The sequence below is a fragment of the Pseudorca crassidens genome, chromosome 18 (assembly GCF_039906515.1).
Source record: "Pseudorca crassidens isolate mPseCra1 chromosome 18, mPseCra1.hap1, whole genome shotgun sequence".
NCBI lineage: Eukaryota > Metazoa > Chordata > Mammalia > Artiodactyla > Delphinidae > Pseudorca > Pseudorca crassidens.
In genome coordinates, this window is record NC_090313.1 from 39,363,629 (window position 1) to 39,435,717 (window position 72,089).

Genomic DNA, 72,089 nt, shown 5'->3' on the forward strand with positions numbered 1-72,089 from the left:
TGTAGCTCTTTCTAGAGGTAATTTAAACTGCACTTAGGTTTATGTTCCAAATGTGAATAGTAGTGAGAATATTTCAAACTCTCTAGTTAAGCTTGTTTCCCATAGTGGAAATATATGTATTTTTCACAAGCTAGTTGAAAGAAATTTTATGCAGTGTTCTCTCAGTACATATAACTTGTACCCAAAAGCATAAGCACGTACTGAAAGACTTGAGAGACCTGAATAGCTATACTTCCTAAGTTTTACTTTAAAGTTGCTCTAAGTTCTGCACTCTCAAGATGTATATCAGTGAAAACAGTTCAGAAGTCATGGAAGGACTTGCTTCCCAAATATTTTTTTTTACAAGCTAAATGAAAGAAATTATGTATTGTTTTCTTCAGCATAGGAAACTTACCCAAACTGGCTGAAGCAGGTCCTGACTATTTAACAGACAAATAAAAGTCTAAGCTCTTTGAGTTTTTCCTCAACACAGTTACTTGGTAATAGAATCCAGTGCCTTTTCTACCCACATAGAACAAAGAAGCTCCCACAGTATTCAGAGGACATTTTTACAAAGCTACCTCCAAGTTGTTTTCTTGGCAATGTTCTTTCAGTAATACGAATTATAGTTAGTTTTGATATATTTAATATTTCTTTTTGATACTTGTAAGCCTAGCTTATCTATATTCCTGAGTGATGAAGTTAACTAAGTGTGCTTATGGAAGAAAAGCCTTTCAGAAGGCATAGTTAAACAGTATTATCAAATAAGGAACATAGAGGAACATGCTTCTGGCAAAGTGAACTAAGCATTCTATTCTTGCAATGAGTGGAAGAGATATTAAGAGTGTGATGTATGTAGTGTACAGTTTAAGAGAAAGTTAATAGTGCTCTTTGTAGAGGTAGTTTAAGGTACGCTTAGGTCTATGTTCCAAAGGCAAATAGAATTGAGAGTCTTTCAGACTGGAAAGACTTATTTCCCAGAGTTTAAATATGTGTGTGTTTCACTATCCAAATGAAAGAAAACTTATGCAGTGTTCTTTCAGTATATGGAAATTGCACTCAAAAGTTTGCGCATGAACTGAAATACTTGAGACCTGCACACCTACACTTTCTAAGGTTTACTTTAAAGCTGTACTAAGGTCTGTGTTCTCAAAGCAAACATCACTGAAAATTGTTCAGAAGGCATGGAAGCACATCTTTCCATATACTAGATATATGTGTTTTTTACAATCTAGATGAAATAAATTTGATGCACAGTCCTCTTTCAGTATAAGGAACTTATGCCAAATGACTGAAGTTGATAGAGTATTATTTAAAAAACATGTAACGCTAGTGTTTCTATAGGCTTATTTGAGCATTTTCTCCATTCAGGCTTCTAACTGAAAATAGAAATAAAGACATTTTCAACCTGCATAAAATGGAGAATTTCACATAGTAACCAGAAAACCTTTTCATACAGCCATCCACAAGAATTTTTCTTGGCAGTCTTCTTTCAGTGAAAGGAAATCATACCCAAGTTTGATACACTTAGTGATTTATTTTTCTACATATTGTTGAGACTAAGTGTATTTTAGGTGATCTGGAGTGGAAGCTTTTCAGAAGTTAAGGTTAAACAGATTTCTCCTATAATGAATATAGAGGATTTCTTCTTGTTATAAACAGGTTTGATAAAAATCAAATTTGTCAGTCTTACAGTACTTGATTCCAGTACTTAATATAAAGCTACAATAATTGAGGTAGTGTGGTATTGATGTCATAACTCACAAATAATTTAAATTGACATATGATCTAAAAACAGATCCATGCATATATGACCAATTAATTTTTCAACAACAGTGTCAGGGTTATTCATGAAAAAGCATAATTTTTGTAACACAATGCTGGTTGTGAATATCTATATAGAAATAAATGAACATAGATCCTTATTTCACTCATATAAAAATATAACTCAAAATAGATCTGAGACATAAATTAAAGCTATGTCTATAAAATTTCCAGAAGAAACAAAGTAGAATCTCTTTGCAACTTTAGGTTGTACAAAGATTAGATACAACAACAAAAGCATGACCCATAAAAGGATAAAAAGTGATTAATTGGACTTCCTCAAAATTTAATAGAAAAGTTTGCTTTTCAAAATACATTGTTAAGAAAATTAATAGATATATCTCAGACTGGTAAATTATTGGCAACAATATATATGATGAAAGAGTTGTATCCAAGAATATGTATAAAACAACTCTAACACTTAATAAGACAAACAATCCAGTTTAAAGCTGCACAAACTCAGCAATAAAAAATAATGAAATTTTGTCTTTTGTGACAACATGGATGACCTGGAAGTTATTATGCTTACTGAAATAACTCAGACAGAAAATGACAAATATGTCTACTTATATGTGGAATCTAAAAATTAAAACAAATAAATATAACAAAACAGAGGGCTGAAGGTTGGGAGGACAAAATAAGTGTTGGGCTTAGGTAGTACAAACTACTAGATATGAAATAAATGTTACAAGAATGTAATATACAGCACAGGGAATATAGCTAATATTTTATAATAAATTAATATGGAGTATAACCTATAAACTATTAAAGCACTATGTTATATACCTGAAACTAACATTATATTGTAAGACAACTATACTTGAATTATAACAATGCACAAAAGTTTGGACAATTCACCAAAAATATATGAAATGACAAATAAACATATAAAAAGATGCTTAGCATAAATATTAATTTTAAAATGTAATGAGATACAATTATACATGTATTAGATGGATTCACATTTAAAAACAATGACCATACAATGTGTTGGCAGGGAGAGGAATAAACTAGAACTCTGATAGACTTTGATGGGAATGTAAAATATTGCAGTCACTTTAAGAAACAGTTTAGCAGATTTTTAAATGTTAACATATAACTTCTATATAACCTAGCATTTCCACTCCTAGGTATATACCATGATAATGTGATTATCATATCTTCAAGTACAGGGAATTTATTTTATTGAGCACACCAGCTAATTAACTCTGAAACTGATCACTGTTTTCACACAAGGTCTGGCTTTCCATGAGTTACTTCCAGCCAATAGTTGATCATTAAAATGTTTCTGACACAAGCCCATTCCTAAGGGGTACAGAAATACTTTAAGAGTAGAGTTTGGCTTGAGGGCCTCTGTCTTGCCAAATTTTCCTTGGATATATGGGGCAGCCTAACACTTTCACCTAATCTTCCTTTCTTCTCTCCTTCACTTGAGGTTACACTTGCATTGAAATCTAACAATCTCTCCCAGGCTCTTCAACACCCTTGTTATTTTCCCTAATAGTTCTAATGAATAACGCATACTAAATCCTGTCTTGGTTTTGGTTTCTCAGAGGACCTAACCAAATATGAGATTATTGTATTCTCTTACACAGTCAATGCACATGAAAGTTTACCATAACTTTATACTTTCTCTTGCTCTTCTTTCCTAAACTTCTGAGCTTCCATCTTGTATCACTTAATTTCCTCCTATAAAATACCTATTAATATTACACTTTGTCTACTAGAGACAAATTATATCAGTTTATGTTTGTCTGAAAATATATTTATGTACCTCAATTTTTTGCTCTAATAAATATAAGTCATTGTTAGGGCTTATGATTCAGTATTTTCTTGTCTTAGGGATTGTACAACTACTAGATTCTATCTGATGGCATGTTGTGATATTCCTTTCTCAGAAGCATAGACACCTTTTTAAATGATATTCTAGTTTATAACTGTCATGGATGGATGAATCAAAATAGTTGAATTTGGTACAAGTTCAGTGCTATTTTCCTTAAGAATTAATTCATCTTTCTTCACTTAAGGTATTAAAATAGTAACACCTGGCCTAAAGCAAAACCTACAGAAATTTTTTTTCATCCACATAGCTTCAGATTTTAACAAATGGATCTTTTTTCAAAATATCAATATTTATGGAGAAGGGAGTACACACAGATCCCGTCTTGTAATAGAAGCCAAATGGCACACCTTTGATCGTGTTTGGCAAGTGACTACAGACCTAGAAAACCCTAACCAAATTTTCTATTTACAAAACATTAGTGAACATGAAGCTTTATTTATTTTTTTAAAGTCAGAGTTCAGCATGAATGTGGTACAGTTCTTCCACATTAATTTTTTTTAAACATAAACCACCTCTCTCTTCAGAGTAATCTTGACTTTTAATATTGAAAATTTTGTTTCTGAGAATGGTCATCATTCTAAAACTGCATGTTGTTCAACTTCATATTTTCTTCCAGGACTTGAAAGAGCTTATCTTCTTGAAATCTAGTTTTCAGTGTTTCTATTGAGGAATCACTGTTATTTTTCTCAATGCTCCTTTGAAGGATATGTGTTTTTTCTTCAGTTCTTTAAAATTTTTTTCTTCTTGTGTTTAGTTTTCAAAATACATGAGATCCTGTGTGTCTTAGGATGTATTCTCTTGAAAAAAAACTTGAGGGAGTGATTCTTGTGGAGCTTACTGTGGAAGTGTTCTCAAGAAAAGTATAGTGAGCAAAGCAAGGTGGGGGATATGATAAAAAGCTAATTAAAAATGTGATATCAGCTGAAATTTAGCTTTGACCTGATGTTCCAGGAAGCTCTGCAGTATGAATTGCCTTATTGAATTAGACCTACCTAAGGAAAGAATTTGAAGTCCAGCCTTTCCTATCCCTTTTACCTTTGTTAGTAATTGCATGAGAGTCTGTACTTGGGGACAGGTTAATCTCCTGAGTGAGGTGGCTCTCTTTTGTCTAAGAGCAATTATCTGAAATGGGTAGTTTTCAGCAAATGGCAAATACTACTCACAGTAGTGTGTAAATCTTTGTATTGTCCTGTTTACTGGGATCTAGTTGTGACATATAACAGAAACTGCAATGTGCTTAGTTGTGGTATTTTCTGTTTTGGTGCAGATTGGAGTTCTTAGTGTTTTTGTGTTTGTATCTTAAAGTCTATCATGAGTTTCGGATGTTCTTAGCCATTTATTTACTTTCTTCATTGGTTCAGATTTATTTTCTCTATTGTAATTCTGGGACTTCAATTACATGCTTATTATAATTTTCACTATGTCTGTAATATCCCTTACATCATTTTCTCTAATTAAAATTATTTTACCATTAGTATAAATATTTAACTCTGACCTAGTTTTATATTTAATTATTCTGTTTGCATGTATTTCTAATTTGCTATTGTACTCAGGCATTTAGTACTTAAATTTATGTTTTTGTATTTTAGGCACTAGAATTTCCTTTTGCATAAGTTCCATTTATAAGTTCCATTTCTGCTGAAATTTTCTACCTTGTTTTTAATTCCTTGAATTTATTAATGAAAAAATATTACAAAGTTCACATAGGATAATTCCATTATTTGGAAGTGTTGTGTATGTATCTATAGTTTTTGTTTTCTTTTTGTTTTTCCTTTTTCTCTCTGTTTTCACTCATCTAGTTTTCTTATAATTGCTTGTTTTTTTTTTGATTGAGTACAAGTCATTACATTTGGGGAAAATTAGAGATAATTTGAGACTGAACAATTTTATCTTACTCCAGAAGACATTTAGTTTTGCTTCTAGTGATCAATCTAGTGGCATGAGCAATTCTAGATAAAATTTAGTCAGTAGTAATTTGATAAGATTTGAAGATGAGTTTCAGTCTCTGTGAGACATGGTTTATTTCCCATTCATCATTACATCTAAGGTGTAGAATTTTTGAAGTATAGACTAGAAGTCTATAAAGACTCTAAAGTTCAATTTTTGTTTTACCACCTCTGTGAGTCTGCATAAATCTATTCTCATGTCACTTCATCTTAGGTATTACTTGTGTTTCAAGAGAAACACATTCCAAATGTTGACTCACCTCTCTGAACATAGTTTCTCTACCAGATAAGAGCTTAGCCCCACAAATCTTCCTTATCTTCCTTGGTAGTTTTCAAAGGCACTTAAAGAGATGAGTGAATATTTTATCTAGGTTTTCTGGTTGTTCTAAGTGGATAATGTTAGTCTGAAAGTAGTACTTGCTGAAGAGCAGTACTCTATAGAATCATTCTAATATAGGAAGTGGCCCTTGCTGTATGTGGTTCATCTTCATATTTGGCAACCATGCACAATGTGGTATCCTCTTTGAGAAATAAACATAGCAATAGAAATGATTTTGACTCCTAGCAGGAAATTATGGATACTCAAATGCTACTACATGGCGGTCTGATGGTAATTTCCATTACCCAGTGGCAGTGTATTGGAAGTGGTCCTGTCTTAGACTCTTGGTAACAATAAAGAGGTCAGAATCAAAAATCTGTATTCCTATACTAATATACTTCATTTACAATTATGACTGACAAACTTAAGGCAATTTTTTACTATTCAAGGAGCTTGTTTTTATAAAGAAAAGTTACATTCTTAGGAATCATTGATAAGTATTATCTATGTAATTTTAAACTACAGTGAGTTTTCTTTTTACAAAGTATAAGAAGCAAAAGTAATTATCATACTTCAACTTATACCTTGTAGGATTTTTTAGTTCCTTGTCTAGTTAAATGGGTCTGAGGTATATCTGCTGAGGATTATACAAGAAAATAAAGAATGAATTCTATAGAACTACATAGATTGTTGGAAAGACAATACCTGTGTATTTCCTGTGTGACAAAAATTATCTTAAGGAAGAAACATTGGCACATGAGGTCCTAAAATCAAAGTAAAATGTCTTGAAATTTTCTTTATGAAGCAGATTTTTCTAGATTTTTAGTTTCACTGAAAGTAATTTATTGAAAAAAATAGTTTTTCAATTTTCTCATAAAGCAAAACCATTAATTTGCTTACCTAACATCATGGGCAGAGATAAAAATATGTTAGTGCTTTCTTGCTCATATCCATAAATGTTAAAGTTTACTTGAGTAACTGTACTCTGGATTCTTTATAAAGACATTTGAAGTTAGATCTCTGCAGCTTGTTTATTATTATTATAATTTGATGATTGACCTATCCTGATTTCAGGCAAATGTTAATTTTGAGAGATGTTGATAATCTGAAAAATAGGTCATGGTTGGTTTATTTGACATTAAAACATAATATTAAGGCACAAGACATCGGAATATATTTAATATAATTTAACCACATCATGCAATTTAAGAGAACAGTCATTATAAGCTAAATTAGAGAGTGATCATTGTAAGATAATTAAAAAAATAATTGATATTATTTTTATATTACTACATATGGGAATAAAAATTAACACAAATACAACAATTCAGCTTGGATTTGGCTACATTCTGCTATCTCCTTTATTTCTCCATTGCTGAAAATGGCTAGAATTTAATCAGTTTTCAAAAATTTACCAACTATACTTTTTAATCTCTGTTTTTATTTATGTTTTCTGTACTCTTAAAACTGCTTAAAATGTATTCAACTGAAAAATGCTTTGCTTTTAAGCATTTGCTTATTATGTGCAAATGTATGAAAATGCTTATAGATATTTGTTACCTTTCAGAAAGTAGTATGGTAGTTTTGATAAATGCTGAATTGAAGGAAACAGAAGAAAATATAAAGCTAATATTATTGCTTGAAACATCACTCTGAGGTAGTTAATTGTACTAACTCATAGATAAAATTAACTAAGTTGTTGATTGGATATATAACATGCCCTATGTTACATAGATATTAATTAAGAGAAATTTAATGAAATCAGGGTCTGTATGATTTAAATTTCAAGGCATGAAAGAGGAACATAAGGAAAAGTTAAGCTTGGAAGAAATGAATGAATGCCAGAATTGAGATAATATTTTGAATATTTATTTTCATAGAAAAAAGTGAATCTACATCTATATGGCAAAATACCAGAGAAATGTATAACCCTTAAAACAGACTTTAGATTATAATCACCAAAGGAAAAATAAAAAGTAAAAATAAAAATAGCTGTGAAAACATCCAAACAATTCATGCACTATAGTCAAATATCTGGATATTTCAAAATAGTTAGAAAATTGATTGGATTTCTTAGTTATCAACCAACACAAAGACAGCAGTTAATGTTGATTCATTTGAGCCTTGTATTATTGAAATTGAAGTTTACTTAATATCATTTTGTGCTATCAACAAAAACTAACACGTTAAAGCTAAGTCAGCTAATTTGTGTATTCAGCCTATTCTCAACTTGTCCTTGACCCACTCAAAATGTGTTCACAGACACACACACACACACACACACACACACACACACATGAATACAAATTCTCACAGGTATACTTTTAAAATTTCATCCTGACACTTGAATTTGCAGAAACAGCCACTGAATATTTCACCCACTACACATAGGGAGCTTCTTGAAATTAGAAGTAGTATTGTACTTATCACATTCAAAAATATATGTGTGCATATATAATAAATAATACATAAAATTACATATACAAATATATAATTTTTCATAGTACAGTAAGAGGGATGTTTTAAAACACATATATGACTGTATTAGTTCTATATATAAACACTTTGACTTGTGTATTTAAGAGTAACAATAATGTGTAGTCTTAGTATAGTCCAAAAGGCTGCCTCCTGTGTTTCATCTTGAATCAGTCCCTACCTCATTCATTCTGTAGCTATTCATTCCTAGCATTGCATCGACAGTGGCCCTCTTTCTTATCTTCAAACATATTACACTAAAAGTTTTTAGAAATGCTTTACCCTCAGTTTTGAATGCATCTTTTACTCCCTAAATTTGACCTTAATTTTCTTTGGACTAAGAAAATAATTCCTGATCAGACTCCTCCCTCTCCTAGATCCAGTTTCTCTCCTACTGCATCCTTGTACTTCACTTTTGTACTAAGTATTATGATTACTATCAATAAAAATCATCAGTTATTTGTTTAGCATGTATCCCAGTCATCAACAGTATTAGATCTGAGACCATGACTGTATTGTTCATTACCATATTCCCAGGACCAAAAACATTGATAGGTTTATTCATATTAGAAATGCAGTACATATTTAATAATGTAATGTGTTCCTTAGCACTTATTAAGCATCATATTTATTGAATAAATGAGAAACCTGAAAACAATGGCTCAGACTAAAAAATGTAAGTCAATCATTAATTGATTAATTAATTAATTATTATGACAAGTGCAAAAATGATTTAAAAATATTTAAAAAACAGTCTCATTCTCATGGGAAAAAAATGTGTGAAATCCTCCTTTGTGATCCAGAAAACTCAAGCTAATAAACTATAGATAAGGAAAAGAGCCCTAAGGATTTCCACTTGAGAAGTTAAGCCAAATATAAATCAACAATAATAAAAAATAAATACATAGGTAAAGAATAGACACAACATGAGTTAAATCAGAAAAAAACAAAAACAGCAATAATAGAAGCCTGAAGATTTTACATACTATAATTTTCTGTCTCAAAACCAGCAAATAAAATAAAAATAAAAATGAAAAAAAAGAAACCTACAAAATATTATAAATAAATATAAGAAATTATCAAAAACCAAGAATATTTGAAGGGGAAAACATAATTTTTAGACATGAAAATTGAATTATTGAAACAAAACTGACTGGATAAATAAAATAGATAGAAGAAGAAACAATCAGTCAACTACATGATAATCTGAAGAAGTTTCTCAGAAGTAAGTTAGAGAGACAATTAAATAATTATGAGAAAACTTAACAGACATGTAGAGCAGAATGAGAAGACATAATGTATGTAATGGGAATAGAAATCCTAAGATGAGAAAATATAAACAATAGAAGAAAGGCAATATTTGAAAATATAATGGCTTAGATTTTTCAGGATTGTCAATAGATTTCAATGTGCATATTTGGAAACCACTATAAATGAACAGAAAGCTATATAAAAAGATGTCAACTACATATACTCTAATAAAACTTCAGAGCATCAAATACACACAAAAAAACTTTAAAAAGTCAGAATTTAAAGATACATTATTTTCATAAGAAAAAAAAATTTTATCTCAGTAGACTGTTTATTTAAAAATATAGAAGACAGAGGATAGTGGAAAATTCTGTGGGAGAAAATAATCCTCAAACCAATATTTTGCTTTCAGCTAAATTATAATTCAAGAAAATTTTAAAAGGTAGTTTTAGGCTAATCACAAGAGACCTTTAGTAAAATATATATATATATATAAATGCCACCCAAAAAAAGAGAATACACATGCTTTAAAAATAAATATGGAGCATGAAAAGTAACAGTGGGGGAAAAGCTCTAGAAAAAGTTTAGAAAGTTAACAACATAATCTCATAACACATATTTAATAAATTTGGTGTCAATAATATAAAGCTAATATTCAAGATTATCCAAACATTCAGAAAGCCACAAACTTTTAAAATCATATGTTTAAGAAATTAAATTAAATTTACATAATATTTAGAAACAACTGTTCATCTAAGAAGAATAAAAAATTTACTAACCATTTAGAATACAAAATTTTGAAAGAGTAGACAAAATCCCTCTCACCAAAAGACAACAGAATGAGTGAGTTTACAATACAAATTCTACCAAGGCTTCAAAGAAGTGATGATTTGTAATTTTACTCAATATATTCTGGTGACAAAAAAAAATGATTGAAAGATGTATTATATATATGTATTAGGTGTCTAGTGTAAATTTAGTTACCAAAGTACTAGAACAGGCACATAAAAATATTAACTATAAGCAAGCCAAATATAGTAATTTATAAAAATAGAGGGCTTTTTAGCAAAATAATCATCATTATTTTTTCACTATATTATGAATAATACAGTGAATAAATTAAATTAAACAAAATTAATATAATTTCAATAGTGAGTAAAAAACTTTGCTATAATTTAACCAATATTTATCACTTACAACAAACAAAATGAACAACTCTAACCTGAAACAGATGTGAACATCTCTTACTGAGAAGGACATGGAACATTTCTGTACAATTATTTCTTTAAAATTGTATATATGAGATTAATCCTTTGTCTGCTGCTTTGTTTGCAAATATTTTCTCCTAGTCATGGGGCTGACTTTTTGTCTTCTTTATGGTTTCCTTTACTGTGCAAAAGCTTTTAAGTTTCATTAGGTCCCATTTGTTTATTTTTGTTTTTATTTTCATTACTCTAGGAGGTGGGTCAAAAAAGATCTTGCTGTAATTTATGTCAAAGAATATTCTTCCTATGTTTTCCTCTAAGAGTTTTATAGTGTTCAGTCTTACATTTATGTCTTTAATCCATTTTGAGTTTCTTTTTGTGCATGATGTTAGGAAGTGTTCTAATTTAATTCTTTTACATGTAGTTGTCCAATTTTCCCAGCACCACTTATTGAAGAGGCTATCTTTTCACCATTGTATATTCTTGTCTGCTTTATCATAGATTGGGTGACCACAAAGGCAAGGATTTATCTCTGGGCTTTCTATACTGTTCCATTGATCTATATTTTTCTTTTTGTGTCATTACCATACTGAATTGATTATTGTAGCTTTGTAGTATAGTCTGAAGTTGGGAAGCCTGATTCCTCCAGCTCTGTTTTTCTCTATCAAGATTGCCTTGGCTATTTAGGGTCTTCTGTAAATGAAGCAACAGAAAAAGGATTAATCTCCAAAGTATACAAACAGCTCATTGAACTCAATATATATATATTAAAAAAAAAGTCAAAAAAATGGGTGAAAGACCTAAATAGACATTTCTCTGAAGAAGACATACAGATGGCCAAGAGGCACATGAAAAGATGCTCAACATCACTAATTATTAGAGAAATGCAAATCAAAGCTACAGTGAGTTATCACCTCACACCGGTCAGAATGGCCATCATCAAAAAATCTACAAACAATAAGTGCTGGAGAGGGTGTGGAGAAAAGGGAACCCTCCTGCACTGTTGGTAGGAATGTAAATTGATACAACCACTATGGAGAACAGTATAGAGGTTCCTTAAAAATCTAAAAATAGAACTACTATATGATCCAGCAATCCCACTACTGGGCATATACCCTGAGAAAACCATAATTCAAAACAACACATGTGCTCCAATGTCCATTGCAGCACTATTTACAATAGCCAGGACATGGAAACAACCTAAATGTTCAACAACAGATGAATGGATAAAGAAGATGTGGTACATATATACAATGGAGTATGACTCAGCTATAACAAAGAACGAAATTGGGTCATTTGTAGAGATGTGGATGGACCTAGAGTCTGTCATACAGAGTGAAGTAAGTTAGAAAGGGAAAAACGTATGTTGTATATTAATGCATATATGTGGAATCTAGAAAAATGGTACAGATGAAACTATTTCTGGAGCACAAATGGAGACATAGACATAGAGAACAGACATGTGTGCACAGAATGGAAAATGGAGGGTGGAACAAACAGGGAGATTAGGATTGACATATATACAGTACCAAGTGTAAAATAGATAGCTAGTGCAAACCTGCTGTATAGCACAGGGAACTCAGCTTAGTCCTCTCTGATGACCTAGATTGGTGGGATGGGGGGCTGGGAGGAAGGTCCAGGAGGGAGGGGATATATGTATACATATAGCTGATTCACTTTGTTGTACAGCAGAAACTAGAAAATATTTAAAGAAATAATAGCTGAAAATGTCCCTTACATGAGAAAGGAAACACTAACTCAAGTCCAGGAGGCACAGAGTCCCATACAGGATAAATCCAAGGAGGAACACACTGAGACACATTGTAATCAAATTGACAAAAATTAAAGACAAAGAAAAAATATTAAAAGCAACAAGAGAATCAAGAAATAATATACAAGGGAATCCCCATATGGTTTCCAGCTGATCTGTCTGCAGAAACACTGCAGGAGAGAAGGAGTAACACAATATATTTGAAGTCATATAGGGAAGAACCTACAACCAAGAATAATCCACCCAGCATGGCTCTTGTTCAGATTAAACAGCTAAATCAAAAGCTTTATAGACAAGCAAAAGGTAAGAGAATCAGCACTAGCAAACCAGCATTACAATAAATTCTAAAGGAACTTCTTTAGGCAGAAAAGAAAAGCCCTCACCAAGGAACAAGAAAATTGTGAATGGGAAAATTCATCAGTAAAGGCAAACATATAGTTAAAGTAGGAAATCATCCACACAAAAATATGATATCAACACCAACCATCATGACAAGAGTAGAGTATAAATTCAGGATATTGGAAATATATTTGAAATAAAGTTATCAGCAACTTAAAACAATAACACACACACACACACAACACACATATACACACATACAGGCACAATTATACATATATACATATGAAAGTAGGATATATGAAAAACACATGGTAACCACAAAGCAAAAATCCACCAATAGATACATACATTAAAAAAATAAAAAAGCAATCCAAACACAACACTAAAGATAGACATCAAATCATGATAGACATCAAATTATTTGATTTGTCATCAAATCATGACATCAAAGAGATAGAGAAGAAAAAAGACCTACAAAAACAAATCCAAAACAATTAAGAAAATGACAATAAGAACATACATATTGATACTTACCTTAAATGTAAATGGGTTAAATATCCCAACCAAAAGGCATAGACTAGCTGAATGGAAAAAAAAAAAAAAAGAGAAAGAAAAAGACCCATATATATGCTGTTTACAAGAGACTCACTTCAGATATAGGGACACACACAAACTGAAAGTGAGGGAATGGAAAAAGCTATTACATGCAAATGGAAATCAAAAGAAAGGTGGAGTAGCAATACACATATCAGACAAATAGACTTTAAAGGTAGTCAAGAGACAAAGAAGGACACTACATAATGATCAAGGGATCAATCCAAGAAGAAGAGATAACAATTGTAAATATATATGTACCCAACATAAGAGCACCCCTATATATAAGGCAAATGTTAACAGCCAACGAAGAAGAAATTGACAGTAACATGATAATAGTGGGAGACTTTAACACCCCACTTTCATTAATGGACAGATCACCCAGAAAGAAAATCAATATGGAAACACAGGCCTAAAATGACACATTAGACCAGATGAAATTAATTGATTTTTATAGAGCATTCCATCTAAAAGCAGTAGAATACACATTCTTCTCAAGTGCACATGCAACAGTCTCCAGGATAGATAACACACTGGGTCAAAAAGAAAGCCTCATTAAACTTAAGAAAATTGAAATCATGTCAACTATCTTTTCTAACCACAACACTATGAGATTAGAAATCAGCTACAAGGAAAAAAGCTAGAAAAGATACAAACACATGGAGGCTAAACAATATGCTTCTAAACAACAAATGGATCACTGAAGAAACCAAAGAGGAAATCAAAAACTACTTAGAGACAAATGAAAATGAAAGCACAACAATCCAAAACCTATGGCACACAGCAAAAATAGTTCTAAGAGGGAAGTTTATAGCAGTGACTCTTACCTGAGGAAACAAACAAATAAAAAATCATAAATAAACAACCTAACCTTACAATTAAAGCAACTAGGTAAAGAAGAACAAACAAAACTGAAAGTTAGTAAAAGAGAAATCATAAATATCAGAGCAGAAACAAATGAAATAGAAACAAAACAATAGAAAAGATCAATGAAACGAAAATCTGGTTCTTTGAAAATATAAACAAAATTGATAACACTTTAACTAGACTCATCAAAAAAAAAAAAAAAAAAAAAAGAGAGAGAGAGAGAGAGGGCCCAGATCAATAAAATTAGAAATTAAAAAGAAGTTAAAACTGACACCACAGAAATAAAATGGGTCATAAGAGATGCTACAATCAACTAAATGCCAATAAAATGAACAACCTAGAAGAAATGGACACATTCTCAGAAGAGTACACTCTTCCAAGACTGAACAAGGAAGAAATACAAAATATGAAAAAAAAAAACAGAACTATCTGTGTAAGACTATTCAAAAAAAACTGCAGAGGAAGGAATACTCCCAAACTCATTTTATGAGGCTAGAGTAATCAAAACAGTATATTACAAAGCTATAGTATTCAAAACAAAGACAGACCTATGGATCAATGTAAGAGGATAGAAAACCCAGAAATAAACCCACACACCTATGGTCAATTAACCTAAGACAAAGGAGACAAGAATATACAATGGAAGAAAGACAGCCTCTTCAATAAGTGCTGCTGGGAAAACTGGACAGCCACATGTAAAAGAATGAAATTATACCATTCTCTGATGCCATATACAAAAATAAACTCAAAATGGATTAAAAACCTAAATGTAGGACTGACATTATAAAACTTTTGGAGGAAAACATAGGCAGAACATTCTCTGAGAGAAATCACAGCAAGATCTTTTCTGAGTCTTCTTCTAGAGTAATGGAAATTAAAACAAAAACAAACAAATTGGACCTAATTAAACTCAAAAGCTTTTGCACAACAAAGGAAACCATACACAAAATGAAAATACAACACCCGAAATGGGAGAACATATTTTCAAGTGATGTAGCTGACAAGGAATTAATCTCTAAAATTTACAAATAGCTCTTGCAGCTCAATAGCAAACAAAACACAATAAAAATATTGGCAGAAGACCTAAATAGACATTTCTCCAAAGAAGGTGTCCAGATGGCCAAAAGGCACATGAAAAAATGTCCAACATCAATAATTATAAGAGAAGTGCAAATCAAACTACAATGAGATATCACCTCACACTGCTTAGAATGGCTATCATAAAACAATGTATACAAAAAATAAATTCTGGAGAGGGTGTGGTGAAAAGAGAACCCTCTTATACTTGGTGGGAATGTAAATTGGTACAACCACTATAGAGAACAGCATGAAGGTTCCTAACAAAATTAAAAATAGAACTACCAAATGATCCATCAATCCCACTTGTAGTCATATAGCCAGAGGAAACCATAATTGGAAAAGATACATGCACCCCAATGTTCATTGCAGCAGTATTTCAAATCACCAAGACATGGAAGCAACGTAAATGTCCATCGACAGATAAATGGATAAAGAATGTGTGGTACACATGTACAATGAAATATTACTCAGCCATAAAAAAGAATGAAATAATGCCATTTGCATGGCATTATGCATGGATGAACCTAGAGATTATTATACTAAGTGAAGGAAGTCAGACAAAGACAAATATCATATGATATCACTTATATGTGGAATCTAAAAAAAAAAAAAAAAGAATGATACAAATGAACTTACTTCCAAAACAGAAACAGACTTACAGACTTTGAAAGCATCCTTATGGTTACCAATGGGGAAAGGTTGGGGAGGGATAAGTTAGGAGTTTAGGATTAACAGATACATGCTACTATCCATATAATAGATAATCAACAAGAACCTGCTGTATAGCACAGGGAACTCTATTCAATATTTTTTTAATAACCTATATGGGAAACGAATCTAAAATATGTATATGTATATGTATGACTGAATCACCTGAAACTATCACAGCATTGTAAATGAGCTACACTCCAATATAAAATAAAACAAAGAGAAAATAAAATATTCCATATTATTATCAATTAAAATTAAATATTAGAGATTAGTAAACAAATAATCCCTTTGTTTAGCTAGCAGGTTGGCATGGAGGCATTTCACAAATTATGGGGATATATTCTGTTTAGTTTTTAAATCCTTGATTATTGTATAATTAAAGATGACTTTCCAATTCTCAAATATTGAATCCTAAAAAATCTCTAGCCAAGTTGGCAGGAAAATATTGAGTCCTGACATTCTCTATAAAACTATTTAATTTCTGGGGTGTGGAGATTGTACTCTGATTTTTAAACAGGATTCCAAGTTGATTTTTCTGTCAACAACTCAGCAAAAATACCCAGACAAAAGTCGAGGAAACATTAATCGAAAGAAGAGTAAAAGCAACTGCAGCACTTCAAAAGTGTATGTAAAAATTTCACTCAGATAATCACTAAAATAAAACATTTATCTATCAAAAGTTGGAAGCATAGAAATGTTTAAGCATGGCAACAATAAAATTACACAATACCTAACACATAGTTGGCTCTCAATAAATGTCTGTTAAATGAATGCCTGATAAATTAAAAAAAATTAATATGCCTGAATGTTATGTACTGAATCAGATTAAAAATATTTTAGTACATAATTACAATGCATAATATAATATATAAAGTATATGAAGTCTAGACTGCGTTTACAGGACACAGGCTAAACAATATTTGCCTTAGTATTAGTTAAATCATTCACTAATTTAACAGAAGCTAAACACATTCAACACTGAAAAGAGTCACACTTCCTACAACTTTTCAGTAATGCACAGATATATTCTTTAGGTACACTTCTCTTCCTGTAAAAATCTCATTCCTTCCTAGAGAAATGGAAACTGGGACCCTGTAGCAAAATTTTCATTTTGTTGATGCAACATATGTACTAAAGTAAAATATGTTTTTATCAACTTCAGTAATAACTTTTAATCAACACAATTTGAATTAAAGCCAGTCTTTTAAAAGTTTACCTTGTGTGATTTCCTTGTATAGGAACCCTGAAGTATTTTAGTGTCCATAGATAAAGATGAGTGACTTTTTCTCGACTTTATGGTTGTATTATTGAGTTGAAATTATTGTAAGAGAGTTTACAATCATCAAGTATAACTGTAAAAATGTGATTACATTGAAATTTCAAACCCCAGCTTGGCAACCTTTTCTTATTCTCACAATAAATCCCTGAATATTACTATGTTCACATGACATCTTCTTAAGTACACTTTAGTTTGTAAAAAATAATTATTTGGTAATTTCTTACCAAATGTTTAGACTACACAGTTTACTAATGAGTACAACTTCATTTCACCTAAACTGTTAATTTTAACAATAAGTACATACACTATAGAGAGCCATAATATGAAAATATATCTTGATAACTTCACATTAATGTTACAAATACAATATTAACTCTGATTTGATTTGAATCTGAGCTGCATACTTTAATTGAAAAAACTAAACTTAAAAAAAATTTCAACATTGTTCAAATTATGCATAGAAATAATTTTAATATATCCACATTACCTTGTGGGAATAAAGAAAATATGTATGGTACAATATGATTTTGCTGTTAGGATTCTCTATAAGAGAAGAACAGCTCTGTAGTTGCCATAAGGTGATTGTATAGCTCTCTTCCCAATAAATAGGCCAGATGTCCATGCTCATAACTTAAACACACACTGAGAAGGTATGAAAAATTTTTACGTTATGGGACTTTCTGAAAAGACCAGTGCAATGTCTAAGGTGCTACAAAATTGGCTGGAGTGACTTGAGAGAATAAAGAGGTGAATGGCTGTGGTCTTTATTCTGGGTGGGAGTGGGGTGAGGATTCTAAAGTATGCAGGGCTTGTGTTATTAGAAAGTCTTGTAGCACTGGGTGGGGGGTGGGAGCAGGCTTTCTTATTAACTTGCCCAGATGTGGGACAAGAAAGGAAGAACTGGCACTTGAGATTTATCAATAATCGAACATTAAAAAATATTCAGAATATTACACCAGCTTTCAAAGGTGTAATAGTCTGACTTTTAATAATTACTGTCCATCTTCTATCCTACCATGGGAATTTAAAACTCACAAACAACAACAGATATCTGATTGTTATATCTTATACATAAAATAAATTTGAGAACTATGATAGAGAGTATCTGTGGCCTACCTTAGAGTATATAGTTAGAGAAAGCATCACAAGAGACACTTCTGCAGTAAGAACAAAATAACAAGTGTCAATTAGTCATGCAGTTTCTGAAGGATATGGAAAGCCACAAATAGTTTTAAGTAAGGGAGTCAATAGCTTAATTTATTTATTATTTAGTCAGTATTAAGTCATTGTTTGCAAACTAGAGAGTAGAGTCCAAAAAAATGGTCAGTGTTGGAGGTTACAAAGGTGGTCCAGGATAAAAAAAAATATGGTGCTTTTTCTAAGGTGGTGGTACTGAATGTAGAGAGAGCTGAAGGCTTTTGAGCATATTTTTAGGTAAAATTGATAGAATTGGCTGAGAGATATAAGACAAAGCAAGTAAGAAAGAGTAACTTTGGCTTTGTTTGTTTTGGTTTTTGGCTTGAGTTTGTGGATGAGAAGATGATCATGCCATTTACTGAAATGAGGGACAAGTGGTAGTGTGAGAAACAAGAGTTATTCTTTGGGGATATTAATAGTAAGATTGCTGTTTGATATTAAAAAAAATTAAAGCAATTGGCTGGCAAGATGCTGGAGTAAAAGGACGTAAGCTCCTTTTGGGCCATCTTATAAAGACACTAAAAATCACAACTAACTGCTGAACAACCATCAAAAAAACCCACTGGAACCTACCAGAAAAGATACCCTATATGCAAAGATAGAGAAGAATCCACAACAGAGGCGTTATTACAGAGTGTTGAGTAGACATCTCTTGCTATACAGAGGGGTAGGAGGGGCACAATCATGATAAAATCAAATCCCACACCTTCCAGGTGGGTGACCCACAAACTGGAAACTAATAATACCACAGAAGTTCTCCCATAGGATTGAAGGTCCTGAGCCCCATGTCAGGCTTCCCAGCTTGGTTGTCTGGCAATGGGAAGAGGAGTCCCCAGAGAATCTGGTTTTGAAAGTCAGTGGGGTTTAATCATAGAAATTCCAGAGGACTGAGGAAAACAGAAACTCCACTCTTGGAGGGTGCACACATTGTTCATGTGAACCAGGTCTCAGGGAGTGAAGCAGTGACCTCATAATAAACAAGGTCAGGACTACCTGTTATTATTGGAGGATCTGTTGTGGAGACCGGAGGTGGATTTGGCTCACTGTGGGGACAAAGACACTGGTAGTTGCAGTTCTGGTGAGTACTCATTGGCATGAGCACTCCTGGAGACCACCATTTTCTCACCAAGACCTAGCTCGACCTAACAGACTGTAGGTTCCAGTGCTGGGATTCCTCAGGCCAAACAACCAACAGGGTGGGAACACAGCCCCACCCATTGGCAGAAAAGCTGATTAAAGTCTTCCTGAGCATGGCCCTGCTCACCAGAGGGACAAGACCCAGCTCCACACACAAGTGGGCATGAACAAGACCCTCCCACCAGGAAGCCTATACAAGCTTCTTAGACAGCCTAATCTTCCAGAGGGTAGATTGAAGAAGCAAGAATTACAAACCTGCAGCCTGTGGAACAGAAACCACAAACACAGAAAGTTAGATAAAATGAGATGGCAGAGGAATATGTCCCAGATGAAGGAACAAGATAAGACTCAAGAAGAACAGCTAAGTGAAGTGGAGAGAGACAATCTACTGGATTCAGAGCAATGATAGTGAAGATGATCCAAGATCTCAGAAAAAGAATGAAGGCACATATTGAGAAGATGCAAGAAATGTTTAATAAAGAACTAGAAGAACTAAAGAACAAACAAAAATGAACAATACAGTAACTGAAATAAAAAATATACTAGAAGGAATCAATAGCAGAGTAACTGAAGCAGAAGACCAGATAAGTGAGCCTGAAGACAGAATGGTAGAAATCAGTGCCACAGAACAGAATAAATAAAAAATAATGAAAAGAAATGAAGACAGTCTATGAAACCTCTGGGACAATATTAAATGCACCAACATAGCATTATAGGGGACCAAGGAAGAGAAGAGAGAGAAAGAATCTGGGAAAATATTCGATCAGATAATAGTGGAAAACTTTCCTAACCTGGGAAAGGAAACAGTCACCAAAGGCCAGGAAGCACAGAGAATTTCAGGAAGGATAAATACAAGGACGAACACACTGGGACACTAGTAATCAAACTAACAAAAAATAAAGACAAAGAAAAAATGTAAAAGCAAGAAGGGAAAAGTAACAAATAATCTACAAGTGACTCATCATAAGATTATCAGCTGATTTTTCAGCAGAAAGTCTGAGGTGATGTAGGGAAGAACCTAAAACCAAGAATACTCTACCCAGCAAAGCTCTCATTCAGATTCAGTGGAGAAATCAAAAGTTTTACAGACAAGAAAAACTAAGAGAATTCAGCATCACCAGACCAGCTTTATAAGAAATGCTAAAGGAAATTCTGTAGGTGGAAAAGAAGAGACCCTACTAGATACAGGAAAATTATGAATGGAAAAGCTCACCAGTAAAGGCAAAAATAAAATAAAGATAGGAAATTATCTTCACACAAATATGATATCAAAACCAGTAATTGTGAGAAGAGGAACACAAAATGCAGGATATTGGAAATGCATTTGAAATTAAAATACCAGTAACTTAAAACAATCTTGTTTATATATAGACTGCTATTTTAAAAACCTCAGGGGAACTGCAAATGGAAAATCTACAATAGGTACATATACAAAAAAGAAAAAGGACTCCAAACATAACACTAAAGCTAGTCATCAAATCACAACAGAAGAGAACAAAAGAGGAAGGGAAGAAAAAAGAGCTACAAAAAAAAAAAAAACCCAAAAACAACAACAACAACAACAAATTAAGAAAATGGCAATAGGAACACACATATGAATAATTGCTTTAAACATAAATGGATTAAATCTTCCAACCAAAAGACAGAGATGGCTGGATGGATGCACACACACACAAAAACCCCATAAATATGCTGTCTACAAGAAACTCATTTCAGATCTAGGGACACATACACAGTGAAAGTGATGGGAGTGAAAAGCTATTCCATGCAAATGGAAAACAAAAGAAAGCTGGAATAGCAACACTCGTATCAGAAAAATATAGACTTTAAATTAAAGACTATAGTAAGAGACAAAGAAGAACACTACATATTGATCGGGGGATCAAACCAAGAAGAAGATATAACAATTGTAAATATACATGCACCAAACATAGGAGCACCTCAATAAATATGGCAAATGCTAACAGCCATAAAAGGAGAAATTGACAGTAACAGAATAATGGTGGGAGACTATAATGCCCGACTTACATCAATGAACAGATCATCCAGACAGAAAATCAATAAGGAAACAAAGGGCTTAAATGACATATTAGATCAATTGGACTTAACTTGTATTTATAGAGCATTTTATCTAAATGCAGCAGATTACACATTTTTCTCAAGAGCACATGGAGAATTCTCCAGGATTGATTACATGTTGGGCCACAAAACAAGGCTCAGTATATTTAAGACAATTAAAATAATGTCCGGCATCTTTTCCAAACACAATGCTATGAGATCAGATATCATCTACAAGAAAATAACTGGAAAAGGCAAAAACACGAGGAGGCTAAACAATATTCTTCTAAACAACCAATTGATCACTGAAAAAAATCAAGAGGAAATCAAAAAATACCTAGAGATGATATCTCATTGTAGTTGTGATTTGCATTTCTCTAATGATTAATGATGTTGAGCATTCTTTCATGTGTTTGTTGGCAATCTGTATATCTCCTTTGGAGAAATGTCTATTTAGGTCTTCTGCCCATTTTTGGAAAGGGTTGTATGTTTTTTTGCTATTGTGCTGCATGAGCAGCTTGTAAATTTTGGAGATTAATCCTTTGTCAGTTTATTCATTTGCAAATTTTCTCCCATTCTGAGGGTTGTCTATTGGTCTTGTTTATGGTTTCCTTTGCTGTGCAAAAGCTTTGAAGTTTCATTAGGTCCCATTTGTTTACTTTTATTTCCATTACTCTAGGAGGAGGGTCAAAAAGGATCTTGCTGTGATTTATGTCATAGAGTGTTTTGCCTATGTTTTCCTCTAAGAGTTTGATAGTTTCTGGCCTTACATTTGGGGCTTTAATCCATTTTGAGCTTATATTTTTGTATGGTGTTAGGGAGTGTTCTAATCTCATACTTTTACATGTACCTGTCCAGTTTTCCCAGCACCACTTATTGAAGAGGCTGTCATTTCTCCACTGTATATTCTTGCCTCCTTTATCAAAGATAAGGTGACCATATGTGCGTGGGTTTATCTCTGGGCTTTCTATCTTGTTCCATTGATCTATATTTATGTTTTTGTGCCAGTACCATACTGTCTTGATTACTGTAGCTTTGTAGTATACTGTGAAGTCAGGGAACCTGATACCTTCAGCTCCATTTTTCGTTCTCAAGATTGTTTGTGCTATTCAGGGTCTTCTGCATTTCCATACAAATTGCGAAATTTTTGTTCTAGTTCTGTGAAAAATGCCAGTGGTAGTTTGATAGGGATTGCATTGAATCTGTAGATTGCTTTGGGTAATAGAGTCATTTTCACAATGTTGATTCTTCCAAGAACATGGTATATCTCTCCATCTATTTGTATCATCTTTACTTTTTTCATCAGTGTCTTATAATTTTCTGCATGCAGGTCTTTTGTCTCCTTACGTAGATTTATTCCTAGATATTTTATTCTTTTTGTTGCAATAGTAAATGGGAGGGTTTTCTTAATTTCACTTTCAGATTTTTCATCATTAGTGTATAGGAATGCTAAGATTCTGTTCATTAATTATGTATCCTGCTACTTTTCCAAATTCATTGATTAGCTCTAGTAGTTTTCTGGTATCTTTGGGATTCTCTATGTATAGTATCATATCATCTGCATACAGTGACAGCTCTACTTCTTCTTTTCTGATGTGGATTCCTTTTATTTCTTTTCCTGCTCTGATTGCTGTGTCTAAACTTCCAAAACTATGTTGAATAATAGTGGTGACAGTGGGTAAACTTGTCTTCCTCCTGATCTTAGTGGAAATGGTTTCAGTTTTTCACCACTGAGGATGATGTTGGCTGTGGGTTTGTCATATATGGGCTTTATTATGTTGAGGAAAGTTCCCTCTATGCCTACTTCCTGCAGGGTTTTTATCATAAATGGGTGTTGAATTTTGTTGAAAGCTTTCTCTGCATCTATTGACATGATTATATGGTTTTTCTCCTTCAATTTGTTAATATGATGTATCATGTAGATTGATTTGCATATATTGAAGAATCCTTGCATTCCTGGAATAAAACACACTTGGTCATGGTGTATGATCTTTTTAATGTGCTGTTGGATTCTTTTTGCTAGTATTTTGATGAGGATTTTTGCATCTATGTTCATCAGTAATATTAGCCTGTAGTTTTCTTTCTTTGTGACATCTTTGTCTGGTTTGATATCAGGGTGATGGTGGCCTCATAGAATGAGTTTGGGAGTGTTCCTCCCTCTACTATATTTTGGAAGAGTTTGAGAAGGATAGGTGTTAGCTCTTCTCTAAATGTTTGATAGAATTCACCTGGGAAGCCATCTGGTCGTGGGCTTAGGTTTGTTGGAAGATATTTAATCACAGTAGTCTGAATTTCAGTCGTTGTAATTTGTCTGTTCATATTTTCTATTTCTTCCTGGTTCAGTCTTGGCAGGTTATGCATTTCTAAGAATTTGTCCATTTCTTCCTGGTTGTCCATTTTATTGGCATAGAGTTGCTTGTAGTAATCTCTCATGATCTTTTGTATTTCTGCAGTGTCAGTTTTTACTTCTCCTTTTTCATTTCTAATTCTATTGATTTGAGTCTTCTCCCTTTTTTTCTTGATGAACCTGGCTAATGGTTTATCAATTATGTTTATCTTCTCAAAGAACCAGCTTTTAGTTTTACTGATCTTTGCTATCATTTCCTTCATTTCTTTTTCATTCATTTCTGATCTGATCTTTATGACTTATTTCCTTCTGCTAACTTTGGGGGGGATTTAGTTATTGTTCTTCTTGATTTTTCTCTAATTTCTTTAGGTGCAGGGTTAGGTTGTTTATTTGAGATGTTTCCTGTTTCTTAAGGTAGGATTGTATTGCTGTAAACTTCCCTTTTAGAACTGCTTTTGCTGCATCCCATAGGTTTTGGGTCATAATGTCTCCACTGTCATTTGTTTCTAGGTATTCTGTGATTTCCTCTTTGATTTCTACAGTGATCACTTCGTTATTAAGTAGTGTATTGTTTAGTTTCCATGTGTTTGTATTGTTTACAGATCTTTTCCTGTAATTGATATCTAGTCTTATAGCATTGTGGTAGGAAAAGTTACTTGATACAATTTCAATTTTCTTAAATTTACCAAGGCTTGATTTGTGACCAAAGATATGATCTATCCTGGAGAATATTCCATAAGCACTTGAGAAAAATGTGTATTCTGTTGTTTTTGGATGGAATGTCCTATAAATATCAATTAAGTCCATCTTGTCTGACACCGATCAGAATGGCCATCATAAAAAAATATAGAAACAATAGATGCTGGAGAGGATGTGGAGAAAAGGGAATTCTCTTGCACTTCTAGTGGGAATATAAATTCATACAGTCAGTATGGAGAACAGTATGGCAGTTCCTTAAAAAACTACAAATAGAACTACCATATTACCCAGCAATCCCACTACTGGGCATATACCCTGAGAAAGCCATAATTCAAAAAGAGTCATGTACCAAAATGTTCATTGAAGCTCTATTTACAAAAGCCAGGAGATGGAAGCAACCTAAGTGTCCATCATTGGATGAATGGATAAAAAACATGTGGCACATATATACAATGGAATATTATTCAGCCATAAAAAGAAACGAAATTGAGTTATTTGTAGTGAAGTGGAAGGACTTCGAGTCTGTCATATAGAGTGAAGTATGTCAGAGAGAGAAAAACAAATACCATATGCTAACACATATATATGGAATCTGAAAAAAAAAAAGGTCATGAAGAAACTAGGTTTAAGAGGGGAATAAAGACACAGACCTACTAGATAATGGACTTGAGGATATGGGGAGGGGAAACGGTAAGCTGTGACAAAATGAGAGAATGACATGGACATATATACACTACCAAATGTAAAATAGATAGCTAGAGGGATGCAGCCACAGCACAGGGAGATCAGCTTGGTGCTTTGTGACCACTTAGAGGGGTGGGATAGGGAAAGTGTGAGGGAGGGAGAAGCAAGATGGAAGAGATATGGGAACATATGTATATGTATAACTGATTCACTTTGTTATAAGGCAGAAACTAACACACCAGTGTAAAGCAATTATACTCCAATAAAGATGTTAAAAAAAATACCTAGAGACAAATGAAAATGAAAGCATGACAATCAAAATCCTATGGGATGCAAGAGAAGCTGTTCTAGGGGGGGAAGTTTATAGTAATACAAACTTACCTCAGGAAACAAACAAACAAAAAATCACAAATATACAACTGAACCTTACAATGAAAGCAACTAGAGAAAAAAGAACAAACAAAACCCCAAATTAGTAGAAGGAAAGAAATCATAAAGATCAAAGCAGAAATAAATGAAATATAAACAAAAATGGTAGAAATTATCAATGAAAATAAAAGCTAATTTTTTGAAAAGATAAACAAAATTGATGAACATTTAGCCAGACTCATCAAGAAAAAAAGGAGAGAGTGTTCAAATCAATAAGATTAGAAATGAAAAAGGAGAATTTACACCAAACACCACAGAAATGGAAATGATCTTAAGAGAGTACTGCAAGCAACTATATGCCAATAAAATGGAAAACCTGGAAGAAATGGACAAATTCTTAGAAAAGTATAGTCTCCTAAGACTGAACCAAGAATAAATAGAAAATAAGAACAGATCAATCACAAGTACTAAAATTGAAACTGTGATTTAAAAACTTCCAAAAAAGAAAAGTTCAGGACCAGATGACTTCACATGTAAATTCTGTCAAACATTTAGAGAAGAGTTAACACCTATCCTTCTGAAACTACTCCAAAAATTGCAGAGGAAGGAATATTCCCAAACTCATTCTATAAGTCCACCATCACCCTGATGCCAAAACCAGGCAATAATACCACAAAAAAGAAAATTATAAGCCAATATCAATAATAAACATAGATACAAAATTTCTCAACACATTACTAGCAATCCAAATCCAACAATGGATGAAAAGCATCAAATACCATGATCAAGTGGGGTTTATCCTACCAATGAAAGTATTTTTCAATATCCCAAATCAATCATTGTGATACAATACCTCAAAAAATTGAAGAATTAAAACCATACGATCATCTCAATATATGCAGAAAAAGCTTTTGACAAAATTCCAAATCCATTTCTGAAAATCTCTCCAGAAAGTGGGCATAGAGAAAATATACCTCAACATAATAAGGGCCATATATGACAAACCTTCAGCTAATAGCATACTCAGTGGTGAGAAACTGACAGCATTTCCTCTAAGAACAGGAACGAGACAAGGATGCCCACTCTTGTAATTTTTATTCAACATAGTTTGCAGTCCTAGCCACAGCAATCATAGAAGAAAAATAAATAAGAGAGTCCAAATTTGAAAAGAAGTAAAACTCTCACTGCTACAGATGACATGATACTATACATAGAGCTCATCAATAAATTTGGTAAATTTGCAAGATACAAAATTAATACACAGAAATCTGTTGCATTTCTATAAATAAAAATGAAAGATCAGAAAGAGAAATTAAAGAAACAATCTCATTTACCATTGCATTCAAAAGAATAAAATACCTAGAAAGAAACCTACCTAAGGAGACAAAAGACCTGAAGTCTGAAAATTATAATATGCTAGGAAAGAAATTGAAGATGACACAGATAGAGAGATATACCATGGTCTTGGATTGGAAGAATCAATACTGTCAACATGAATATGTTATCCAAGGCGATATACAGATTCAATGCAAGCCCTGCCAAATTACCAATGCCATCTTGCACAGAACTAGAACAAAAGAATCTTAATATTTGTATAGAGACACAAAGACCTCGAATACACAAAGCAATCTTGAAAAGAAAAACAGAGCTGGAGGAATCAGGCTCCCTAACTTCAGACTATACTACAAAACTACAGTCATCAAAATAGTATGGTACTGGCACAAAAAACAGAAATATAGCTCAATGGAACAGGATAGAAAACACAGAAATAAACCCATGCACCTACGGTCAATTAATCTGCAACAAAAGAGGCAAGACCATACAATGGAGGAGAAACAGTCTCTCCAATAAGTGCTGCTGGTTAAATTGGACAGCCACATGTGAAAGAATGAAATTATAACATTCTCTAATGCCATACACAAAAATAAACTCAAATTGGATTAAAGACCTAATGTAAGATCGTATACTACAAAACTCTTAGAGGAAAACATAGGCAGAACACTCTCTGTCATAAATTGCACGAAGATCTTTTCTGAGTCATCAGGTAGTTGAAATTAAAAAAAAATAAATAAGCAAATGAGACCTAATGAAACTCAAAGGCTTATGCACAGCAAAGGAAACCATAAACAAAACAAAAATACAATCCACAGAATGGGAGAAAATACTTTCAAATGATGTAACCAACAAGGGATTAAGCTCTAATGTTTACAAACAGCCCATGTGGCTCAATATCAAAAACAAATGAAACAAACTACCCAATCAAAAAATGGACAGAAGACCTAAATAGATATTTCTCCCAAGAAGACATCTAGATGGCCAAGAGGAACATTAAAAGATGTTCACCATCAGTAATTATTAGAGAAAAATAAATCAAAACTACAATGAGATATTACCTCACACCAGTCAGAATGGACACCATGAAAAAATCTACAAACAATAAATGCTGAATACAGCATGGAGAAAAGGGAACCCTTCTAGACTTTTCATGGGAATGCAATTTGTTACAACCACTATAGAGAACAGTTATGGAGGTTCATTAAGAAACAAAAATTTGAGCTACTATATGATCCAGACTTTCCACTCCTGGACCCATACCTGGAGAAAATCATGGTTCAAAAGGCTACATGCATCCCAGTGTTCACTGCAAAACTACTTACAATAGTGAAGACATGGGAGCAACCTAAATGTCCATCGACAGATGAATGGATAAAGAAGATGTGGTACATATACACAATGGAATATTACTCAGCCATAAAAAAGAATAAACTAATGCCATTTACAGCAACATGGATGGACCTGGAAATTATCATACTAAATGAAGGAAGTCAGACAGAGAAAGACAAATATCATATCATATTGCAATTATGTGGAATCTAAAAAAAATAATACAAATTAACTTACTTAAAAAACAGAAACCGACTCACAGACTTAGAGAACAAACTTATGGTTACCGAGTAGGAGGGTGGTGGGGAGTGATTGAGTGGGAGTTTGAGACTGACATGTACACTGCTTGATTTAAAACAGATAACCAACAAGGACCTACTGTATAGTCCAGGGAATGCCACTCAATATTCTGTAACAACCTAAATGTGAAAAGAATTTGAAAAAGAATAGATATATGTATATTTGAACCACTTTGCTGTACACCTGAAGCTAGCACAGCATTGTTAATCAACTATGCTCCAAATAATATAATTTTTTTAAAAAAACCTAAAAATTTAAAACAATCTACAAATAAAAAGTTGAAAATAAAAAAAAATTATGTTGAAGAATAATATTGGTAAACAGGGTACATTTTAAAAAATAATATTGCTGTTAAATCGTAAAATTTGCACAGCTGGGATTATTTAGAAATGTTTTAAATATATATATATATATATATATATATACCTAATCTCATTTGTATTTTAATATTTATATACAAATTATATACACACATGTATAATGAAAATTATATACCTAAAATTAAAACTGTAAAAAAATAACAAAAATAACAAAAAATAATTAAAGCATACAGCTGTTTCTAAGATTCTTAAAAGCTTAACTTAATCAGTTTTCAAGCAATTATTGATCATTTACTATGTGACAGGCATAAATAACACATGGTGAATGTGCTTTTAGTTTACTCACATTTTTTTCTTATGATCTTTGCATTTTATTAGTTATATCTTGAATAATATAATATTACACTTGAATAATATAATAGCAATTAATTAAAACTATATTTTGTGGTAATTAATATCAAATGTATTGTGAAAAATACAAGGAATAATAGTTTAAAAAACCCTACTATATTAGAATGTTGACTTCAATTCATATTAGGATAATTTCTCTTCCAAAGTCATTTCAAAGTGCTTTGCTCTGGTCCAGTTTTATTTTATGACATGCACTAATAATGGTGTCTTGCTGTAAGTGTTTGGGACTAAAATGGATTCTTCAAGATTTATGTTGCACCTATAACAATAAAATCATGACAACATCTATATTTTTTTCTGGAAAGTTTTTTATATTTTCATTTTTAACCACCATCAAGATTTATTCCTTTTAATGTGAAAAAGTGAAAAACTGGCAATATTTACTCACTCAGTGCCTATGAAGCATAGCAATATTCTATATTGCTAGAATATAGCAAGTTTTGTTTATTCACCTTTCCTTTCTTTTTACTATAAAAGTCTTAAACCATTACCCAAGAAATAAGAGTATAGGTATTTTAAGAATGTCTTATGTAATCATTGTACCTTGTTTTGCTATCAATGTAGATTACATTAAGTGGTTTATTTACTCCAAAACATACACTTGTTATCTCTCACTTTCTACTTATAACACTTCTCCGTCCAGGTAATTCAGAACAATGAGACAATCACAAATATCCTACACTTGTTTCAAATTAAGGCAAGACAATATATTCAGATAAAATTAGAACAATGTTGACATATTTTGACAAAAAATGCAATATTATTATACATTTATTGATGACCTATTACGTACTATTTTAAGGTAACAAAATCATTTTGGAGGGTAAAATACTTTTTGCAAATAATAGGTTGACAAAGCTCATGTAGGATGAATAAAAGAATACAAGGTAAAATTCCACAAAGCCTCCAGTTGTTTTTTGGTTTTTGGTATTTTTTTTTTTTGAGGTATGTGGGCCTCTCACTGTTTGGCCTCTCCCATTGTGGAGCACAGGCTCTGGATGCGCAGGCTCAGCAGCCATGGCTCACGGACCCAGCTGCTCCGCGGCATGAGGAATCTTCCCAGACCGGGACACGAACCCGTGTCCCCTGCATCGGCAGGCAGACTCTCAACCACTGTGCCACCAGGGAAGCCCAGCCTCCAGTTTTTGAAGACTCCTTCTCAAAAGCATAAAACAGCAAAAACAACAATTTAAAAAATCCCCAAATATTACTTTAACTCTGATACTAAGATTATCCAACCTAATAAATTAACTGGGTAAGACTAATAGTATTAATAATGATGATCTGGTTTGCCACACAGCCAGTAGTGCCATTTCCACCCAGTAGGAAGCCAATTCTAAAATCATATTTATTATTTTCAATATAAATATTTTAGAGGAGGATTTTGGTTTTATCAAGTAGTTTATAAACTGTGATAATTTGTTTTAGATATTGTATTTCAGGTATTGATGTGCTATGCAAATGTATTCCTGTGTGTGAATGTGTATGTCAATTTATATATGGAATATTTAAAGTGTGTATCTTGCACTTGCCAATTGCATTATATTAAGGGAATGACAAAAGGACATATTGAGAATATCCAAAGTATAAAATATTTTTTCAGAATCAGACCATGACCCTGTGCCTGAGCGGGTTAGAAATTAGAGTCAGTATATTTGGAAAACATAATAGTCTACTTAGAATAAGAAAATATTTTTTCCTATTGGTTGGCATTTCAGAAGGCTATGTTTAGAGTATATAATGTGAACGAGGACTTTGAAGATGAGTAGGATTTCAACAAACCTGTAAAATAATTCAAGGCAATAGCAGGTTCATATCAAAGTTATGAAGGAAAACATTTTAATATGCTCCCAAATCCAAATTATTGGTATATGATATGAATCCTGAAGAAAATTACTGTAAAGGGAATCTGGAAATAGATTGTGCCATTTTTATGGTTTTTTATAATGTGACATTAAAAAGCTGAATGTAACTTTGTTCATTTTGTAAAATCATAACTATGAAAAGAACAATAGAGTTAGCAGCTATAGTTGTGTATGAGTCTTAGGATTGGTGTATTATTTCTTTTCAGTTTTATCTCCACAAATTCTATTCATGTTACTATTTGCATTTATAATAAACACAATATTAATATATGATTTTGATATACTTAAGAGTTATAATTTGTAAATATCCACAGTGAGATATACATTTAAAATTAGTATAGTTACTATTCTCTGAACCAGAAATATTTTTGTGCTCTCTCTGCTTTTTTAAATTTATCCCATTCCCTAAGATTTGGTGAAACTCTACCATTTGAGAAACTCTGGCACTTAACTCTGCATTTCTCTCATCATTGAGAGTATTCTATTTCTCTCACTAACTACAATAGAAATTTTCAACAGAGTGACATATAGAATGGTTATATGTACTTGTGGAAAAATAAAACACACACAAAATTAAAAATGAATAATAAATGGTTAATCTGTATGAGAAGTGTTGTAATTCAATAAGCAGCAGAGATTTAAAGAAAAAGCATTTCCCAATGGGCTACATTAAGATTATTTAATAAAATGCATACTTTAAGCACATGATATCAGTATATGAATATGTAAATACATGTTTGAATCTGTGTATGTATTATATGTGTATATATAGCACTAAGGGAAACACAGATGGAATAATGAGAATTCAATCTTCCTATCTGCTCAGATTTTCTTCTCAACATTTGGGTGATGTCTGAAATTCCACAGAACAACTAGTGTACCAAGTGTACTATTTAAATACTCTTGACAATTATGAAAAGGTGTATGCATGATAGCAAAATAATTATATATACACCTAAAGTACACTTTTCTCACAAGTCTCACTGATAAAGCTTATGAAATTTTTTTCACAGAATTCCATCTACACCAATGGTAATTACATAGCTTTCATTTTACAGGCCCTTGCTTTATTTTTTGTATAAAATAATGTAATAACTTTCTAAATCTCCTCACTGGCTACTTCTTTTATTTGCCTTTAAGTGTGTCTTTTGCATTTCAGTCAGAATTTTCTTTGTCAAACCCAATCACAGAATCACTATAATTAAGTTTCCTTTGGTTTGGAGAACAGCATTTGAAGTTTTTAGTTTGGTATTTAAACCTCTTCATAATATGCTCCAATTTACCTTCCTAGATTAAATTTCCACTCCTTCCCCTCCTCTGATTCTCTCCCTATTTTCTGGGCACAGCAAATTATAAACCATTTCTAAAACACATACAAATTAATTGCCACTTTACTTTTAGCCTCTTTATTTTTAGCCCCCTCCCTGAAATGCTCTTCATGCTTATCACCACATCTAACTCTAGAAGAATGCCATTTTTCTGTCAGGATCCAAACTTTGTGAAATGATGATTTCCTTTGTGACAGAGTTAATTGCTATCTCCTTTCCCTGAAAAACCTTATACATAATTCTAACATAGTAGTTTTATAGTCTAGATATTTACTTCTAGATGGCATGTATGCTCACCATATCATAAATTTCAATAAATGTGCTTAGAACATAACTAATGCAAACATATACATTTGATAGGTATATATCAGTATAATGTAGATATGTGCAAATTCTTATTGTGTTACACAAAGATTATTATTATTAAAATCAGAATGTAAACTATTTGAAAATATTATAGTTGAAATAGTTTCTATGGTCACGTTTTAAATACATGGTTTAAAAACCATTCAGTTTTTATGTCAAGATTTTTATAATATATTGACTGGATCTAAATATTTAAAAGCTTAAATTACTGAAAAATCTTAAATTATTGAAATAACACATGTGGTATATCAAATGACATAATTAAAACAATCATGATATGTTTGATGTCCTTTATTCAAGGGAAAACAATCCATGGATTGGGAGAGGGCAGTGTCACACAAGCAGTAGAGTATTCTTCCCAAGCGGTTTGGAAAGAAAAAGTTTGACCATAGCTTAGTCACACATAAAATTCCTTTCTCAAATTCTCTTTCTACAAATCTTCTACAACATTGTATATTCATTCAAGTTTTGTCCTGTTTTATTATTTTGTCCCCATTCTGGGGAAACTAGTCATTTGGTTTTCATACAGATTATTTTGTTTCACCCTTATTATTTAAAGTAATTTTAATTACATATATTGATTATAAACCTTAACCCATATAATCCTTTATTCCCAGTGAAAGTTAAGAAGGAAGTAACTGTGGACTGTTACAGTAGCATTCTGTGGACTGGAAAATTTATAAATACATTTTATAATTTCTACAAGTATATTCTCCCTCACAATAAAATCTTCAATGTTCACAAAATATGTCTACTAATAGGCTCAAATATATTTAGTTCCTCTATATAAGGAAGCCAAAAGTGGATAAACCAAGGATCAATAATTAATGTATTATCCTATTTGGAAATGATCTTGATATTCAATGAATATCCATCATTTAACTTACCTCAGTATAACTTGAATGTTTCAAGATACCAAAAATATTTTGGAAACTATTAAGTAGATGTACCATAAAGCAAAATTACTGTTGAAAATTTCAACAATAAGAAAATTTTTATCTTACATCTATTTTTTGTTTTGCGGTATGTGGACCTCTCACTGTTGTGGCCTCTCCCATTGCGGAGCACAGGCTCTGGACATGCAGGCTCAGTGACCATGGCTCACAGGCCTAGCCACTCCACAGCATGTGGGATCTTCCCGGACCGGAGCACGAACACGTGTCCCCTGCATCGGCAGGCAGACTCTCAACCACTGCACCACCAGAGAAGCCCATATCTTACATCTATTTAATTTACTTGTTTTTAACAATAATGTTTAGATTACTCATGAAAATTTCAAAAATTTTGCTCTTCAAAAGCGAGACATTGAAGAGCAAGCCACCATCTTAAGTTATCTTTCTTGCTGACAAATTCTGTGACAGAGATAACATGAGCTCATTTGATTTTTAGTAAACCTAGGTAGAATAAAAGTTGTATTTAATGCTGATAAATCTAAAGACATGCCTACTTTAATTAAACCAACAACTTAACCTAGATTTACTGAAGTTTATCTTAGACGATGTGAACTTGAAATACAATTGGCTTACCTTCCATATGTCTGAGAGTATACTTGATTTATGTAAATGTTTGATTTTATTTAAGTAAATTAAATAAAGTGTTTTACAAATTAATTTTGGCAATACAATTTAAGGTTGAAAAATCACACATCTATAACATACATGTATAGACATACATAAAGATACACATGGATGCAAACAGAGATCTCATAGCTTCTGTTTTAAAATTTTAGCCACAAGATGGATATGATAATGCAAAAAAAAAAAAAAATAGAAAAAGAAGATTCCAGTGTTCTAGATTTAGAGCTGTTGTCCTTGGAATATTTTCCCACCTCTGGGTACATAGTTTCATTTTGGCTTAGGGAAAAAGGTCTTTAAAAAAATTCTTACCATGTTCTGAATGTCAGCTTCCAATTTGGACAACTTCTGACCATAGAGCTACTTAAAAAAATAATTTTAAATATCTTGTCAAATTTCAGCTGGAACAAACAGTAAATATTCCAGGCAGTATTGAACACCAGGGATGCAAGAAGCATCCCCAAAGAGGGTACAAAAGATACTACTCTCTCAAGATTAACATACACTTCTAAAGATAGCCCAAAAAAAAAGACTTAGATGATTCCTTTGAGAGTTGGCAACAGTTGGTAGACCACTAGCTACAGATGGAGTGCAACCCACATTTCTGTTGGCCATATTTTGGGGACACCAACCTGAGATGTGAGCTGCCTGTATAAGGGAGAACCAAAAAGCCATGTGCCTTGGGCAGGCAGAAAGCAAAGCAAAGTTCTCAGAACAAAAGATGAGACAAATTAAGAAGGCAATTGCCATACATTGGGGAGAAAATATCAATGAACAGTGGATTTGGATTGTTTATTTAAAAAATCTGGATTAGGAAAGGAGGGGAAAATGTGAAATTTTACCTTTCTTTCTCAACAAGGTCCTAAGGAGAGCTGGGAGAGCTGAATCTGGTAAAAATTCTCTGGTAGGAATTTTTCACTGGCCAGCCAGTTTTCCCAGGATCCCATCTGAAGGCTCCCAAGCAAGTGGGGTTTAAAGTAGAGAGTATAGCCCTAGTATTTAAAATACTTGGCAAGATTTTCCCCTAATTCTAATTTTAGTTTCCCCCTGGCTGTTTAAAATAATAACTAGTAGCAGTTTACCAGAGAATCTCTTTGATTCCTGTTAATACTCAGAGGGGTCTATATTGAATCCTTCCACTGAGGATAAGCAAAGGGACATTAGAGTTGGTGTGGAAGGATTTGACAAAACCACTGAGGTTAATATTTTTCCCTAAGTTTTTGATGATTGAAAATGAGACATCAAGATCTTGGTCATTGTTTTGATGATGAGGTCCTTGGAGGCAAAAAGGGGAAGGTCCAGGTGTTTTAGGTTTCTGGCCTTGGACCTGGTTGCAGTAATAAGGCCACTTACTTGGTGGACTTCTCTTTATAGCCTTGTAGTCTCTTCAAAGTAGAAAATAAATTCAGTTAGAGGATTATTAGACTGAGTATTCAGCTAAAAGGACAATAGAGAGGAATATTATGAGTCATTATAATCTTTTGTTTTAGATACCACTCATGTCTGTAACTTTTCATCATACATTTGCAATCAATCTTTCAATGAAGCTATTGTGGAATCTTAAAGCCTTTTTACCAAATAGCAGAAAACACACAAAAAAGGAAAAGACATACAAAAACAGACACAAAACAATTAAGAAAATTGTTATAGAAACATATATATCAGTAATTACCTTAAATGTAAGTGGACTAAATGCTCAAATCAAAAGACACAGACTAGCTGAATGGACACAAAAACAAGACCTGTATGTATGCTGTTTACAAGAGACCCACTTCAGACCTAGGGACATATACAGACTGAAAGTGAGGGGATGGAAAAAGATATTCCATGCAAATGGAAATCAAAAGAAAGCTGGAGTAGCTATACTCATTAGAGAAAATAGACTTTAAAATAAAGACTATCACAAGAGACAAGGAAGTACACTACATAATGATCAAGGGATCAATCTAAGAAGAATATGTAACAATTATAAATATTTATGCACCCAACATAGAAGTACCTCAATACAAGATAAATGTTAATAGCCATAAAAGGAGAAATTGACAATAACACAAAAATAGTGAGGGACTTTAACACTACACTTACAACAATGGACAAATCATCAAGACAGAAAACTAATATGGAAGCACAAGTCTTAAATGACATATTAGACCAGATAGAATTAATTGATATTTATAGGACATTCCATCTAAAAGCAGCAAAATACACTTTCTTCTCAAGTGCATAAGGGATATTCTCAAGGGTATATCACATCATGGATCACAAATCAAGCATTGGTAAATTTAAGAAAATTGAAATCACATCAAGAACTTTTTCTTACCACAATGGTATGAGATTAGAAATCAATTACAGGAAAAAAAAACTTGTAAAATATACAAACAGAATGAAATAAGTCAGAAAGAGAAAAACAAATACCATATGCTAACACATATATATGGAAACTTAAAAAAAAAAAGGTCTGATGAACTTAGGTACAAGACTGGTATAAAGATGCAGATATAGAGAATGGACTTGAGGACATGGGGGAGGGGAAGAGTAAACTGGGATGAAGAGAGAGGGTAGCATTGACATATACACACTACCAAATTTAAAATAGATAGTTAGTGAGAAGCAGCTGCATAGCACAGGGAGATCAGCTCAGTGCTTTGTGACCACCTAGAAGGGTGGAATATGGAGGGTGGAAGGGAGACACAAGAGAGAGGGGATATGGGAATATTTGTATACATATAGCTGATTCACTTTGTTATACAACAGAAATTAACACAACATTGTAAAGCAATTATACTCCAAAATAGATGTCAAAAAAACACAAGCAAATGGAGGCTAAAAAATATGCTACTGAATAACCAATGGATCATGGACAAAATCAAAGGGGAAATTTAAAAATACCTAGAAACAAATGACAACCAAAACACGACAACCCAAACCATATGGGATGCTGCAAAAGCAGTTCTAAGAGAGGAGTTTATAGCAATACAATTCCACCTCAAAAAACAAGAAAAAATCTCAAATAAACCACCTATCTGTACATCTAAATCAGTTAGAGAAAGAAGAACAAACAAAGCTCAAAGTTAGTAGAAGTGAAAAAAAGCATAAAGATCAGAGCAGAAATAAATGAAATAGAAACAAAGAAAACAATAGCAAAGATGAATGAAACTAAAAGTTGGTTCTTTAAGGAGATAAGCAAAACTGATAAACGTTTAGCCAGACTCATCAGAAAAAAAGGGAGAGGGCACAAATCAAAAAATCAGAAAGAAAAAAGGAGAAGTTACAATGGACACCACAGAAATACAAAGGGCCATAAGAGACTGCTACAAGAACTATATGCCAAACAATGAGCAACCTGGAAGAAATGGACAAATTCTTGGAAGGTTGTACCTTCCAAGACTGAACCAGGAAGAAACAGAAAATAAGAACAGACCAATCACAAGTACTGTGACTAAAATTCTTCCAGCAAGCCCAAGTCCAGACCCAGGTGGCTTCACAGGTGAATTCTATCAAGTATTTAGAGAAAAGATAACACCTATTATTCTCAAACTCTTCAAAAAATTGTAGAGGATGAAACACTCAAGCTCATTCTATGAGGCCACCATCACCCTGATATGAAACCAGACAAGGATATCACAAAAAAAGAAAACTGCAGGCCAATATCACTGATGAACATAGACACAAAAATCCTTAACAAAATACTAGCAAACCGCATCCAAAAACACACTGAAAAGATTATACACCATGATCAAGTGGGATTTATCTGAGGGATACAAGGATTCTTCAATATATGCAAATCAACCAGTATGATACACCATATTAACAAATTGAAGAATAAAAACCATATGCTCATCTCAATAGATGTAGAAAAAGTTTTGATAAAATTCAACACCAATTTATCATAGAAACTCTCCAGGAAATGGGCATAGAGGGAAACTACCTTAACATAATAAAGACCATACATGACAAACTCACAGAAAACAGCATTCTCAATGGTGAAAAACTGAAAGCATTTCCTCTAAGTTCAGAAACAAGAAAAAGATGTCCACTCTCACCTCTTTTATTCCACATAGTTTGTGAACTCCTAGCCATGGCAATCAGAGAAGAAAAATAAATAAAAGGAATCCAAATTGGAAAAGAAGTAAAACTGTCACTGTTTGCAGTTAACATGATACTGTACATAGAAAATCCTAAAGATACAACCAGAAAACAACTAGATATCATCAATGAATTCCATAAAGTTGTAGGATACAAAATTAATACACAAAAATCTCTTATATTCCTAAACACTAACAATGGAAGATCAGAAAGAGAAATTAAGGAAACAATCCCAAGTATTACTGAAACATATAGAATAAAATACTTAGGAATAAACCTACCTAAAAAGGCAAAAGACCTCTACTCAGAAAACTATAAGATACTGTTGAAAGAAAGACAACACAAACAGATGGAGAGATATACACTGTTTTTGGATTGGAACAATCGATACTGTGAAAATGACTATACTACCCAAAGCAAACTACAGATTCAATGCAATACATATCAAAATACCAAGGACATTTTTTCACAGATCTAGAGCAAAAAAAATCTTAAAATTTGTACAGAAACAAAAAAGACCCTGAATAACCAAAGCAATCTTGAGAAAAGGAAACGGAGCTGGAGGAATCAGGCTCCCTGACTTCAGGCTATACTTCAAACATACAGTAATCAAGACAGTATAGTACTAGCACAAAAAAAAAATAAAAGAAAGAAAGAAAGAAAGAAATATTGATCAGTGGAACAGGATAGAAAGCCCAGAGATAAACCCATGTACTAATGGTCACCTAATCTATGACAAAGCAGGCAAGAGTATACAATGGAGAAAAGACAGTCTCTTCAATAAGTGGTGCTGGGAAAACTAATCAGCTACATGAAAAACAATGAAATTAGAACACTTCCTAACACCATACACAAAAATAAACTCAAAATGAATTAAAGACATAAGTGTAAGGCCAGACACTATAAAACTCTTAGAGGAAAACATAGAACACTCTGACATAAGTTACAGTGAGACATTTTTTGACCCACCTCCTAGAGTAATGAAAATAAAAATAAACAAATGGGACATAATTAAATTTAAAGTTTTGCACAGCAAAGAAAATCATAAGCAAGATGAAAAGACAACCCTCAGAATGGGAGAAAATATTTACAAACAAAGCAACTGACAAGGGATTAATCTCCACAATATACAAGCAGAACATGCAGCTCAATATCAAAAAAAACAAACAACCCAATCAAAAAAAGGGCTGAAGACCTAGACATTTCACCAAAGAAGCCATACAGATTGCCCACAAATACAGGAAAATCTGCTCAACATCACTAAGTATTAGAGAAATGCAAATCAAAACTACAATGATGTATCAACTCCCACTGGTCAGAAGGTTCATCATTAAAATATCTACAATCAATTCTGGAGAGAATTTGGAGAAAAGGGAACCCTCTTACCCTGTTGGAATGTAAATTGATACAGCCACTATGGAGAACAGTATGGTGGTTCCTTCAAAAACTAAAAATAGAACAACCATATGACCTAGAAATCCCACTCCTGGGCATATACCTAGAGAAAACTATAATTCAAAAATATACAAGTACCGAAATGTTCATTGCAGCACTATTTACAGTAGCCAGGACATGGAAGCAATCTAAATGTCCCTCAACAGATGAATGAATAAAGAAGATGTGGCACACATATACAGTGGACTATTACTCAGCCATCAAAAGAAATGAAATTGAGTTATTTATAGTGAGGTGGACGGACCTAGAGTCTGTCATACAGAGTACAGTAAGTCAGAAAGAGAAAAACAAATATTGTGTAATATTGCTTATATGTGGAATCTAGAAAAATGATACAGATGAACCTATTTGAAAAGAGGAAATAGAGACACAGACATACAGAACGGACATATGGATACCAAGGGGGGAATGAAGGGGTGGAATGGATTGTGAGATTGGGATTGACACATATAAGTACTATATATAAAATATACACAGATAACTAGTGAGAACCTACTGTATAGTTCAGGGAACTCTACTCAGTGCTCTGTGGTGACCTAAATGGGAAGGGTATCTAAAAAATAGGGGGTATATGTATACGTAGAGCTGATTCACTTTGTTGTGCAGCAGAAACTAACACAACATTGTAAAGCAACTATACTCCAATAAAAATTAATTTTAAAAAAAGGAGTTTGAAGGCTTCTGCATGCCAATTATAAAAGATATCCCATTCTGTTTGATTTGGGAGACTCTGCTTTCAAGTGCACTTCTTAAATGACTGACCTTGTCTAATTGGAACATTTCCCATAATGACCATTGAAATTCTAGGTTATCTTAGTAAGATTTTGCCATTTTTGTAGATATCTACATCTTCCAGAACCACAGTTTTTAGACATAAAATAAGCAGGTATGCTGGAATGGGACACACTCAACTCTTTAAACTTGAGGATCCCATTTCTATAGCTAAGCCTTGGGTCCCTCAGAGCCAAATTAATGGATGTGCTGCTGGATTAGGAATTTTATGGTATTTTACAGTGTTTCTTATTGAATGAAAACTTTCTTGAGGTTGGCAGGTTACCTAGTGTCAACCTAACCCATTCTGTGACCAACTTATCCTAGGAAAGGAGTCTTAGAGTTAGGTGGTGAGGGTTCTAATAACTCTCAAGTGCTTGATGTGTGTCTACCAATTTTGTGGCTTTGACTTCTGAGATTCCCATTGACAACAGATATATTATGCCTTTCATGAGAAGATTTCTTTATAGTGGCAGATGGACTAAAGGCTTTTAATATTCTAACTTGTGCCTACTTATATTTTGATGCTCCAGTGGTCAAAATGGTCCAAATCGCTTGTCTTAATTTATTTCCCTGAGTCCTCTACCAGTTTATGCTGTGGATTTACCTCAAAGCTTTTCTGAGTCCTCCAGTGGCTGTCATCTTGCTTTCTTTAGATTGAGGGGTACCCATTATTTTCCCTTTTTGAAGTATTCCTACCAAATTCAAACAGACGTAATGTTTCTGGCTGCCTGTACACAGCTACTGAGACCTATATAGGACCTCTTGAAGACACTTACCTGGTAGATGAAGTTGGCCACAAACCCAAATGTTGAGGCCCACTAGGTCTCACTGTAAAAAATATGGAGTCTATCACACTGCAATTTTCCACCCAGAAGCATTAACAGAAACAAACTTGAAGAGCTCAGAATGCAAAATAAGTGGAATTCAATCCAAGAGAACATTACTGGAGATCTCAGAGAGTGGCTGAAGAGGCAGCAGGTCAAAAGGCTCTGTGGGTATCTTTGCCTGTGTTTGGGAGCTGTCTTGGAATGTTCAGCAATTGTCTTCAGGTTCCCTCTTGTCACCAAAACAGTCAAACATCAAAAGTAAAACAATTTAATAAAGAATATGATGTCCTCTGTTCAAGGGAAAACAATCCATGGACTGAGGAAGTACAGTGCCTTAGAAGCAACAGAGCACTCTTTCTGAACGATTTTGGGCGTGAGTGAGTTTTAGTGTTAGAAGCAGCACATAAAAATAGGGAAAAATTGCCTGGGGTTACAAATCTGACCTTATTTAGAAAGATCAAAGAACAAAGAAACAATTATATAGTCCAGAGATGAGTTGGTATTTGGTGATTGGCGACTGCATATACTTCATTTCTGGTCAAACACAGAATTTACAGAAACAGGAAAGCTTGGTTTGCTGATGTGGTATTCTGGGAAGGAGTGGCTCTGTCTTGTGTCTAGAAATTTATTTCAATATGTACAGACAAATTTGATCTGTACCTATAGCTTGAAGCTCTATCTAATCTATGCCAATATCTGCATGCTTTCAAAATCATAGATAACTGTTCAAAGCAGAAAAATTGGTAAATAAAATTTAAAAAATTTGAAGATAGGATAGTCATAAGAATTCTTTTAGTTTCAATGAATTGTCAGAATTGGAGAAAGGGCATTTGATCAATATCTTGATTTATGGAATAAGAGAAAAAAAACTTAGACCAACAATTTTTTTTTCTTTTTTTTTTTTTTTGCTGTACGCGGGCCTCTCACTCTTGTGGCCTCTCCTATTGTGGAGCACAGGCTCCGGACGCACAGGCTCAGTGGCCATGGCTCACAGGCCCAGCTGCTCCACGGCCTGTGGGATCTTCCCGGACCAGGGTACAAACCCATGTCCCCTGCATTGGCAGGCAGACTCTCAACTACTGCGCCACCAGGGAATCCCTAGTCCAACAATTTTAATAAATATCATTCCCATACCAATGAAGCTTTTATTTATTCATTAGTTTTTTAATTTTTAATTGAAATATAGTTTATTTACAATGTTGTGGCAATCTCTGCTGTACAGCAAAGTGACTCAGTTATACACATATATACATTCTGTTTTTACATTATTTTACATTATGGTTTATCACAGGATATTCAATAGTTTCCTGTGCTATACATTGAGACCTTGTTGCTTATCCATTCTAAATGTAATAGTTTGCATCTATCAACCCCAAACTCCCAGTCCATTCCTCTCCCTACCTCCACCCCTTGGCAATCACAAGTCTGTTCTCTATGAGTCTGTTTCTGTTTTGTAGATAGGTTCATTTGCACTGTAGTTTAGATTCCACATATAAGTGATAGCATATGATATTTGTTTTTATCTTTCAGACTTACTTCACTTAGTATGATAATTTCTAGTTGTAGCCATGTTGCTTCAAATAGCATTATTTTGTTCTTTTTTTTATGACTGAGTAGTATTGGATTGTATATATGTACCACATGTCTTTATCCATTCATCTGTTGACAGACATTTAGGTTGTGTCCATGTTTTGGCTACTGTGAACAGTGCTGCTATGAACATATGGGTGCATGTATCTTTTTGAATTATAGCTTTGTCTGGATATATTCCCAAGAGTGGGATTGCTGGATCATATTGTAATTCTATTTTTAGTTTTCTGAGAAGTCTCCATACTGTTTCCCATAGTGGCTGTACCAACTTACATTCCCACCAGTGGTGTAGTAGGGTTCCTTTTTCTCCAAATCCTCTCCAGGATTTGTTATTTGTACACATTTTAATGATGGCCACCCTGATCAGTGTGAGGTGGTACCTCATTGTAGTTTTGACTTGCATTTCTCTAATAATTAGTGATGTTGAGCATCTTTTCGTGTGTTTACTGGCCATCTGTATGTCTTCTTTGGAGAAATGTCTATTAAGTTCTGCCCATATTTTGATTGGTTTATTTGTTTTGCTGTTGTTGTTGAGTTGTATGAGTTATATGTAAATTTTGGAGATTAAGCCCTTGTCTGTTACATCATTTGCAAATATTTTCTCCCATTCTGTAGGTTGTCTTTTGGAGTTTTTGTTGTTTGGTTTCCTTTGTTGTGCAAAAGCTTGTAAGTTTGATTAGGTCCCATTTGTTTATTTTTGTTTTTATTTATATTGCCTTGGGAGACCTAAGAAAACATTGGTACAATTCATGTCAGAGAATGTTTTACCTATGCTCCAAAGAAGCTTTTAAAATGCTAATAATTAAAATAAAATATTATATTGCCATTTTATTATCTAATATACACTTATAAATATTATTTATTAATATGTTATCATTATTATATTATCATATAATAATAGAAATAGTCAAAAATTTTCTAAATGTAAAGTGCATTCTAATTCTCATAACCTCTGACTTTTCAAAAACTTTCTAAACACACTTTTAGAAAATTGAGGATTATGTAATACAAACTATGTTCACATGCATGGTTATAAGCATTTAGTTCATCAAAATATTTATTCCTCCCTCCATATTCTTCCATAAAACCTTCTTATGACTCCTTTGCACTTAAATCACTACAACCAGTTTTGGTTATCAAATAGACTTATTTAGGTTCAGCACCTCTTCTGTCATGAAAGAAAAATTTTAATGAGTAAATTCATGAAATTTAACTGATCATGTTACTAGAAGAGTCACACCCATCAAGAATTTTAAAAATACCTAGAAACTGAACAACACAGAAAAAATCAAGACTATAACCCAGAACATGGCTGAACACCATAGAATTGTAATAACTCCAGTTATTTATTTGCCTAATTTGGACCAGAAAATACGTCAGATATTTTACATCTATATTGTGTATAGTCCTCACAAAATATTCATAGCTTGATTCTCCAGACTACTGAGGATCAGTGTTTAACACTATATCAAGTGTCAGAGAGTTAATAAATGGTTAATGTCTGGTGAGCTGCCTGTATAAGCAAGATAGCACCAGATATTGCATCTTTCCTAAACAATATGGTGTTTCCAAAGAAAGTTGAAATGTCATGCAGAGACTCATTGGAACTACCAACAAGTGGAGAATCTGGGTAAACCTCATTTCACTAAGAATGATTTCAAAGAAAATACAATCTACATATAAAAATTCATATAGAAAAAGGAAAGGAAAGCTTCTTATTGATTCTCAGAAGAAAATCAATAGGAAAACTATATAAAAAACATAATGGAAGGGGATTCCCTGGTGGCGCAGTGGTTGAGAATCTGCCTGCTAATGCAGGGGACACAGGTTCAAGCCCTGGTCTGGGAGGATCACACATGCCACGGAGCAACTGGGCCCGTGAGCCACAGCTACTGAGCCTGTGTGTCTGGAGCCTGTGACACACAGGCTCAGTAACTGTACATGAATTGTACATTGGTACAATTCAGAGGCCGTGATAGTGAGAGGCCTGTGCACAATGATGAAGAGTGACCCCCGCTTGCCGCAACTAGAGAAAGCCCTCGCACAGAAATGAAGACCCAACACAGCAAAAATAAATTAATTAATTAATAAACTCCTACCCCCAACATCTTAAAAAAAAAAACATAATGGAAGAAAGATTTGTAAAGATTATTAACACCAATAATATGAAAGAATGTTTAGCTTCTATAGAATAGAAATTGAAACAAAAAATAAAGCCATATATGAAGATAAAAGATGAAGTGAAAGTTAGATGTATGAAATACAGAAATATTACAAGGAAACTAAAAATTAATAGAAAAATATAAAAAAAAATTAGAGGAGAAATGCTTTGGAGAGAATAACTGATGTCAATGTGATTGATAAACTTGAATACACCCCTTCAAATGAAGGGTAAAGAATCAAAGAGTGAAGAGGAAGACAGATAATGTTGAACTCAACCTAAAGAATCATAGGTGTCCTAAGAAAGAAAAGTCACTATTTTAAAAATAAAGAAAAAATCATTAAAATAAATACAATATTTGAGAACATATTTTGGGAACATCCATTCACAATGTGAAATGAATGTTGAATATTTGAGAAAAAGTTATATGTCTCAAATAAAATAATAATAAAGCATATCCTTAAAAACTTTTTGATGTACTAGAAAAAAAATACTAAACTTAAAGACAAAAATCAAGGAAAAGAGAAATGAGTTATGGAAGAAATAATGAGATGAAGAGAGAGAATATAAGAATTAATTTCCAAAATATTTACTGTCATAAAATTGTAACACTTTATTTTATTAAATGAAATTAGTTGGATAGATAATTTATATATATTTGCTATGATCTTTTGTATATGCATATATATGTCATGATCTTAATTTTAAAAATCTGAAACATATATATATTGTGATATTAAAATATTAAACAGTACTATGCATATATTTTCTAATGCTATTTATAAACATAATAAAGTAAAAGACCATGGAGAGAAAATTAGTGGTTTAAATTATAATAAAGTAATTTGACATCAAAAATAATATATGTGGTATTGAAAATTTATTATAACCTTAGAACTTAGATTTAGAACATACATAACAGAAAAGTGTAGACATTCTTAATCCATATAGAATTTTTAATTTTGTTTTGGTTTGGTTTGGTTTTAGTAATATGAGGTACTCCTTTAAAAAAAAAATGGCAAAAAAAAAAGGATAGGCAATTCCCAAATGATGAAATACAATTTTTAAAAAAATTATGTGACAACCACAAAGAAATGTCAAAGACTGGCAAACCATCACAAAGTGATATGATTTTCTATGTATTAACTTGGAAAAATAGAATTTAGTAGTTAATTTATATGTTGCAATGATACACCTGAATGGCCTGTTTCATTCAGTGTTGCTGGTCATGTAAGTTGATTAAAATTTCTAGAAAGCAAGTTGACAACGTGCATTGCAAACCTTTGAATTTTTCAAAAATCATCATGTAAGAAAAACTTAACCTGTAGGTTAAAGTCCTATTTAAAGTTCTATTAATTTATGTTATCCAGAAATTGAAACAACTTAAATTTTGAACAGTGGTAGGCTGGTTACATAAATTACCATATTGATAAAGGCAAAAACATTACAATATCAGTAAAGTATGTTTTTCAAATATTTTAATATTATAAAACAGTCACAATAGTTTATTAAATGAAATATGGTGGGTAGAAAATTGTACATATGATATTTTTCCTTTTTAATTTAAAATTACATATGCACTGAAAATATTAAGAAAATTAATTACTAAATTTCTAAATGTTCAAAATGGAGGTGAATTTTCTATGTATTCTCAATGGAAATACATTACTTTTATAATTAGAAGAAAACCATAAATACCATTTGAAAAATCACATAAAATGAGTTAAAGTAGAATTAGGTAAACAAACCACTGGCATCATAAGGCATTTCCTTCTCCAGCTACTGTCTGGCTCATCAGCCACTTCAGAGCAATGAGAAGTCATTAGAGCAGGTGGCTGCTCATTTTATTTTGATATGGAAGATTAACCTCAGAACAATTTCTGCATTTACTAGAAAACAGTGAGTCATGACAATAGTAAAACCTGTCTCCATCAATATGCAACCAAATTCTTTTATATCAGGGTTTACTCTTACATGGAATGAGTGTTATAAAAGGTTGTAAATTATTCAGAGTATCTAAATTATTCTTATTTTTTTAAATATTTTTATTCTTTGTGTTAGCTACTTGTATATGAAAACAAAATAGAAAGGCAGTAATTGGCTGTAATGCAATAGTATTAGTTTTGTTTTCTAACACATGAAATAGAATTATAAATAGTGAATTGGTGTTGAGGCAAAAAAAAAAAAAAAAAAAGAAAAGAAAAATTGTCCATAGCACCAAAGCGTGGATAAAAATCAGTTATTTCATTAAAATTAATCTAAAATAGATCTATCCATATGTGCATATTCCTTTTTGTTCTCAATAGTGACTATCCCCCTCACCCAGATAACTTTTGTTAATTAAATATCAACACATTTTAGATCAATATTAGCACTGGGGTTGTCTTGACATTATTACATTTGAAATAGACTTCCATTCAGGGATGAGACATGCAAGATAAATTTAGAAGAAAAAAAAATTAACATTTAGCTTGAATTATTTGGTAGGTTCAAAGAATTAGCCTTTTCAAATTTGGCCAGAACATTATCACACTGCAGTAAGCATTTGTCAGTTCTTATCAAGGGTATCATCTACAACTATAGGACTGTCTTTGGTGTTTTCAAGCTATGTAACCAGAAACCAATTGATAATGATAAAAGGTAAATAGTAGTTAAAATAATGGCACAACATTTAAGAAGGTGACCTTTATCTTTAGATATCTTTAGATATCAGTAGACCTTTATCTTTAGAACAAAATAAATATATTTAAACGATCTCCAAACAAACTCCCCATGGGCATAAAACACATGTAGTTTATAAATTATGCTATACTGGAAACTACCTTAATTCCTTAATCTTTTAAACTGCATATTTTATTTAGCCTCAGAAATAATAATATAATTAACTCTTATTAAGAGGGACATTCTGTTAAGCTTATTATATGTTATGTCTGATGTTTTGGCAAACTATTAAAGCCCCAAACTGTAGTAATTCAATAAATTAATTTTTGGATGAAATATTTAACTTTTTAAAATATGACTTGTGGGCTTCCCTGGTGGTGCAGTTGTTGAGAGTCTGCCTGCTGATGCAAGGGACACAGGTTCGTGCCCCGGTCCGGGAAGATCCCACATGCCGTGGAGTGGCTAGGCCCGTGAGCAATGGCCACTGAGCCTGCGTGTCCAGAGACTGTGCTCCGCAACGGGAGAGGTCACAACAGTGAGAGGCCCGTGTACCACAAAAATAAATAAATAAATAAATTTTAAAAATATGACTTGTGATAGTTAATGTTTATGTGTCAATTTAGCTATGCTATGGTGCCTAGTTGCTTGGTCAAACACTAGACTAGAGGTTGCTATGAAAGTATTTGTTAACAGCTGACTTTCAGTAAAGCACCCACAATGAGTGAGCCTTAACCAGTCAGGTGAAGGTCTTGAGAAGAAAGATTGAGATTTCTTGAAGAAGCAATTCTGTCTCAAGACATCAGCAGGGAAACTTACCTGAGGTTTTAGCATGTTAGCCTGTCCTGCAGACTGTGAAGATAAGCCTCAACTCTTAACTGAATTTCCAGCCTGTTGCCTTGTCCTGTGGGTTTCAGACTTGCCATCCCTAACAATCACATAAACCAATTCCTTAAAAAAAAAAAAAAACTCTCTCTCTCTGTGTCTCATCTGATGGCTCTGTTTCTGGAGAACCCTGACTAATAGAATAAACTTATGTGATTTGAGAGTTTCACTAAGTTTAAATCACTGTGTTGTAAACTTACTAGATATTGTAAACTCTTTTCCAAAATAATTATACACATTTACACTCTAATCGAGAGAATATCAGAGTCCATAATGTTCCCCAATCTCACCTGTCCCTGCTACCCTAATATTGTTATTTTAAAAGTATTATCAGTTTGATGAATGTGAAATGGTATTGCCTAATGCTTTATATTTTATTTGTTGATTGCCAATAACAAGTTATGTAGGCAAAGAATATTATACAAACAAATAATACAGAAGAGAGAAGTTAAATTGTTTATTTTTTGAGTCAATAAATATCCATTTGGCATTTAATATATGGTGTAGTATTAGTCACTAAGGAATCTTACAAGCTCACGTGACTTACCCATGGCATCCATGACATTCAGATTCAAGTCACATCACTCATAGTGGAGCACACTGCCAGCTGTCTCTTTTAGAAAGCAGATGTTGAAAAAGAGAGAGTTATCAGGTGGCATTCCTAGTAATATTTGGTAATATTGTGTGGCAAGAAGGTGGAAGAATAAATATTTCAGTTATTATGTATCACAGAAGTAAAATTTTGTCACAAAATGCATAGGTTGGAGAGGAAAGTGATATACTCAAAAGAAAAAAAAAATGCTATGTTAATAAGTATATTTATCTAGAAAGCAGTTGTGAAAGGCTACTACTCAGCAGAGAGGTCAATAATAAAGATAATTTCTGAGAGCCCTTCTTACTGGATAATATTTGAAACCAGGAAATAGGCAAAGAGAATGTAGGAAGAAAGGGGGATAAAGAAAATAATTATAATGTCAGAGAAGCCTAGAGAAAAAATGATTTCCAAAGAAACAGTTTTATTTTCTCTCTATTCCAGTACTGCACATCCTTCTCCACTACCCACAACTGTTCTTTAAGTTTGCACCTGCCTCAATATTTCAGAACCCTATTGTGGGACAAGAAGATGTACTATTAGGGCTTCCCTGATGGCGCAGTGGTTGGGAGTCCGCCTGCCAATGCAGGGGACAGGGGTTCGTGCCCCGGTCTGGGAAGATCCCACATGCCGCAGAGCGGCTGGGCCCTTGAGCCATGGCCGTGGGGCCTGTGTGTCCGGAGCCTGTGCTCCGCAACGGGAGAGGCCATGGCAGTGAGAGGCCCGCATACCGCAAAAAAAAAAAAAAGTACTATTAATGCCTGATGAATAAAGTTTAATATGGTAAAATTTCCAACTTTATCCATTTTTATACACAAGGAAAATCTGAATGCTAAATTAATACAAATCAAGGGGATGAGTTTCTAACATTTCTTAAAAATTTTGTACTCACCAAACCACTGGGAGATATATTTTGAAAGTGAGCATTTCCTGTTACTCCTATATGCCATCTCTTATATTTTTACCCCATTACTAATTTGAACAACAATTTTGTCTATACATAGTGCTATTTTCAATAAGGAACATAAGAAAGAGAGCTACACATTTTATTGACCCATATTAAATGATATGAGGGTTTATTATAGAGCTGAGAAATCCTAACTGGAGTATTCAGGAACTAGTTTCTGAGCAATACTATTAGTTTTAAGCATTTATCTCAAATTATTTTCTGTAATGAGGTAAGATATAAACAAACTGTAAGCTTTGCATATATAGACAAATTTCACTGACTAGTCAACAAAAGAACAACTTTTGCCTGCAAGTTTTCCTCAGGAATCTATCTAACCCAGAATGATTGCCCTTCTGTTCATGTAGCCTTGCTACCCATTTGTCTCCATTAAACAAACAAACAAACAAACAAACAAAAAACAATACTGCCCTATTTTTGGTCTACAACAGTCTCGTAAACAATGTATTCTGCTTTATTATTGCTTGAAGAAGAAACTCTTACCTTCAAGTCATCCATATAGACTCTGCACTCACCAACTCCTCTGAATATTTGTGCCATTTTTCCTCTGAAATTCTAAGTTTAAAAAGGTTTTTTTCCCCTTTAAAAAGAAAATCCTTTTTGGCAAATACATATGACCTCAATTATATGAGGAATCTAAAATTAGTTTTTAAATGAGTTCTTAGAGTTAGAGAACAGATTGGTGGTTGCCAGAAGTGGGGATTGGGGGGGTAGGTTAAATGAGTGAAAGTCATCGAAAGGTAAAAACTTCAGTTATAAAATAAGTTGTGGAGATGTCATGTACACCATAATGATTATAGTTAATAATACTCTTTATATATGAGAAAGTTGAGCTTAGTTCTCACCACACACAAAACTTGTAATTATGTGTGGTGATCGATGCTAACAAAAGTTATTCTGGTAATTATTTTACAATATATACAAACATATAGTTATTATGTGTACAACTGAAACTAATATAATATGTTAATGATATTTCAATAAAAAAAGAAAGCAGATTTTTAAAGTCAGTTTCTTTTCAAGATCACGTTAATTTCCCTCTTTAAGTATGTGACCTCAGTGGTAGATGACATCTTTATCTGGGACACTTTAGCATCACCAGAAATAAAATACCAGTCTTTTTTTTTTTTCTTAAAATTGAAAGTTCTTTTGTAAGTTATCTACTGAGTTTTCAGTATGAGTAAATCTTCAACTTCTTTTTTGCCAAAAAGAGATAGTAGACAAATATTTTGTCCTGTGAGCACTCACACCAGAGAGAACTCAGGTAATCATCTGTACTTGTTTTTCAGATTCCCATTTCTGGTTAACATTCTTTGACAAAAAAAAGGCTTAGAAGTTCTATGTATGAGGGAATTCAAGAGTTTGGAATATGAGAGTTTGGAATCTTAGGGATATGTCTTAAAGTAGAATTTTCATTACAAGCACTACTTACATTGACAGTTGCAGATTAATGAAAATAGTAGTTTTCTAAAGCTGTTTTTGTGCACACCACATATGATAATAGAAATTAATTTTCCATATTAAACAATAGTATAAATTCTTTGTTAGTTGGGTAAGCATGGTAAGCTTATGTAGATTACAGGTGACTAAAACTGAGGGCTAACCTATGCCACTCCTGTCATTCAGGTACTCTCTGAAAATAATTATTGCATTTATTATAATCCTTTATTTGCAGTGAAAAGACTCCTAAGTAACTGAATCAATGGAAAAAAAAACTTTTGGAAGTCTCAAATATCTATGGAAATATCCATAATATGTCTGAGACACAGAAATGATTGGAAACAAATATGAAAATAACATCAGGGTTTTTTTGGTTCTGCTTCATTCTGCATATCTCTTCTAGTATCCCCTATTTCAGATCATCCTTCAATACATGAAAGATAATATGTTAGTCAACATTCTCAATTTTCACATCTAAAATATTGTCTTTTTTGTTACAGTTCCAATTTAGGGAGAAAAACATTGAAGAAAACCAATTATTTTCATTCAGGCCACATGCCTATTACTGGAGCAATCAACTAGGTCTAGGAGACAGGACTGCATTAACTGCATTATTTAGAAACTAATGCCAACCACTAGACTAATCTGACTAGACAACAAGAGATGATAAGAACTTGAATTTCCCAATTATCATCACATAATTGGAATCAGGGAAGGAACATTTCTCAGGTGAAAGAGTTCTAAGATTCTTTCTCAGATGAAAGGCGGGCATCATACAAAATCTGTGAAAGATATCTACTATAAATACCACGTATAGGATAACCAGAATTTGCTAAACTGACACACTGAGTCTCAAACAACATTCGACTAAGAGAAAAAAAAATTATACAGTCCACTCCTAACTGTGTGATATTTGGCAATTGATTTAATCTGTGCCTCAGTTTGCTTAGCTGGGAAACAGACAATATGAACACCCACTTAATGAAATTGCTAAATGACACAGTACATGAAAAGGAAATATAGAATTGAAATCACATACAATTGAGTGATATTCTACTGTAATTTTACTAACATTATTAAAGAGTTACTAATTAAATTTTATGCTGGCTATGTTTTTCTTTAAAATGAAGTCTAAAATACTGATTAAATTAAGAAAACAGCTTCTGTTGGAAGATTACCTGGATGCTAAGTACTTTTCTGTAATTTAGAAGTTGTAACTCAGAGGATGCTCGTTGCTTAAGTTAATTTCTTTGTAATTCAGTTTTCTCTTCTGAAAAATTGGGCTAAGAACACAACTTTATAGAGGCGTGAGAATTAAATTATTACTTAGAATGGTACGTGGCATATAATAATTTCTCACTAAAATATTTTAATAACATAGTAAGGGTTTGCTTGTTATTATATTGGTTACAATTCATATTTTCTTCCTGTTTATGGTAGACCATTTTAGTTATTTCTCAAATATATTTTCTTAGGAAAAAACCATAAAATTTGCTGTTTCTAAATTGCATCATCACACATCAAATCTTTGACATCTAAATTCAATTAACAGGAGCAAATTCTTAATAGTTTTATACAACATAGAGTCCTGAAAATTCAAGGTTATTGAGTATACATTCCAGAAGTATTGATATTAATTATTGGAGCAGAGCACAACGTTAACAGAGATTATCATTTGTGAGATTTGTTGTCTATCACTGGACACATCCCCAATGATCTTTTGCAATCTTTACTCCTTTCATTGTAAATTATTACATCAAGTTTATGTCAGTCTATAGAAATTCAAATAAGTCAGAATTATATTAATAATTCTTATGGGAAACTTAATAAGTCATATATATATACTGGTGACCTGTTACTTAAGATTAACAATTATCTAAAATTGCACAAATAGGGGCTTCCCTGGTGGTGTAGTGGTTAAGAGTCTGCCTGCCAATGCATGGGACATGGGTTTGTGCCCCAGTCTGGGAAGATCCCACGTGCCGCAGAGCGGCTGGGCCCATGAGCCATGGCTGCTGAGCCTGTGTGTCCAGAGTCTGTGCTCCAAAACAGGAGAGGCCACAACAGTGAGAGGCCCATGTACTATCAAATAATAATAATAAAATAAAATAAAATTGCACAAATAATATTTGCTTTATCACTAAGAAATATATTACATATATAATATTCATATGATAATCAACTTTAACATTGAAGACTGTTCAATGTTAAAATGTTTAAATGGAAAATAGAGGAAAAATTATATAATACATATGTAGGTCTTCAAACTTTTTTCTTCTTTTTAATTAATGAGTTATCATACTTTTTGTATGCTGAATGAGGACACAATTTTCGCTAGGCTTTCATGTAAACTTCAAGTTTTTAAAAAAATGCTACAATTAAAATATTTCTGTTTTTTAAAAAGTGTGGGTTTCATCAAAATTAAAACTATGAATCATTTTTTATCATAAAAGATGACAATAAAGTATTACAATCTTTTCCTATATTGAATTCTTCATGGAAGCATTTTTATTTATATAGAGTGAGTAAAACTTTTAACACACTAGACTGAAAGAAATGTCAAATAAATAAGCAACAAATTGTATAGTGGTAATATCTGGAAACTAAAAGTTATATAGCTTTATAAAAAATTTTGGGGAGTAAACTCAAAGATAGAACTTTAACAGTGAGTAGTATTCATGATGGAAATTTCAAAGGATAAATCTCCAAAGTATGGAAGCCTGAATATTCCTTTAAATAGAAACAAACTTACAAGGTATACCTTAAAATACTGAAGATATTTATAGGTTAAATATTTTGTAACCTATGCATTTAGTTTAAGAACAAAAGGAAGCCTTAACAAAAGAAAACCAAAAAGGTTAATTTTTTTTTTTAAAAGAGGAGAACTGGAGACAAGATGACACACTAGACAGACCTTGATCTTACCTCCTCTCATAAGCACACTAAAATCACAACTAACTGCTGAACAATTGATAAAAAGACTGGAACCTACCAAAAATATAATCTATAGCCAAAGACAAAAAGAAGAAACCCTACAGGATGGTAAGAGGGGCAAACTCACAATATAATCAAATCCCATGCCACCCAGCTGGGTGAACCACAAACTGGAGAAGAATTATATAGCAGAAATTCTCCCACAGGAATGAGAGTTCTGAGCCCCACATCAGGCTCCCCAGCCTGGGAGTCTGGCATTGGGAGGAGACCCCAGAGCATTTGTCTTCATAGGCCAGTGGAGCTTGAGTGCAGGAGCTCCACAGGACTGGGGAAAACAGAGAGTCCACTCTTGGATGGTGAACACAAGGTCTTGTGTGCACTGGGACCCAGGGCAAAAGCAGTGACTTCATAGAAGCCTGGACTAGACATACCTGCTGGTCTTGGAGGTTCTCCTGTGGAGGTGAGGGGCAGCTGTGGCTCTCTCTGGTGGTCAGAAAAGCTGGTGGTGGAAATATCAGGGTGTGTTCATCTACTTGAACTCTTGCTGGAAGCAGACATCTTGCATGGGTAATTAGCACCAAGATCTGGCCCCACACAACAACCTGTAAGTTCCAGTGCTGGGAAGCCTAAGTCAAAACAACTAACAGGATGGGAACAGACACACCTATCAACAGACAGTCTCCCTAAAGTTGTCCTGAGCCCATACCACTCTATATGTGACACTTGACATGGCCCTGCCTACCAGAGGGCCAAGACCCAACCCCAAGCACTAGTGGGATGGCACTGTACCTCACACCAGGAAACCTTCACAAGCCTCTTGTGAAGAGCAGCCTCTGATCTTCACAAGAGCAGCCTCGCCCACCAGGGGGCAGACACCAGAAACAAGAAAACAGTGATCTGGCACCCAGGGGAACAAAGTCCACAAACAGGTCAGAGTCTACCCTGAGACCACACAGGATTAACCAAAGAGGAACAGGCAAAGACACACAGTAATCAAATTGGAAAAAAAAAAAAGAGAGAAAGAAAATATTAAAAGCAACAAGGGAAAAGCAACAAATAATATAGAAGTGAATCCCTATAAGGTTATCAGCTGATATTTCAGCAGAAAGTCTGCAGGTCAGAAGGGAGTGGCACAATATATTTAAAGTGATAAAAGGAAAAACCTACAACCAACAATACTCTACCCAACAAGATTCTTATTCAGATTTGATGAGGAAATCAAAAGATTTACAGTCAAGAAAAAGCTAAAAGATTTCAGCACCACCAAACCCACTTCACATAAATGCTAAAGGATCTTCTCTAGGTGGAAAAGAAAAGGCCACATCTAGAAAAAAGAAAATTATGAATGGAAAAGCTCAACAGTAAAGGCAAACATACAGTAAAGGTAGGAAATCATTCACACACAAATGTGTTGTGTAAATCAGTAATCATGAGAAGAGGAGAGTAAAAATGCAGGATATTTGAAATGCATTTGAAATTAAGAGAACAGCTTAAAACAATCATATATATATTCTTGCAGTTAAATTTGCAAATGGCAAATACTTTGCCTTATTTAGGGTCAAATCTTAACAGTGGATTTTTTGGTAAATACTGTCAAATTATTCTCCGAAACTGCAATAGCATTGTAAAAGAAAATTTATTGAGTTTTACACAAAACAGTTTCTATGTTGTAATTCTAAGAATCATAGTCACTGTACTGCAAAATGATTCTCTTTATATTTATTATTATTTACTTTTGGCTGCATTGGAACTGTCCTTAATTAGTTTAGAATTACATAAACCTTAGCACTTTATTAGTATTTAAGTTAGAAGAGAAATTAAAGAAACACTCCCATTTACCATTGCAACAAAAAGAATAAAATACCTAGGAATAAACCTACCTAAGGAGACAAAAGACCTGTATGCAGAAAACTATAAGACACTGATGAAAGAAATTAAAGATGATACAAACAATTGGAGAGTTATACCATGTTCTTGGATTGGAAGAATCAATGTTGTGAAAATGACAGTCTTTGTTTAAATTGTCCATTTTGTCTTCTGTAAGTTTTGCTCCTCCAGCTTTTTTTTTTTTTTCCATTTCCATTTGCATGGAATAACTTCTTCCATCCTCTCACTTTGTCTGTGCCTTTAGATCTGAATTGTCTCTCTTAAAGGATACTTTTATCCATTTGGTTCCTGTATGTCTTTTATTGGAGCATTTAGTCCTTTTATATTTAAGGTAATTGGTGATGGATATGTAATTATTCTGATTGTTTTTGTCATTCCTTCTGTTCTTTTCATCTTCTTTAGCTCTCTTCTTCTTTTTTTCTTTTTTTTTTTACATCTTTATTAGAGTATAATTACTTTACAGTGGTGTGTTAGTTTCTGCTTTATAACAAAGTGAATCAGTTATACATATACATATGTTCCCATATCTCTTCCCTCTTGCATCTCCCTCCCTCCCACCCTCCCTATCCCACCCCTCCAGGTGGTCACAAAGCACTGAGCTGATCTCCATGTGCTATGTGGCTGCTTCCCACTAGCTATCTACCTTACATTTTGTAGTGTATATATGTCCAGATCCAAACACAGCACTGAAGACAGTCCTCAAATAAAAAAAAAAAAAAAAAAAGAGAAGAGAGCCGTGACAAAGTGCTCTCTTCTTTTTTATTTGAGGACTGTCTTTAGCGCTGTGTTTGGATTTCTCTCTCTTTTTGTATGCATTTTTCTATTATATGTTTTTGCTTTGTGGTTACTACAGGTATGTAGTATGTAGGCTACAGGTGTGTCCTGTATATGACAACCTATATATATATATATTTATATTATTATATTATAAATATATAAATTATATTATAAATATATAAATTATTATAAATTATAAATATATATTTATGTCATTATTTTAAGTGGATAATCTCTTAAGTTCAAACACATTTTAACAACTCTACATTTTTACTACCTCCTATGTTTTATTTTTTGACATATTTTACATCTTTTATTTTGTGCATCCCTTAACAACCTATTATAATTTTATTTGATTATACTACTTTTGTGGGGTTTTTTTGTTTTGTTTTGTTTTTTTACTTTTGTGTTTTTAATCTTTATACTAGTTTTATACATGGTTGTTCCCCTAACTTTACCATATCTTTCCCATTACCAGTAAGATTTTTCCTTTTTTAACTTTCATATTTCTAGTTGTGGCCTTTTTTTGCTTAGAGAAGTCTCTTTAACATTTCTTGTAAAGCCATTTTAGTGGTGCTGAGCTATTTTAGCTTTTGCTTGTCTGTAAAACTCTTGCCTATAGAATCTTCTTTAAATCTAAATGATAACCTGCCAGGTAGAGTATTCTTATTTGTAGGTTATTTTCTTTTCTGCACTTTAAATATATCATGCCACTCCCTTCTGGCCTGCAAAGTTTCTGCTGAAAAGTCAGCTGAGAGTCTTATGCAAGTTCTCTTTTACATAACTGGTTAATTTTCCCTTGCTGTTTTTAATATTTACTCATCTTTAATTTTTGCCTTTTGAATTATAATGTATCTTGGTGCATGTCTCTCTGGATTCATCTTGGTTGGGACTCTGTCATTCCTGGACAGGATATCAGTTTCTTTCCTGAGTTTAGGGAAATGTTCAGGTATTATTTCTTCAAAGAAGTTCTCACCCCTTTCTCTCTCTGGGACACCTTTAATATGAATGTCAGTATACTTGATGTTTTCCCAGATATCTCTTAAACTATCCTTATTTTTAAATATTCTTCTTTTCTTTCTGTTTTGCATAGGTGATTTCCACTACTCTGTCTTCCAGATTTCTGATCTAGTCCTCTATATCACCTGATCTACTGATGATTCCTTTCAGTGTATTTTTATTTCAGTTTTTGTATCCTTTAGCTCTGTTCAATTCTTTTTAAATATCTTACACATTATTGAATGTCTCACTATGCTCATGCATTCTTCTCTCAATTTCAGTGAGCATCTTTATAACTATTACCTTGGACTGTTTACCAGGTCAATTTTTTTATCTCTGCTTTTTTTAGACTTTTTCTGAAATTTTGTCTTATTCCTTCATTTCAAACATATTCCTGTCTCATCAACTTTCCTAATTTTCTGTGTTTATTTCTATATATTATATAGGTTGGTTATATCTTCTTATCTTGGAGAAGTAAGCTTACATTGGAGATGTCCTATTAGACCCTGGAGGATGCTCTCCTCTGGTCACCAAAACTATATACTCTAGGACTGACCCTTATGTAGGCTGCATGCACATTTTTGTTGTGGCAGGGCCAACAACTCTGTGTGCACTGGTAGACAGAGATGGCACCCAGCCCCATTGCCTCATTTTGATAGATGTGGACCCACTGGTATTTGGCACCACTTCCTGTATAGCCACTTCTGGCCCACTGATGGGCAGGGACATATCCCTTATGGGTAGCTGTGTTCCCTGGGGTCTCTTAGCTGCTGGGGGCCCACTGATGGACAGGGAGTGTCTCAGTGCTAATAGACTAGAAGGAGTATACAGAAATTGCACTTGTTAGCACTGGTGTTATTGTGTCAAAACAATCTCCAAAAAATAGTTTATGCCAACATCTCAATCCACAGACAAGTCCTTTTTGCCACCTGCCTCTCCACTAGGCTCTCCACAATGAGAACGTGGTCTGACCCAGGCTTCTTTCAAACTACTACCTCTAAGCTGGGATGTAGAGAGATTTTGCACTTTCCCTTTAAGGCTCTTGCTGATTTTCAAAGTAAGATATTCTGGGAGTCTGTCTTCCCAGTGCAGGATACCCAGGCTGGTGCAGTACACCAGCACTAACAAAGTTCTTTTATTTACTTGTAGTCAGGCATGTTATATTCTTATCTCCTCCTAAGAAATTAATAATTTGGTATACTGCAACACCTCAAAATTAATTTTTTAACATCAGACTATTATTACCTAGTGACTTTTAGTAAAATGAGTAATTATTTATTTCATACTGCTTATCCAGTAATTATAGTGTAAGCAAGAATTTTAAAAGATCTTTTCAGCTTTTTATCTTCTAAAGAAAAATATACTTTTAAAAGGGAATGATTCACTGAATTTATGTTCTCAAATTTTATTTAGACAATTTTCTATTCACAGATCATTAACCTAATGAACTGGAGTCATTATGTTCATTGGAGTCCATTAGATGACAGACCTTCATGGTAATGGCTCAATTCAGCTCTCAAAGTGAAGGTACAAGTGGTCAGTCTTCTTGTAAAGATCAAGGGTCTTGTGGTTTGGAGCAAATATGTCAAGTGAGCATGTCAAAAATGATTGGGATTGGGATTGACATATATACACTAATAAGTATAAAATATATGACTAATAAGAACCTGCTGTATAGCACAGGGAACTAACTCTACTACACTTCACTGTACAGTAGAAACTAACACAACACTGTAAAACTATACCCCAATAAAAATTATATTAAAAAATAAGTAAAATAAAATGATGTGCAGTTCTTCAAATTTAAGATGAATTATAGACTCACCTTTCACAGTATGTTGATTTTCCAGCTCTACATCTACATTCTCACATCATCCTTCTTATACCTATTAGTATTTTTGAGACTACCAGCTGAAGCAACAATTCAGTATTTTGTTATAAATAAATGAAAGTTTTAACTCCTTTAGTTATTTTATTCATGACTGTTGTCTGAGCTAGGGATATATCCACAGTATCATGAAAAGGCTTAATGAATATGAAAATATATGATAGATAACATTTGTGTATTCATTCTCGGTGGTGCAAGAGAACGTTTTAAGCATCATCTGCTTACAGATATTCCTCAACTTCCCCAAGATCTTACGATCTAAGAATACCTGGATGGATAAAACAAATTCACGTTAAGTCACAATAGTGTCATTTTTTATTCATCATTTACTCACCTAAATTATGAGACTTCCTTTTCCTTTCAAATACGCTTTGAGTACTAACAGGAATTTATAAGGACATGGCACCTACGGCCCTTCTTAATGTGCTCTATCCTGTTTTAACCAACTTGTATTCAAATTATCTCTATAGGGACATTTTCTCCAGGGAATTCAGGTTGCCCTGCTGCTGTATAATGTTCCACAATCATGACCTTGGACTCTCTTTCTCTCTTTTCTTCCAATTTATGATTTTTTCCCAGATTTATTGAAGTACAATTAAAAATAAAATTGTATTTATTGCATTCAACAGATTTGATATACTTATACATGGTGAAATAATTATCATAATCAAGTTAATTATCACTTTCATAACTTTCTTTTTTCAGCTTTATTTTACTGACAAATAAAATTGTAAGATATTTAAAATGTACAACGTGGGGAGACCTTCAAGATGGCAGTGGAGTAAGATGTGGAGATCAACGTCCTCCCCACGAATACATCAAAAATACATCTATATGTTGAACAACTCCTACAGAACACCTACTGAATACTGGCAGAAGAACTCAGACTTCCAAAAAGGCAAGAAAATCCCTACATACCTGGGTAGAGCAAAAGAAAAAAACAGAACAAAAGAACAGGGACTGGATCTGCACCTCTGGGAGGGAGGGAGCTGTGAAGGAAGAAAAGTTTCCACACATTAGGAAGCCCCCTCACTGGTGGAGATGGGGGGGGAGCTTTGGAGCCACAGAGGAGAGCACACCAACAGGGATGCAGAGGGCAAAGCAGGGAGATTCCCACACAGAGGATTGGTACTGATCAGAACTCACCAGCCTGAGATGCTTGTCTGCTAAACCACCGGGGCAGGTGGGGGCCGGCAGCTGAGGCTTGGGCTTTAGAGGTCAGACTGCAGGGAGAGGACTGAGGTTGGCTATGTGAAGACAGCCTGAAGGGAGCTAGTGCACCACAGCTAGCTGGAAGAGAGTATGGGAAAAAGTCTGGACCTGCCAGAGAGGCAAGAGACCATTGTCTTGGGGTGTGCAAGGAGAGGGGCTTCCTGCTCCATGTGCCCACAGGTGACAAAGCATGGCCTAAGCAAGCTCCAAAGATAGGTGTGAGCCATGTCTATCATCTCAGACCACAGAGGTGGGCACTGTGGACAAATATCACTGCCGCCACTGCCACCAAAGATCCTCTATGCAAGCGCAGGTCACTACCCACACCCTCCCAGGAGCCTGTGCAACATGTCACTGCCAGTGTCCAATGACCCAGGGCCAACTTCCCTGGGAGCACACACAGCATGCCTCAGAGTGTAGCAATGTCATGTCAGCCTCTGCCACTGCAAGCAAGCCCCACATTCCAATAGTGAGAGCTCTACCCCTCCCACTCCCTGTCCTGAGTGAGCTGCTGTTTTAACCCCCTTCTGTCTGTGCAGAGACAGAAGCCTGAGGGTGACCTACATGCAGAGGCAGGGCCAAAACCAAAGCTGAACACCAGGAGCTGTGTGAACAAAGAAGGGAAAAGGAAATTTCTCAATGCAGCCTCAGAAACAGTGGATTAAATCTCCACAGTCGGCTTGGTAAACCTTACATATGTTGAATAGACAATGAGTATTACCAAAATTGGAGCAGTGGACTTTGGGGCAATAGTGGACTAGTAGTTTACTTTCCTCTTTTTTTTGGGGGGGGGTTTGGTGTTATGTTTATCTTAGTTTAGTTTTCAGTGATTGTTTTCATTTGTGGGTTTATTTATTGGTTTGGTTTCTCTCTTCCTTTTTTTTTTTTTTCTCTTTTTGTGAGTGTTTGTATGTACGTTTGTTTGTGTGATTTTTTCTGTTTAATTTTGTTTTACCATTTGTTTTGGGGTTCCATCTGTTTGTTTCTTTCTTCTTCTTCCTTTTCTTCCAAGCCTTGCAGCTGGCAGGGTCTTGGTGCTCCACCTGGGTGTCAGTCCTAAGCCTCCAAGGTAGGAGAGCAGAGCCCAGAATGTTGGACCACCAGAGACTTCCTGGCTCAATGTAATATTAATCGATGAGAACTCTCTCAGAGATCTCCAACTCAACACTAAGACCCAGCTCCTCCCAATGGCCATCAAGATCTAATGCTGGATGTCCCATGCCAAACAACTAGCAAGACAGGAACACAACACCATCCATTAGCAGAGAGGCTGCCTAAAGTCATACTAAGTTCACAGACACCCCAAAACACACCAAAGGACACGGCCCTGCCCACCATAGGGAAAATATCTAGCCTTAACCACCAGAATACAGGCATCAGTATCCCCAACCAGGAAACCTACACAAGCCACTGAACCAACATTACCCACTGGGGGAAGACACCAGAAGTAAGAGGAACTACAAACCTGCAGCCTGGGAAAGGAGACCCCAAACACAGTAAGTTAAACAAAATGAGAAGATGGAGAAATATGCAGCAGATGAAGGAACAAGGTAAAAAAAAACACAAGAACAAACAAATGAAGAGGAAATAGGCAGTCTACCTGAAAAAGAATTCAGAGTAATAATAGTAAAGATGAACCAAAATCTCGGAAATAGACTGGAGAAAATATAAGAAACATTTAACAAGGAACTAGAAGAACTAAATAGCAAACAAACAATGATGAACAACACAATCAATGAAATTAAAAGTATTATAGAAGGAATCAATAGCAGAATAACTGAGGCAGAAGAAGAGATAAGTGACCTAGAAGATAGAATAGTGAAAATAACTGCCAAAGAGCAGAATAAAGATAAAGGGATGGAAAGAATTGAGGACAGTCTCAGAGACTTCTGGGACAACATTAAATGCACCAACATTCAAATTATAGGGGTCCCAGAAGAAGGAGAGAAAAATAAAGGGTCTGAGAAAATATTTGAAGAAATTAGAGTTGAAAATTTCCCTAACATGGGAAAGGAAATAGTCAATCAAGTCCAGGAAGAGTCCCATACAGATAAACCCAAGGAGAAATATACCAAGACACATATTAAACAAGCTGTCAAAAATACAAAGAAAAATATTAACATCAACAAGGGAAAAGCAACAAGTAACATACATGGGAATTCCCATAAGGTGAACAGATGATTTTTCAGCAAAAACTCTGCAAGCCAGAAGGGAGTGGCAGGATATATTTACAGGGATGAAATGGTAAAACTTACAACAAAGATTAATCTACCCAGCAAGGATCTCAATCAGATTTGACAGAGAAATTAAAACCTTTACAGACAAGCAAAAGTTAAGAGAATTCCATACCACCAAAGCAGCTTTACAACAAATGCTAAAGGAACTTCTCTAAGCAGGAAACCCAAGAGAAGGAAAAGACCTACAAAAGCAAACCCAAAAGAATTAAGAAAATTGTAATAGAAACATTATATATATATATATATATATATATCAATAATTACCTTAAATGTAAATGGACTAAATGCTCCAACCAAAAGACAGAGGCTGGCTGAATGGATACAAAAACAAGACCCATATATATATGCTGTTTACAAGAGACCCACTTCAGACCTAGGAACACATACAGACTGAAAGTGAGGGTATGGAAAAAGATATTGCATACAAATGGAAATCAAAAGAAAGCTAGAGTAGCAATACTCATATCAGACAAAATAGTCTTTCAAATAAAGGCTATTACAACAGACAAGGAAGGACAATACATAATGATCAAGGGACCAAACCAAGAAGAAGATATAACAATTGTAAATATTTATGCACCCATCATAGGACCACCTCAATACATAAGGCAAATTCTAACATCCATAAAAGGAGAAATCGACAATAACACATAAGGAAATTTAACACTCCACTTTCACCAATGGACAGATCATCCAAAATGAAAATAAATATGGAAACACCAGGTTTAAATGACACATTAGACCAGATGGACTTAATTGATATTTATAGGACATTCCAAACAAAAACAACAGAATACACTTTTTTCTCAAGTGCACATTGAATATTCTCCAAGACAGATAATATCTTGGGTCACAAATCAAGTCTTGGCATATATAAGAAAACTGAAACTGTATCAAGTTGTTTTCCAACAACAATGCTATGAGACTAGATATCAATTACAGGAGGAAACTCTATCAAGTTGTTTTCCAACAATGCTATAAGACTAGATATCAATTACAGATATCAAAAATACAAACACATGGAGCCTAATTAAAATGCTAAACAACAAAGAGATCTCTAAAGAAATCAAAGAGGAAATTGAAAGTACCTAGAAACAAATGACAATGAAAACAAGATGACCCAAAACCTATGGGATGCAGCAAAAGTAGTTCTAAGAGGGAAGTTTATAGCAATATAGTCCTACCTCAAGAAAAAAGAAAAATCTCAAATAAATAACCTAACCTTACACCTAAAGCAATTAGAGAAAAAAAGAAGAAAAACAACAACTAAACCCCCCAAAGTTAGGTGAAGGAAACAAATCATAAAGATCAGATTAGAAATTAATAAAAAAAAATGAAGGAAAGGATGACAAAGATAAATAAAACTAAAAGCTGGTTATTTTAGAAGATAAGCAAAATTGGTAAACCATTGGACAGACTCATCAAGAAAATAAGGGAGAAGACTCAGATGAACAGAATAAGAAAAGAAAATAGAGAAGTAACAAATGATCCTGCAGAAATACAAAGGATCATGAGAGACTACTACATGTAACTATATGCCAATAAAATGAACAAGCTAGAAGAAATGGACAAATTCTTAGAAAAGTACAACCTTCCAAGACTGAACAAGAAGAAATAGAAAACATGAACAGAGCAATCACAAGCATTGAAATTGAAACTATGATTAAAAATCTTCTACAAACAAAAGCCCAGGACCTGATGACTTCAGAGTTGAGTTCCATCAAACATTTAGACAAGAGCTAACACATATCTTTCTCAGCTCTTCCAAAATATAGCTGAGTAAGGAACACCAGGCTCATTCTACGAGTCCACTAAAACCCTTATACCAAAACCAGATGAAGATGTTACAGGAAAAGAAAACTACAGGCCAATAACACTGATGAATATAGATGCAAAAAATCTCCACAAAATACTAGCAAACAGAATCCAACAGCACATTAAAAGGATCATACACATTGATCAAGTGGGGTTTATCCCAGGAATGCAAGGATTCTTCAATATATGCAAATCAACCAATGTGATACGCCATATTAATAAAATGAAGAAGAAAACCACATGATCATCTCAATAGATGCAGAAAAAGCTTCTGACAAAATTCAACACCCATTTATGATAAATACTCTGCAGAAAGTGAACATAGAAGGAAACTACCTCAACATAATCAAGACCATATATGACAAACCCATAGCCAGCACCATTCTCAATGGAGAAGAACTGAAACCATTTCCTCTAAGATCAGAAACAATAAAAGGTTGCCCACACTCACCACTATTAATCAACATAGTTTTGTAAGTTTTATCTTCATCATTCAGAAGAGAAAAAAAATAGAAGAAATCCAAATTGATAAAGAAGAAGTAAAACTGTCACTGTTTGCAGATAACATGATACTATACATTGAGAATCCTAAAGATGCCACTGGAAAACTAATAGAGATAATCAATAAATTTGGTAAAGTAGCAGGATAAAAAAATTAATGCACAGAAATACCTTGCAGTCCTATACGCTAACAATGAAAAATCAAAAATAGAAATTAAGTAAACACTACCATTCACCATTGTAACAAAAATTATAAAATACCTATGAATAACCCTACCTAAGGAGACAAAAGACCTGTATGCAGAAAATTATAAGACAGTGATTAAAGAAATCAAAGATGGGCTTCCCTGGTGGTGCAGTGGTTGAGAGTCCTCCTGCTGATGCAGGCGACACGGGTCCATGCCCCAGTCTGGGAAGATCCCACATGCCGCGGAGCAGCTGGGCCTGTAAGCCATGGCCATCGAGCCTGCGCATCTGGAGCCCATGCTCCACAACTGGAGAGGCCACAACAGTGAGAGGCCCACGTATCAAAAAAAAAAAAGAAAGAAAGAAAGAAAGAAATCAAAGATGATACAAACAGATGGAGAGATATGCCATGTTCTTGGATTGGATGAATCAACATTGTGAAAATGACTATAATATACAAAGCAATCTACAGATTCCATGCACTCCATATCAAACTACCAAGCACATATTTCACAGCACTAGAACAAAAAATTTTAGTTTGTATAGGGACCCAAAAGACCCCAAATAGGCAAAGCAAACTTGAGAAAGAAAAACGGAGCTGGAGGAATCAGGCTCCCTGACTTCAGAATATATTACAATGCTACAGTAATCAGGAGAATATGGTACTTGCACAAAAACAGAAATATAGATGAATGGAAAAGGACAGAAAGCCCAGAGATAAACAGACGTTCATAAGGTCACCTAATATTTTATAAAGGAAGCACAAATATACAATGTAGAAAAGGCAGCCTCTTAATAAGTGGTGCTGGGAACACTGGACAGCTACATGTAAAAGAATGAAATTAGAACAGTTCCTAACATCATACACAAAAATAAACTCAAAATGGATTGAAGACCTACATGTAAGGTCAAACACTATAAAACTCTTAGAGGAAAACATAGGCAGAACACTCAATGACATAAATCACAGCAAGATCTTTTGACCCACATCCTAGAGAAATGGAAATAAAAACAAAAATAAACAAATGGGACCCAATGAAACTTAAAATCTTTTGCAAAGCAAAGGAAACCATAAATAAGATGAAAAGACAATGCTCATAAGGAGAGAAAATATTTGCAAATGAAGCAACTGACAAAGAATTAATCTCCAAAATATAAAAGCAGCTCAAGTAGCTCAAAATCAAAAAAGAAACATTCCAGTCCAAAATTGGGAGGAAGACCTAAATAGACATTTCTCCAAAGAAGATAAACAGATTGCCAACATACACATGAAAGGATGATCAACATCCCTGATCATTAGAGAAATACAAATGAAAACCACAGTGATGTATCACTTCACACTGGTCAGAATGGCCATCATCAAAAAATCTACAAACAATAAATGTTGGAGAGGGTGTGGAGAAAAGGGAACCCTCTTGCCCTGTTAGTGGGAATCTAAATTGATACAGCAACTATGGAGGACAGTATGGGGGTACCTTAAAAAACTAAAAATAGAACTACCATATGACCCAGCAATCCCACTACTGGGCATATATCCTGAGAAAACCATAATTCAAAAATAGACATGTACCACAATGTTCATGGCATCACTATTTACAATAGCAAGAACATGGAAACAACCTGTGTCCATCGACATATGAATGGATAAAGAAGATATTGCAGGTATATACAATGGAATATTACTCAACCATTAAAAGAAACGAAATTGAGTTATTTGTAGTGAGGTGGATGGACCTAGAATCTGTCATACAGAATTAAGTAAGTCAGAAAGAGAAAAACAAATACTGTATGCTAACACATATATATGGAATCTAAAAAAGAATGGATCTGATGAACCTATGGTCAGGAAATGAATAAAGAGTCAGACGTAGAGAATGGATTTGAGGACACAGGGGAGAGGACGGGAAGCTGAGATGAAGTGAGAGAGTAGCATTAACATATATACACTACCGAATGTAAAGTAGACAGCTAGTGGGAAGAAGCTGCATAGCACAGGGAGATCAGCTCGGTGCTTTGTGACCACCTAGAAGGGTGGGATATGGAGCGTTGAAGGGAAGCTCAAGAGTGAGGGGATATGGGGATATATATATATATACATATGGCTGATTCACTTTGTTATACCGCAGAAACTAACAGTACTTGGTAAAGCAATTGTACTCCAATAAAGATGTAAAAAAAAAAAAAGATTTGATTTAAGGGACTTCCCTGGTGGTCCAGTGGTTAAGCCTCCACATGCCAAATGCAGGGGCACTGGGTTTGATCCCTGGTCATGAAACTAGGTCCCACATGTCACAACTAAGGGCATGCATGTGACATCGAAAATCTCGCCATCCACAAGTTAAAAAAAAAAAAGATCCTGCATTGCTGCAACTAAGACCTGGCACAGCAAAATAAATAATATTTTTTGAAAGTTAAGTTAAAAATTTTTTTTAAATGTACAATGTGATGATTTGATATACATACACATTATTGAATTAATTAACATATCCATCATCCCACATAGTTACTTTTGTGTGTTTGTGTGTGGAAGAAGAAATTAAGATATACTCCCCTGGCAATTTTTAAATATTCATTACAGTATTATTAACTATAATCATTGTCCTGTACATTAGATAGCCAGACTGTATTCATCTTATAAATGAAACTTTGTACCATTTGATAAACCTCTATTCACTTCCTCAATTCTCCAGCCCTTGGCAACAACCATTGTATGATCTCACTCACACATGGGATCTGAAAAGAAACAAACAAACAAAAACCAAACATGGAAACTGAGGGTAAAATATTTGAATATTAGTCTTTAAATAAAATGGCAATGAATAAGTATGTATACCTTCTGTGCTTTTCAATAATGAAAGAGAACATACATCTTCTTACTCTATTTTTGCTATATTCAGGCACCTGAAATCAAACCACTGTATTATGTTCTATGTTAATTGACAAGAACATTGTTTCTTGTTTGATCTGAAACATTCAATCCTCATGAACAAGAGGAAGAGATTGTTTCTAAAGATAATAATGAAATGTACAAAGTTCTAAACATTGTACACTTCCAGAGACAGCAACATTTTCTTCACAGAGGTAAAAAGAGAATTTGATATAGCTCACATTTATAAAATGAAAACTGATCTCTGGCTAAAATTTCATAAATATTTTTGGACTCTGGAACATCAAACGTCATGGGAGCCAGGAAGCCTACTACATTTGTTTTGGATATCTTAAGAAAAATATTATTCTACGAGATCACCATCACCCTGATACCAAAAGTAGACAAAGATGTCACAAAGAAAGAAAACTACAGGCCAATATCATTGATGAACATAGATGCAAAAATCCTCAACAAAACACTAGTGAACAGAACCCAACAGCACATTAAAAGGATCATACACCATGATAAAGTGGGGTCTATCCCAGGAATGCAAGGATTCTTCAATATATGCAAATCAATCAATGTGATACATCATATTAACGAACTGAAGAAGAAAAAAACACATGATCATCTCAATAGATGCAGAAAAACTTTTGACAAAATTCAACACCCATTTATGATAAATACTCTCCAGAAAGTGGACATAGAGGAAACCTACCTCAACACAATAAAGGCTGTATATGACAAAACCACAGCCAACATCATTCTCAATGGTGAAACACTGAAACCATTTCCTGTAAATTCAGGAACAAGACAAGCTTGTCCACTCTTACCATTATTATTCAATACAGTTTTGGAAGTTTTAGCGATCAGAGAAGAAAAAGAAATAAAAGGAATCCAAATCAGATAAGAATAATAAAGCTGTCACTGTTTGCAGATGACATGATACTATACAAAGAGAATCATAAAGATGCTACCAGGAAACTACTAGTGTTAATAAATGAATTTGGTAAAGTAGCAGGATAAAAAATTAATTTACAGAAATCTCATGTATTCCTATACAATAATGATGAAAAATCTGAAGGACAAATTAAGGAAACACTCCCATTTACCATTGCAACAAATAGAATAAAACACCTATGAATAAACCAACCTAAGGAGAAAAAAGACTTGTATGCAGAAAACCATAAGACACTGATGAAAGAATTAAAGATGATACAAATAGATGGAGAGATATACCATGTTCTTGGATTGGAAGAATCAATATTGTGAAAATGACTATACTACCCAAAGGAATCTACAGATTCAATGCATTCCTTATTAAATTACCAACAGCATTTTTCACAGAAGTAGAACAAAATATTTCACAAGTTGTATGGAAACATGAAAGACCCTGAAGAACAAAAGCAGTCTTGAGAAAGAAAAGTGGAGCTGGAGGAATCAGTCTCCCTGACTTCAGACTATATTACAAAGCTACAGTAATCGAGAGAGTATGGTACTTGCACAAAAACAGAAATATAGATCAATGGAGAAGGATAGAAAACCCAGAGATTAACCCATGCTCATATGGTCACCTTATATTTGATAAAGTAGGCAAGAATATAAAATGGAAAAAAGACAGTCTCTTCAATAAGTGGTGCTGGGAAAACTGGACAGCCACATGGAAAAGAATGAAAATAGAACACTCCCTAACACCATTCACAAAAATAAATTAAAAATGGATTAAAGAGCTAAATGTAAGGCCAGACACTATAAAACTCTTAGAGGAAAACATAGGCAGAACACTCTATGACATAAATCACAGCAAGATGCTTTTTGAACCTCCTCCTAGAGTTGTGGAAATAAAAACCAAAATAAACAAATGGGACCTAATGAAACTTAAAAGCTTTTGCAAAGCAAAGGAAACCATAAACAAGATGAAAAGACAACCCTCATAATAAGAGAAAATATTTGCAAATGAAGCAACTGACAAAGGATTAATCTCCAAAATATATAAGCAGCTCATGCATCTCAATATCAAAAAAGAAATAACCCAATCTAACATGGGTGGAAGACATAAACAGACATTTCTCCAAAGAAGATATACAGATCGCCAGCAAACACTTGAAAGGATGCTCAACATCACTAATCATTAGAGAAATGCAAATCAAAACTAGAATGAGGTATCACCTCACACCAGTCAAAAGGGCCATCATCAAAAAATCTGCAAACAATCAGAGCTGGAGAGGGTATGGAGAAAAGGGAACCCTCTTGCACTGTTGGTAGGAATATAAATTGATACAGCCACTATGGAGAACAGTATGGAAGTTCCTTAAAACACTAAAAGTAGAACTACCATACGACCCAGCAATCCCACTACTGGGCATATACCCTGAGGAAAGCATTATTCAAAAAGAGTCATGTACCTCAATGTTCATTGCAGCTTTATTTACAATAGCCAGGACATGGAAGCAACCTAACTGTCCATCAACAGTTGAATGGATAAAGAAGATGTGACACATATATACAATGGAATATTATTCAGCCATAAAAAGAAACGAAACT